The 57,177-nt window shown below is 36.9% G+C and overlaps 1 protein-coding gene across 1 annotated transcript; it reads right to left on the bottom strand.

Annotated features, from left to right (window-relative positions):
* Positions 1-20,070: 20,070 nt before the first annotated feature.
* Positions 20,071-25,299, bottom strand: LOC115953587 (laccase-7-like). The gene is made up of 6 exons (XM_031071323.1): positions 25,210-25,299; positions 24,547-24,698; positions 23,908-24,152; positions 23,589-23,717; positions 21,553-22,512; positions 20,071-20,264 (listed from the first exon to the last, which is right to left on the bottom strand). Exons 1-6 carry the CDS (start codon positions 25,297-25,299, stop codon positions 20,140-20,142), a joined length of 1,701 nt encoding a protein of 566 aa, XP_030927183.1. The 3' UTR covers positions 20,071-20,139.
* Between the last annotated feature and the right edge of the window lie 31,878 nt (positions 25,300-57,177).

Genomic DNA, 57,177 nt, shown 5'->3' on the forward strand with positions numbered 1-57,177 from the left:
CATAATTAATCACAATCATAGCGGTAATTAAAAGGTAAAGAGAAAGGGAAGAAAGATACAAACACAAAGATAACACGATGATGTGTTATCGAAAAGGAAATTGAAGTACTTGGTGAAAAACCTCTTAATCGCCCTCTAAGTGGTCAATAATCCACTAGAGAATGAAGTTGGGATACATGAATAGGAGAAGACCCTCCAAGCCTAATCTACCCAGTGCACCTAAGCCCTCCAAGCTTCTTGCTCTAATAGCGTTACGCTGAACCTTGTCTTTTCTAACTTAGCAGATCCTGCAATAGCCTATTGCATCAACCAAAATGAATTGGTCCATTTTGAACTACTTCCCAAGCACCAAAATACCTCCTCACTGATATGGGTATGGTGAGATAAGGATTTGGCTAATGTACCTCTCAAGGATATGTTAATGAAAAGGGTAAGAGTAGAGGAATTTGGAGAATTAAAAGATGAAGATTGTGGATGAGTCAATCTTGTTTTTCTCTAGGGTTTCTCTTCTGAAAATTCTCTCTGGAAGCTCTCTACATTTCGTGGGTATAAGGGTATTTATAGTAGGGTGTATGAGGAATGCGAAGAGTCAGTTACAACCAAACAGGGCATTCTGGTGACTCGACCTCGTGACTAGAACGAGTCGTGAGCTAACTACATGGACAGACTAGAAGTTTTTTCCTGTAGTGCTACAACTGGCATGACCCTTCAGCTCCCCCTGCATGCTTCACGTGTGCCATTCTGGTGACTTGCCTGTCGCGAGATCCAATCGCGAGAGTCCCTTGAATTGCACACTTCTTGACATTTTTTCACACTCTCTCACACACTACCCTTACATAATTCCCACCTAAATACAGGGTATCTAATTGCTAAATTACAAGTAAATTTGGCACAAAATAGAGCCAACTCATGATTGAATAAATTCAACCTTACAGTTTACTCCTTGGTACCAATTAAAATATAAAAAATGTTATGATATGTTAATTAATAAAAGAATTGTTGTCATAGAGGGTTGGAAAATTCCAAAATCTTTTTGATAGAAATACATTTTACATCCTCAAAGTTTAGTAAATTGTCAATTTTATTCAATAGCGGCTATAGGAATTTTTTTTTTCAAGGGTTATTAAGAAACTTAAATTAAAAAAAATTTAATAAAATGAAAAATTGAATATATCAAGTTATTGAAAAAAAGAAATCTCAAATACATGAAATTTTACATATTTCTTTTACAAGTTTTCAAAATTTGAAATCGTTACATGATAGTTTAGTTATGATTATTTATTGCCAATGCGAGTAGATGTGACTATTTTTTTATTTATTTAAAGTTTGTATAGCATTTTTATTTTTATGCTGTTGCCATTATCTATTTGTCATTGCTCCTTAGCTGAGTATTAGATAGCCCAACACCAAACCAAACACAATCATTGTCATGGGGTTTGGTTTTAGAGACCATTAGGGTTTGGTTATTGCTTCGCTCTCTCAAAATATTGCTTTTCCTTACTTTATTGCTGAAGTCAAAGAGATGGCAGTTGTGAGAACTCTGGATTTTGCTCATGAACTACGCATAGATTCAGCTATTCTTGAAGGGGATTCGGAGTTGGTTATTAACTCTTTGAAAGAAGTTAATCCCTCTTTTGCCTCTTTTGGCCTCTTGATACAGGATGCTAAAATTTTTACAGAGTCTTTCCACTGTATTAGATTTTCTCATGTTTGTCGTGGGAGAAACTTTGTAGCCCATAACCTCTGTAGCCCATATACTCTGTAGACATGCTATTCATGTCACAAGTTTTCTATTGTGGATGGAAGATGTCCCATCACATCTTTTAGGTGTAATCCACCTATTTGGCTGCTGTTGGTTAATAAAGATTATAACTTCTTCTTACAAATATATATATATATATATATATGTCATTGTTTTTATAAAAATATTTTAAACTAAATGAGAAAACTCAACTCACTGGTACTGTATTTATTATTAACTTACCTAACCATACTCATCATACATAAATAATACACCAAGTGTCTACTTACCAATCAAATGCTCCTATAAAAGAAAAAATCAATCAAATGCTTGAATAATTACTGGCTTTACTTCTTTTTCTTGAATCATTAGCTTTACAATAAAACGTTATTAAGAAATGATAAGAATACACACACATGTAAAAACCGTCTCTATTTCCTAATTATTATTATTATTATTATTATTATTATTAAAAAGAAGGCAAAAACACTATTTTGATCCCTACATTTTGGGGTCACAATCAATTTGGTCCTTGCCATTAAATCACCAACGAAAAATGCCTACGTGGGAAATTGTTAACATAGTTGGCAGGTCTAATATTAAAAAATTAAATGAAATACTGACATGTCTTAATTTCAATGGCCAACTCAGTGCTTAGTTGGCAAATAAAAGCCACATCACCGGTTAATTTTTTTTTTCTTTTATTGTACAAATTCCTTTCCTTAGAAATTAGAATATGCCACATCCTATCTAAGCTTATCTTGTTTTTCCTTCCTACGTTTTTCTTTTATCTTGATTTTCATTCATCTCATCTCTTAGCTTATCTCTCTCTCATTAATCTTTTGTTCTCTCTGATTCATGGCTGTAGAAGCCAAATCCCATATTCATACAAAACTCGAAATCCAGATCCACTAGGCCCAGCTTCTCCAAACCCAGATTCAACACAGATCGAGCTCGACTTCTCCGACGTCTCCGATCAGTGGTCTCGATATGGGTTTTGAGCTCCACACCATTCGAAGGTGATTGGTTGGTGAACCATTCTGTGGTTGGGTTCGAAAAGCTAAAGGGATTGGGTATGTTTTTTGAGCTCAGAGTCTGCGTTGCTATCTTCTTCTTTGATGACCCCTCCACTTCCATGGCTAGGTGGGTTTGCTTTTCAAAGCTTTCTCATTGTGTCTATGTCTTTGGGTCTCCATTACACTACATTGGCTTGACTTTGGGTTTGTTTGTGTTGAGTGATCAAAGTTGTAAAATGGGTATTTTTAACATGCACTTACAAGCTGGCATAGTGGCATTTGAGCTTAGTAGTGGATTTGTGGTGCTGGACGATTTGGTTGTAGTAAATCTGGGTCTATGATTTTTGGACTAGATTAGTGTTCGGTTACCAAGAAATTGCAAGAAGGGAATTAAAAGGAAATTCTGTTTTGTTAGCAATTGTAAAAGGAAAAATAAAATTTAGAAAATAAAAATAAAATTCAGATTGGTAAAAAAAATTGTAAGAATATTAAAGGTTGAAATAAAGAAAGGAAAGAAATTCGTACAATAAAAGAAAAGTATTTTTAAGCGTTGATATGGCTTTTATTTGCCAACTAAGTGCTGAGTTGGCTATTGAAATTAAGACATGTCAATATTTCATTTAATTTTTTAATATTAGACCTGCCAACTGTGTTAACAGTTTGCCAGGTAGGCATTTTCCGTTAGTGATTTAACAACAGGGACCTAAATTGATTGTAAGTTAAAAATGATAGAGACCAAATTGACTGTTCTTAAAATGTAAGGACCAAATTGATTGTGACCCCAAAATGTAGGGACCAAAACATTGTTTTCGCCTAAAAAGAATTGAAGTTATGGGGTTCATTTGAACCCCTAAAGAGTATATGGTACCACCCATGATTTAATCCCCTAAATTTAAACTGGTTTTTTTTTTTTTTTTTTAGAAATATTGTTAGCTTTGAAAATATTGTCATTTTAATTATTCCATTCATTGCAATTTGAAAAACACTATTAACTTAAAAAAGGGGTTCGACTTACTTCTAATATTTTTTTAACTAGAATCTCCTTTTATTTAATGAGAAACTGTCACATCACCCACTAACTAAATAAAAGGTGGAGAATAAAATTCACTTTCACTTACTATTGTATATTTAAAATAAAAAAAACATATCCAGTTGAAAAACTACTAGAGGTAAGCCAAACCCTTTAAAAAATTCAATTCAATTCATTTTTAATTCTATAAATGTTAAAATGAAGTTGCTTTAAGAGAATTAACGTCAATTATCAAATGGTAATATACAAAAGGTCTCAAATGAAAGTACTTACAAAATTCAAACTTGGCAAACTAAAATGACAATTCATCGAATTTATAATGAAGTGGATTCCAGTTACCTCAATTGGTAAAATCTTTAATGGTTGAATAAGAAATTTGTGGTTCAATTTTTGCCTACACTAAAAACTGATTGGTATCTTGGTCTAATGATAAAAAGCTATTATCAAGAGCGGACGCCTTCACTGTTCTTGTATTTTGGTATAATGCAAACCCATATGCCATAGCTAAGCGATATAAAAAATGGAACATGGAACATCACGACCATGATAGCCATGCTTTGAACAATAATAAGTGTTAATAATAGTTAAATTCCGTGATAGTAGCGTATGGCAACAATCAAAGACGAAAATGAAAAGTCAGCGTGTCTAAAAAGAGTAGATTCTTTTACTGATATTATTTTATTATAATTCCTAGTTGGCCAACTTGGCCTTCCATTTGACTTGATTTTTAATTGGTTTTATTTCTTTGTTTATTTTTTGAATTCTTCGTCAGTCACACTCTGCCACATTACAATTATAAGAAAGAAGTTTATTAGAATTGTGGCAAAAAGTTATAAAATAGTTTGTAGTCCTAAAATCACTCGGTAATAAAATTTACAACATTTTTATATTAAGTTGGGTTGTCAGCCATCATAAGTCAAAATAAAATTTAATAAAAAATATTATATTAACACTTAGCACGTCTCAAAATAAGAGTGTTGTGAAAATAATGTATATTTGGTTGTGCCCCTAAAATTTCTCAATAAAATTGATCATATAAAAATCTTAAAAAAATTTCACAACACCCTTATTTGGAATTGTGATCAGTCTAGGCATAATCTTATTTTATTTCATTTCAACTTATGGTGAGCTGACACTAGTTTTGAATTTCGTTCTCAATTGACTATTGGAACGAAATATGTGTGTGTGTGTGTGTATGTGTGTACACATAATTGTCAAATCGTGAATCATATCATGAATAGATTTTTGATTTTTATGTATCGTGTATCGCATTGAATCGTGTATCGTAAGATACATAAACAACTAATAAAATTATAAAATAATTATAGATATACATATATAAAAGGTATATTCATTATAAATTCAAAATATATTCAACTAATGACCAATTTAATCATTACTTAATTATGTAATAAAATTTAACAAAACTAACTAAATAAATCAAATTAACTTATGTTTAACATGCCCATTCAAATTTATTAAACTTAGAAGTGATAATACATGATAAATGAACAAAAATAATAATATATTTTCATCATCTTGGCTAAAAAACTCCATCTAAGACAATGTTATCATCATGTTTAGCATCTTGCAAAATTATTTTTTCATAGACATTTTCTTCATTATTATCAACATTTACTTTTTTTTTATTCTAATAATTTTTCTATATATTTTTTCTTGACGTTCTAGCCTTTTAGACTCATATAATAATAACAAAATAAAAAATAATTATATTTCCATATAATACATTATTAATAGCATAGAAAATAAATTTGCACATATGAAAGTGAGTGTTATGAGTATAGTCTAAATTTTTGTAGGAGAAAGAGAAGGGAGGAGAGAAAAACTCATGGACTTACTACTTTATTAGACTTAATTAAGTTTCCTAATAATTTTTTGTTAAAAAGGTCTAAAAACTTGTTTAAAAAAAAAATAAAACCACAAATTTTAACAAAAAAACTCATTTTAGACCCCTATGTCTATGTATCGTACGTATTGTATGATTCACCGATATAATACGATTCATGCAATACGCACCTATGTATCGAACTATTCATGAGAATTGACAATGTGCTCTTATGATATGAAACTTTTTGTACACGGTAGGATATGTATAGTACTATATGTATCGCATATTGTAAGATATTGACAACTATGTGTGTGTGTCTATATATATATATATATATATATAATTACTATTGTTATTACCATTTGTTGGCGGGCTTTTTTGTTGCCAATATGATATTTGGGAAGCTAAGACCGAGACTCCACTTTGGGCTTAAAATACAGCTCGAAGGCTATTGGCACTACAAGAAACGAGGGCTATAGCCACGTTTCTAAAACGCAGCTATAGACCCCAAAAATGCAGCTATAAGCTATAGTCAAGTTTCCTATAGCCGCGTTTACAAATGCGGCTTATACTGTGCGACAATAGCTCCTGCAGTTCTATAGCGACATTTTTATAACCGTGACTATAGGTTGAGACCTATAGCTGCGTTTTTGCAATTGCGGCTATAGGTTGAGACCTATAGCTACGTTTTAAAAAACACGGCTATAGACCCACTTTCGACTGCGTTTAAAAACACGATCATAGGCTAGATCTATAGCTGCATTTTTTAAAACGCGGCTTTAAGCTTAGACTTGTAGCTGCGTTTTTCAAAACACAACTATAGGCCATCTTTGGGCTGCGTTTAGAAATGTGGCTAAAGCCTCCTACATTGGTTTTGTCTATAGCCACATTTTTAAAACGCAACTATAAGTTTTTTTTTTCCTTGCTGATTCCTACCCAAATTGAACCATACTACAAGCACTCGAAACTAAATACAAAATAGATAATTTACATAAACAGATACTTAATTTTTTAAAGTTCATTGCCAAAACCAAACAAGTTCCCAACAAAAAATTGCCAAAAGGTTTTTTACATCACAAAAAATATAGAACAAGGATTTTTTACATTCTAATTGCATGAAGAAATACGGCCACAGCCAGCAAGTAGCAACAGCACTTCCCCAACTGACTTCAAAAACTTCAAGAGTTTGCTCTCCTGAAACACAAGTAACAAGTAGCAAACCAAAATAAACAAAAGTAGAAAACCAAAATAAAATCCTTCAAAATGTCCAAATCTATTACCCAATTTTTTACACTCTCTTTTTAACTTTCTATCACCCATGAAAGTTGTTACAATTACTACAAGTCAATGTTGCAGAATATGTCAATGAAACACACGAAGTATCAGTTGAATTACAAAGAAATGAAACACAGACCAGCACAACTTGAAGCTTTGGAAATTCTAGAGCTGGAGGCCAAGCTTCAAAGCATTATAAAAAAATAGACCTACCCAATTGAAACAACCCCCTTTTATCTTGAAAATGAGTATATCTTAATGATAGACCATAGAATGAATACACAATGGACCACAACCAAGCAGCAGCAATATCAAGCACTCCCCCTTGAAGAGGATATGTGATGCATGAAGCTCAATCAAATGTCTATAAAATTATAAACTCACAATACTCATACCCTGAAAGATCCATTTCTTAAACATGGCTATAGGACATCTTAAAAAAAAAAAAAAAAAGACCAGATATATAGCCGCGTTGTTTAAACGCGGCCGTAGGCCCTACCCAATAAAACGCGGCTGCAAACTTTATAAACACGACTACAGAAATGGGCTATAGCTATGTTTTCTAAAACGTGGCTATAGGTATATGGTTGTAGCCGCATTTGTTACAAACGCGGCTATAGCCGCGTTTTTTGTAAACGCAGCTTAAAAAGATACGGCTATAGCCATCATTTTTTGTAGTGTGGTGTAGTGAGAAAGATCCATTTTTGCTTAAGGTCTGGATTGCACCCAACAAAGATTATAAAATGACCCCAAAAATATCTCTTGCAAAGATAAGATAGTACAAAGGAAGGCCCACCATAATAAGTGTTTAAATAATAGTCTAGTGGTAAATAAGAGAATCGTTCAACGATAGATGTCTAGAAAATTAATAAATGTATTTGCAAAGTAAAAATCATGTATTTCCTCTATTATAGTAAAATACTTAGGGAGGCCAAAACTGAGACCCAATGTTGGGCTTTAAGATATGGTCAAAAGGCTTTTGGTATCATGTTACGGCATGGGTTCATCCTTAGCTCGAGATATAGGTTGCATCTTAGCAAGAATAACAACAAAATTGAAAATGCATTTCCACAATAGTTTATTGTGGTCAACAAGAGAATCATTCAACAATAGATGTTTGGAAAATTAATAAATGTATTTGCATAGTAAAAATCATGTATTTCCTCTATTATTATTATTCCCTTAATAAAATAATTAGGGAGGCCAAAACTGAGACCCAATGTTGGGCTTTAAGATATGGTCAAAAGGCTTTTGGTATCATGTGACAGCATGGGTTCATCCTTAGCTCGAGATATAGGTTGTATCTTAGCAAGAACAACAACAAAATTGAAAATGCATTTCCACAATAGTTTATTAATATAAAAGGGAGTCCATTAAGTACATGAGGAAAATAGTCCAGCAATAAATTTGACAGATTTCCCTCAGTAAACATCTAACAAATTAATAAGTGTGTTTACATAATAAAAATCATATTATTTCTCCATTATTATTAAGTCAACATGAGGGAAAACTTCCATAGTAACTAAGATATTATGGTCTCCATTCTAATAGCAATAAACAAGAATTAAAATCTCCATAATTTCAAGTAAAAGAGGAAAATTTAAGGATGGAATGAAGGGAGAGAAAGGAGACCAGCTTCATGCAACAAATATTTAACCAAGGTTCTTATACCCATGATATATGACAAGTACAAAAGAGGAATATGTGGAATGATGTATGGTAAATGATGGAAACTACTCTTATATGAGTGGGTAATTAAATATATGGTGATGTGGGAATAAAATGGTAAAGAAACTTTACTATTTTTTGGCCATGGGAAAGAGAGGCTGCTTATATCTAATTAGGAAACATTTATGGTGCTAGGATTTGTTAAAAAATAGAAGGAATGCTTGTTGGTAAGTGAATATGGTCATTTATGGACTAAAAGAAACTATTTATGGATAGGGACAGAGTTAGGAATTCCATTGAGCGGGGTGAAAGTATGAACCAAATTTTTTGTTTATAATGAAAATCCAAACTACTGTTTATTTGGTATTAACAAAATATCAACAAATGAAAATACATAAAAGAGCTGTTTCTTAATATATTTCAATGCAAAGTAAATAGTTTAGTGTAAATTTACATAGTTATTGTAGTAATTTTGCAAATTTACACATTTTTTGGCTTGTCTCTTCCTTCATCATTAGAATATGTAATGAAAGAATAAAAAACTATATGCAAAGTGAATAGTATTAGTGTAAATTTACACAATTATTATAGCAACTTAACAAAATTTTAATTTGACTGATGTAAGTGGTTTTGAGGCTTGAATACATAAAATTCATTCATTTTTTTTTCTAATATCCTACTAACATTGTTGACCACATGCCCCATTACCAATTCAACTATTTAACTTTACTTCTTATAAAGAAAAGCGTATTGAAACATTGAAACAAATAGTAGGTGGTTATAGGGGTTGAAAATTGCGGGCCCATTTACCGAGTAATATAGGCCCCTTCCATGATGATCTCCACCCAATAATGGCCCATGTTAGTTGAGAGTTTAGGGAGACCTGGGGAAAAAACCACCTCGACTTACATATCCGCAGGTGCACATACGTCGAGGAGTGGAGATAGTGCATTGGGAGAATTTGCCGTTAGACGCAAGTTACTAGAAGGTCACCTCAACTGCAGAAGGTGGGTCACTCCTCTGACATGAGATTTGATACGAGGAACAATGGCCCAGACTGAAGGAGCCACTCTCGTCTCGTAAGTGGAGGTACCCATTGACATGTAGGAGATTCCTTCATCATGAGCCCACTCAAAGAAGGGTATAAATAGGGAGAGAAGGCTAAGAAAAAAATGGTTGGAAACTAAAGAAAGGGAGAGAAACATGAGTGAAAAAAGAGAACACCATATCTAGGGACAAAAAGTGGTATGCTCATATCACATGAGTAGAGCTCAGCAGAATGGAGAGTATTCATAGCAAGTCTTTTTAAAAGCATTATAATGGGTAACAGAGTGAGTTTGTAATCCATCAATCCAAGAACTACTTTAGGAATCTCCCATTGTAGGTTTGTGTTCAGCCCATAAATACAAATAGATTTGGGGACCCAATTCTCCTAAGGCCCAGGTTTCCTTGCAAAGTGTTTGGCTTCCACAATGGCCAATGGTAGATTGGTCTAACAAGAGTGATGAGGAGTAACAAGTCTTCTATGGGCCCCTCTGGCATGAAGTGAAGGTGTGGGTGCAATGATTCAATATCTGTGATAAGTATTAAATTAGAGGTCTAGTTTTTGAAATTAGTATGATTTGATAATATGGTTTTTTTTTTCCTTCAAGATTTTGAAGGATAGAAATTGTATCAGTGGTTAATATTAAAAAAAAAAAATTGTTTTTGATATTTGGACTAAATTTTGTTGTTGTTTGGACTATGTTAAGGGCCAGTGATTATGCTTTTTTTGGGGGGGGGGGGTGGGGAATAATTTTCTTAGGCCCAAACTCTGAAATTTTATGAAAATACATATAAATTTTACATTTTTCAAAAATCTTGGGGGGTGGGGGAGGTCCAAGAATAGCTTCGTCCCTGTTTATGGACCAAGTGAGTTGATCTATGAACTAAAAAGGAACTATTTTTGAATTAAGGGCTGAAAATAGCAATATTAATGGAGATTTTTAGAGGAATTCGTCTCCCTTTGATGAGTAGATGATACTTTCCTTTTTTAGTGTAGCTTAGGGAGCAATTAGCAAAGGATGAAAAACATTGAGTCTAATTAGCAAGGGAATTTTTAGAGTATCCATCAAAAGATTTGGCCAAAAATGGTATGAGCTCCTTTTTAAGTGTTTGTCTCCATTGGGTAATGTCAGTGGGAGCTGAAATTCATAGTATCTAACCTAGGATTTGGCCAAAAATGGTGTGGTTTGCTTTTGGGTATTTTATCTTTTTTGGGTAATGTCATTAAGTGCTGGGATTTGGAAATTGATCTTAGCCAATAAGATCAAGATAGACATGGGGGCTAGAACCATGGTTGCTCAATATTACCCTTATTGATTGTGATCTAAATAATTTGAAGTAGGGCAATCGTCTTTTATATATAGCGGGAAAAAAGAAACCAGCCAATAGCTCAAGAAGAATAAAACAAATCTCAAAGGATTTAGAATTGATCCAATAATCAAAACGCCTTTTTTATTTAGTGGCCTCTCAAATAGAAAAATAATCACAACTAGTCTCACCCCCACAAATTAACAATTGCATGATCCACCCCTAGATTCAAAATTAAATGTAATACTAGTTTGGAACTCATTCAACAATGGTGATGATCAAGTAGTATTACCAAAGTGAGTAGGGTTTCTATTTCGGCTTTTGCACAAATATTATAAATAGGTTATTTGATACCAAATTTAATTAAATTAAATTAGACATATGGCACAAAATTAGACATCAATAAATAAAGAGCTAATCTAAATTCAATTTGGATTTTTTTTTTTTTTTTGAACAGAATGATATTTTATTGAAATTATCTTGCCAAATTGGCTATATCTTGTTGAACAATATTGAATAATGGTTCGGGAACTCCCTCCATCCAAACTACATAGCTTGAGACATTAATAGAATATCTTGCTAGACTATGTGCTAATCTATTGCCATCTCTTCTACAATGAGAGTATAGCAATTTTGCATAATGACTAGAGAAAACCGTGGCATCATGAAGTAAAGGCTCCACTGAAGCAATTGAGTGTCCACCTTTGAATGAGTTTATAAGCTGCTCTGAGTCACCTTCAAGTACAGCCTCTGTTATGCCTATTTCCTCACCAAACTCCAGTGCCCGAGCAGCAGCTACTGCTTCAATCTCAATAGGCTGCAGAGCAGGTGCAACGGTTTGAGCAAGAGAGGCCATAACAGCCCCTGTGTGATCACGAATAACCACCCCAATCCCGCTCATATTTTCCTGCTTGAAAATTGCGCCGTCGAAGTTTATTTTGTAGCTTCCGGCATCAGGTGGTTTCCATTTCACTCTCTGTCGAGGTAAGGGCGCTAGTTTAGCTGGGATTGTAGCCATGAATTCCTCCAGTTTTTCCTTCACCTAGGCTTCAATCATGTTCGATGGGCAGCAAGGCTTGTTGAGCCGAATCTGATTCCACTGATTCCATAAGCTCCACGTCACCATTGCAAAGAGCTCCAGATTGCCACTGTTTTGAAGTATCCATGATAATAGCTCCTTAAAGTTGACGGGGCTTATGTTGTTGCAGCCGTTCCACTCTGATGATTTCCAGGCAGACCTGTTCTTACTGCAAGACCACAATGCATGTAACGTGGTTTCATCCTCCATCATACAATGCTCGCACCTGCCATTCTCCAGAATATGTCGTCGCTGCAAATTTGCTTTTGTTGGGACTGCCTCATGGCTTGCTCTCCACAGAAAATTTTTAATCTTGTTTGGGACTCGCAAATCCCAAATGCTGCGCCAGAAAATTCTGTCCTCTGCCAGTGCTTCTGTTGCCCCTGAAACATCATCTTCATGCTGTAAAAATCTGTAACCAGATTTGCAGTTATACTTCCCTGTTTGAGTCCATGGCCAAAACAACTTATCTTCAGTGGGGAATCTTGAGAGCGGGATTGATTTAATGATGGCAGCTTCCCCCGGAGCAAAAAGGCCATCAATCACATCATCATCCCAAGTCCTTGAATCTTCCTTGATGAGTTTGTCGATTGTGGCTTCCTCCCAACCTTCAAGAACGGGTGATAAAATTCTCGCCGGTGGTTTAGATGGAAGCCAAACATGATGCCACACCTTCACTTTCTGCCCATCGCCTATTCTCCAACATGCACCCCTTTTGATCACATCTCTCCCTTGGAGTATGCTTTTCCAAGCATAAGAACCTCGGCTAGATTTTGGCGCCTCCATGATTGTACAATTTGGAAAGAAACGAGGTTTGAAAACCTTGTAGAGCAGGGAAGTTTTATCCTCCAATAACCTCCAAGCTTGTTTGGCCAAGAGGGAGTCATTGTGTAGGGCTAAATCACGAAAGCTCATACCCCCTTCCTTTTTGGCTTTTTTCATCTCATCCCATTTTAGCCAATGAACCTTTCTCTTCTCCCCTCGTTGTCCCCACCAAAACTTCCTAACCATCACCTCAATTTCATTGCACAACCCCAAAGGTAATTTGAAGCAACCCATTGCATACGTAGGTATGGCTTGGATGACCGCCTTAATAAGCACCTCCCTTCCGGCTTGGGAAAGGAGTTTTCCTTCCCACCCTTGTAGCTTCCTCCACACTCTCTCCTTGATATAATTAAAGCTTGCTTTTTTTTCCCCTTCCAGTCAAAGATGGCAGCCCCAAGTATTTTTCATGGTGATGGATTTCACGGACTCCCAGAATGCCTTTGATGATTTGGCGGCTTGCTTCTGTAACTGCTTTGCTGAAGAATAAAGTTGTTTTCTCCCTGTTTAATTTTTGGCCAAAGACTTCTTCATATGTTGATAGCAACTCCAAAACTTTACTGCATTCTTCGGAATTGGCCCTACAAAAGAGAAGGCTATCATCTGCAAAAAATAAGTGGGTTAGTTTGGGTCCTCTTTTGCACAAACTGAATCCGTGGATGTCACCATTATTTGCTGCTTTATTTATCAGGCCATGAAGGCCCTCAGTGCAAAGGAGGAATAGAAAAGGAGAGAGAGGATCTCCTTGTCTAAGCCCTCTTGAGGGGTGAATCATACCCTTTGGTTCTCCGTTTACAAGTATAGAGTAGGTGACTGATCGCACACACACCATAATAAGCCCAATCCACCCTTCTGAAAATCCCATTTTCCTCATCACATTTTCTAAGAACATCCACTCAACCCTATCATAGGCTTTACTCATGTCAAGCTTCAAAGCCATAAAACCCGATGCACTTGAATTATAATTTTTCATGCAATGTAAAGTTTCGAAGGCAATAAGGATATTATCTGATATGAGGCGGCCTTTGGCAAAAGCAGATTGGTTTTCATTGATAACTGAATTGAGGAATTTTTTTAGTCTATTGGCAAGGAATTTTGCAAAAATTTTGTAAAGCACATTGCATAAACTAATAGGGCGATAATCTGACACTAAGCTTGGGTTTTTCTTTTTTGGAATTAGAGTAATAAAAGTATGATTCAGTGGATGTGGGATAGTACCTGAGTTTAACCAGGATAGTACTGAGTGAGTAACATCACCTTCTATCATAGGCCAAAAATGCTGAAAAAACAAGGGGGGGCATTCCATCAGGTCCTGGTGCCTTCATAGGTGCCATTTGTTTCAATGCTTGGAGTACTTCCCATTCCTCAAATGTACTAGTCAATTCACTATTCATATCATCAGTGATCACTTGAGGAATGTGGCTTAGAGCTTCATGTTGAGTGGGCGGATTTGAGGTAGTGAACAAGTCACTGTAGTAGTGAATGAGGATACCAGCAACTTCATTCGGTCCTTCCTTCCAAACTCCATGGCTATCATTCAACCCCAATATCACATTTTTCCTATACCGGTGAGAGGCTCGACTATGGAAAAATTTAGTATTTCCATCTCCATTTTTTAGCCAAAGAATTCGAGAGCGTTGATTCCACATCCTTGTTTCCCGATCCAACAACTCATTTATCTCTCTTTGCAACTCTTTGATCCGTACATTGCTTCCAGTTCTCAATGCCACTGCTTCCTCTTCAACTAGCATATCCCTCTTCTTTTTTAGCTCCCTCCTCACATTCCCAAATACATTGTAATTCCACCATGACAAGTCTTTGCCACATTTTTCTATTTTTCCAAGGATTTCCTTATTAGGATCTAATGATACACATGACCTCCATGCTGCTTCAACCACCTCCCCACACCTACTATCAGCTAGCCACATCTCCTCAAACCTAAAAGGTTTTTTATAGGATGGAATTTCAATTCCTGAAGGGTTGATAAACAATGGGCAGTGATCCGAGGAAAGACAGGGTAAATGATGAACTTTAGTGCCTGGAAACCACAAGAACCACGGATTGGTTGCTAATCCATGGTCTAATCTCTCCCAAATCGAATGTCCATCATTGAAGTGCTTTGCCCAAGTGAAATTTGGGCCTATGAAACCCAAGTCCATAAAACTGCACTCATCGATAACATCCCGGAAAGCTTGCATTTGACTATTTTCACGACATACACCTCCTCTCTTTTCTTCCTGTCTTGTAATTTCATTGAAGTCCCCTGCACACAACCAAGGAATGTGCGGCTTATCATTTAGGGTTCGTAGCTTTGTCCATGCCTCATGCCTTCTATGTGTCACTGGTTCGCCATAGAAACCCTTGAACCGCCATTCTTGAGGAGTGTTTTTCTCAACAATTACATCAATACAATACTTTGATGAATCTTCCACTGAGACTTGAAAATCTTCCTTCCACAACAAAACCAAACCACCACCTCTTTGGCCACTAGGAATTGACCATTTATTTCTGAAACTAAAATTTCGTAACACTTCATCTAGCCTTGCATCGTCTGTCCATGTCTCGGCTAAAAACATAACAGCAGGATCTTTTGCCCGAATGTAATCTCCAAGCTCTCTCACTGTACGTGGGTTCCCAAGCCCACGACAAGTCCAAACTAAGAGACTCATTGTGTAGGGCGGGGCTGAGCATCAGCCTCCGCCAACTTTGAAGAAATAATCTCAACAGAAACCGCACGTTTTTTGCTTGGTAAACCATTGGGATTGGATAGTTCCTCATACATTCTTTTGCTTGATAGCACCGATTCAATAGTGCTGGATTTTTCGATCAGCTTGCTGGGTCCATCTGCTCTGTTCAACCTCTTCCATGACCCTTGTTGCCGTGGAGATAGAATATTCTGTGCTTCAGTTGTTGCTGCACGTGGGTTTGCATGATAGACACCCTCTAGGACTTGAGAAACCCTAGCCGCCTCCTTTACTTCCTCACTAGTCACGTGCACATTGATTGGAGCTTCAGCATTCAAAGAGTCGGTTACTGTAATTGGTCCGACCTTTAATTTAGACAGCCCCTCATCAATTTCAGCAATCTCAGAAAGGAAAGTTTCCTTTTGCGTTGATTCCCTTGATTTCATAGCTTGATCCGGGTCATTATTGGAAAGGATTAAATGTGGATTAATTCCTGGTGGGCTGGCAGTCCGTTCCCCTACAGGTGGCTCATCATTCTTCACTACAGCACCTACCTCTCTCTCTAATTTATTCTCCAACGGACCATCCTGAAGATTGCTCTGCTCAAAAACCGTTGGAGAGTTAAGTACATCAGTTGTAACCGATCCACTTAAATGGTCCATTGATGATTCCACGTTGCAATGGTCCACGTCAGCTGGTGTTGTTTGAGCTGCCAAAGACATCGTGGACTTTGCCGGAGCTTGCCTTGACTGAACCGAAGCTGTTTGAGTAGACGTGCTTCCTTTCTTTTTGTGAAAAATTCCGGGCACTGAGATTACGTTTTTTTGTACTCGACGTACAGGTGGAGCACGAAGCCAAGGACCAAATTTCTGTTCTTTAACTTTTAGGGAGCCTTCACTATCAAGCCACACCTCACAATCCCTATCATCATGGTCAAGACAGCCGCACTAATAGCAAATATTAGGTAGGCGCTCATATTTGAAAGAGACCCACTTTTCTCTGCCTTGTCCAACTGATACCATTCTTCCTTGACTTAGTGGACGAGTGATATCCACGTTGACTCTTACCCTCATAAAACTCCCCCCATTCATCTCCATTTTAGACTTCCGGACAACCATGCCCACAGTACTACAAATCCCTTCCGCCACCTTTGGGTTCATAAAACGCACTGGGATGTCATGTACCTGCACCCAAAACGTTGTACTATTAAATTTTAAATCCTCAATTGGCTCATCCTTGTCGTAACGTTGCAGCACCAAAAGGTGCTTGTCAAAGCTCCAAGGTTCATTTGAAAGAATGGATTCTACTTCATGTTTGTTATCAAACGTGAAGAGGACTATGTGGTTTCCCATATTTTTGACTTTGAAGCCATTCCTGGATCTCCACAATGGCATAAAAGTCGAAGCTATAGCTTCCATATTCAAAGCCCTTCTTGTATAGAATTTACCAGCAATGATGTATTCTGGCGTAGCCAATTCCTCTTCAAGGTCGAAAGTTGGCCCTTCTGTGTCCGAAATCGACAAACCTTTACAATGGTTTGCAAGATCCTCCATGAATTCACTGTTTCCCTAACCCCCGAAAGAAAAAATCACTAGCCTTAAGGATAAACTTGTTACCCTAAGGGACAAAAGCACCTACACGTAGGGACACAATATTCTATAGCCTAGGAAAAGTTCACAGAGAAACTTTTGCTAGTCAGAGAAACTTAAACTTATACTGATTGTACTTAAATTTATTTAATATCATATTATATGATTCTAGAGAATTTTGATCTTGGACTTAATTTAGTAAGATACAATATAGCATATGATTTTGAAAGAAAGGAGGGAAAAAATAAGGTGAATTAAGGAAAACATATTTTCACAGGACAAGAAAATTTTAAAATTTTTAATTATTTTATCCAAAAATGTAATTAATAAAATGGACAAACAAGAGTTGATTGATGATCAACTTCATCACAAATGCCAATGGTGTTTTAATTATTATTATAGAGTTTCAACCTATGACAACTGATTCTGAGGATTGTGCTCATTATCATCAAACCAAGACACCAATCTGTTTTTTGTATAGGTGGGGATTGAACACCAAATCTTTTATTCAACCATTAAAGATTTTATCAATTGAGCTAACCAGATTCCACCAAATGATAATGAATCAGTTGGTAACTTCTAGTCTTAAAAGGGGAGGTCGGTTATATACTTATATTGATTCCACCCCCCTCCCCCCAAATTTAATATAGCAACCAAAAAATAAAAAACTTGTCACAAATGCGTTGCAAACCAGTGATGTTAAAGTTTGAAAATCAAATTACAAATAAGGTATGAGAGAAAAAGAATAAAAACTATATGTTTTTAAACCCCTTAAAATACAACCAGATTAACCTAATTAATTAGCCAAGAGATTACTTAGTCAAATTAATCAGATCTAAGTTAACACAAATATATCATATCATTGTAAAGTGCGGAAAATAAAGAATACAACGATATGATAACCTAGGAAAACCAAATCGGTAAAAAACCTGGGGAGAATTTAATCTAGCTATCCTCAAGGTAAAAAGCAAATCCACTAGAAAGAATTGAAGTTTACATAATAACGACTTAGACCACTAACATCCTATTGCTACCTCGAGTAAAAAACTTACTACCACGACCCCATGATAGCTCTGAGTCGACAAACTACTTCTTTCATTGGCCTTTGCAAAATACAAACACCCACGTTTGTGACTTTGAGATCACACTCAAAGGTTTAGCAACACAAATTCTCATGTTTGTGACTACCCTTGAAGGTTTAGATCATCAGCACCTTTGATGACTAGAGAAGGCAGCAACTTCTACAACATCGGATCTTGAGATTCTTCAAGTAATAACACCGGTAGAAAATATAAGAGGGTTTTTTAGGTACAAAACCCTAAATACAAAAGAGACACACTCTTTTCTCTCTAAAAAGCCTTATAAAACGTGCTTAGGGTTTCCTTTATATATTGGGAGAAATAGATTAGAAAACCTAATCCTTAACGGGCTTAAACTGCTGTTTGGGCTTAATTAATATTTTGCAGATACGACTTTCGATTGGTCGAGCCTGTCTTTTGATCGAGCGAACCAGGTAGATTATGAAATCTTCTTCCTGCAGCTTGTATGTTCTTGAATCTTGACTTGAATCACCTTGAGCATTGTCTAAGAATACCTATAGACTCTAAAATCTATATCTAGACAAGTTTGTGTTTACGATTTGCCAATTGTTCTAAACATTTAGAATCTAACAAAAACAAATAATAAACTAATCTAACCTAATACTATATATAATAATACGTTGGGAGAAAATTGTTTTGCCATATAGGAAAAACAAAACTACTTTTAAAACATACAAGCAAAAACACCATATGCAATGCCACATCCCAAATAAAACTCCATTCTATTATTCAATAGTTCTGCAATAACAAAACCAAAACTATAGACATCAAATTTAAGAACCATTTGCTCAGTATTACCCCATTCACAATATGATCCTCAAGAATTTCAAGTAGGCAGTTTTCTTTCTTTTTTTTAATCTTTTTTTTAGCAAAAACAAAGCTATACCAACCAATAGCTTAAAAAGAATTGAAACAAATTCCAACAGATTTAGAATTGATCCCATAACAAATAAACCAAGTTTTTAAGTGGCCAATTTATAAAATACTAACAACTAGTCTCACCCCATAAATTAACAATTGCATGATCCACCCCAATTAAGATTTGTAATACTAGATTGGAAGCTGTGTTTTAAGCATGGAAACATTCAACATTAGTGATGATAAGGTGATTTTACCAAGGTGGGTGAGGTGTTCATTTCAACTTTCGTATTGTGTATTATGGTGTTACTTGGCACCAAAATTAAGAAAAATAAATAAAATACATGGCGCAAAATTAGAGAACAATTAAGAAGTAATTTGAATTCAATTTGAATTTTGCTTGGGCTTCTACTTTAATATAACATATATTGAATAAAAGTACTACGAGAATAATATTTTTACAACAAAACTTATGTGGCAAGCTATTAATGGTAAGTAAAAAAGTAATGTTTAGATGTGAATTAATAGCGGTTTGCCACCTAAATTTTGTTGTGAAATTGTAGTGCACATAGCACCAACATATATATATATATATATATATATATATTTATATATATTTTTGAGAAAAAGCACTACCATATATATGATTTAAGGGAATTTTGATCTTTGACTTTTATAACACAAGATTTGAGCAAGAGGAGACAAATAAAAAGGCGAATTTAAAATAATAATAATAATAATAATAATAATAATAATCATAATAATAATAATAAGACAAGGAAATCGAAAATGACTATAATTATTTAATACAATTAATAAATAAATAAATGGATAGGACAAGAAATGATTAATGATTAACTTCATCACAAATGCCAATGATATTGTTGGCACCTTTTATTCTCCTTAACGGCGAGGTCGGGTTTGATTCCCTTCCCCTAATTTAAGGTATCAACCAAAAAGAAAATTTGTGACAAATTTGTTGCAAACCAATCATGAGAAATTTGAAAAACCAAATTACAAATAAAGAATGAAAGAATATAAGAAAACATTAACAACGGTGACACCGTGAAAGAAATATTAACATTTGGGTAGATCATTTGGCGGTGGAGGCAGCGTAGAATAGGGTCCATTCTCAACTTCAAAAGCCATGCCCAAACCCCATGGCAAGTGCACGTCCAGATGGCAATGTACCATCCAAACACCTGCGTGGTTCATTTTTCATCAAACATAAGTGACAAACTAATTAAGAAGATTGGTTTAAATCTCGGTCAAAGAAAACTAACTTACGGATACACCAAAAGTTTTAATTTAATCATGCAATTACAAATAATAATAATAATAATAATAATAATAATAATAATAATAATAATAATAATCTTATTTTTATAAATTTTTAAGGTTTTCTTGTTGCAGCTAATTTTTTAAGTTTGATCCACATGTTTCTTCAATCTTAAACTTGGATTTTTTTTAATAATATGAGTGACATACCAATTTAGATAATATAATCCACCAGTCTAAATTATCATAAGTAAATGACATTGTAATAATACTAAACTGTATAAAAGATCTATTATCAGAAAATGAGATTTGCAACTTTCTTGAGTATTTATTTGAAAGCATCGCTTATAGAACTCGATCATTAACGTGTGAAAAAATGAAACAAAACTGTTAACCAAAATGACTAGATCGATATTATATTGCCAAGCTTGAAAAAAGAAAAATAGAATAACTATTTTTCTGTTTTCAAAGAATGGACTTTTCTAATATAAGTGTATGTTGTTTCTACAATGATTTTTTTTTTTTTTTTTTTTTCCCGGTTAACAATAGTTGTAGTTTTGCCAATATTCAGGGTTCTTTAATTTTCTTTTTCTGTCATAATAAATAGAGTAAAAAACAGCTAAATTGAGGTTTGAGCTAATATCAGGTAGGTTTAAGACTAAAACTTTTCAAAATTAACTAACTTGGTCACTTACCAGTAAGCCCAACTTTAACTCTAAACCATTACTGATTTTTAACCTCTTTTTCTCATGGTGATTATGGACTAAGTTTGTCAATTTTAAAAAGTTTTGAAACTAGTTGGCAATAACGTAACCCAAACATCATGAGAGTTAATTGTATTTCACCTTAATAAAAATAATTAATGAGTTTGTTAAATTGCATACTATATTTATATGCATCATGAAACTCCTTCTCATCTAAGATTCTTTATGTACCTTAAGTTCATGTGAACTTTTGTACTACATAGAAAAGTCAGATAGTTACAAACTTACACGGCAAGAAGTGTTAATAGAAAAATATCAGTTACATCTAATTTGAATAACAGTTTCTTCTCCATATCTAATAATATTATTATAGATGAAATTATAGATTTAAGATTCATTGAATTTGTTTTCTCAAAAAAAAAAGATTCATTGAATTTGTGTAACATAATAATAATAATAATAATAATAATATAAGAGAAAAAAATAAGAGGCAAGATAGAAATATAACCTGGATTATTTGCTGTGAATCTGATAACAGCCCAACCCCCAGTTGGCACGGCTATAGTATTACGTATTTGTGGATTGACCAAATTGAACTTTCGGGGATCTTTAACAGAATCATAATTTCCAAGACCTTGTGCTAACACATGGATGTTGAAACCGTGAAAGTGGATAGGATGAGACTCTGTTGCTATTAAGGCTGTGTTCTGAAGAACAATCTCCACTGTTGAACCGAACTTCAGTGTCCTTACTTTTGTACTCTTTGGTGCAAATAACATGGACTGATTGAAAGCGTTGCTCGAGTTGGTGTAATCAAACACCGATGGAGGGTTATCAGGAAAATCAGTTGTATAAACCCCATTCTTATTATTGTAAAAGAATGCTTGTAACATTGACAATTTACTAGGGAGCTGAAATGATTCATTGTTCATGCTCGCAGACAATCGCTGCCCAAATGGACCTGCACAAGTGGCACTCCCTTCTCCGCACGGTGCAAGATTTATCCCAAATGTGATAAACATGTGCTCCTCCACGTGACTTGGCACTGGGACCCAATGGGGCCCAAGTGGAGAGCCGGTGAGATTGGAGTAAAACTTGTAAGCTGTGGGTGTGTCATTGAAAGCTGGTAGGGCTGGCATTATGGGAGTTGCTGATGACTTGGCACCCTGATAGACAATGATGCCACTTGTGGTTGTGTTATCGAACGGTATGCCTTGGGCGGTAATGTAGGGTCTTGCGGCCATGTAGTAAGAACCCACAGGTTGATCAGCGGTGAAAAGAACATCAGTGGTTTGGCCGGGAGAAAGGACAATAACATCAGTGACATAAGGTGCGGTGTAAGCAGCATCAATTGCTACAACTTTCATTTTATGATTGGCTATTTTGAAAAACAGTTGGTTATTGAGTGCAGCGTTAATGATGCGTAACATATAGGTCTTTCCTTGGATCACCTCAAGCTTATATGTGCCTGAAAAAATTGGAAAAGAACCACCTTTATAATAAGAGCAAGTGAACACAATTTTTGTTTCATGGCTTTTATCAACACCGAAGTGGTGGATTATGAATGGAGGAAAAAAATCTGATAAGTTTATGTGAAAATGATTTCTTCTGTTCACCACTCTTATATACTCGACTGCTTTAACAGGTTGTGGCAAAAAGTGTAGCTGCTCTTTCTTTAAAAAATTTTAGTCAACAAGTCGTGAGGGAAAGATAAAACTTAAATGGAGGGGATTTGTGAGTGATTGATTTTGATTTTTTTTTTTTTTTTGCCAAACTTCAATGTGTGTGTGAGTTGTGGCAACCTCAGGATTTCTTTTCGGGGCGTCGTTAAGAAATTTAAATTTTAAAAAATTTAATAAAAAAATAACTTAAATATATCGAGTTATAGACCCAAAAAAAAAAAAAAAAAAGACACGAATGTATGATATTTTACTATTTCCTTTTACTAGTTTTCATATTTTGACATCATTATAAATCTTATTATCTATTATCAATGTGGGTAGGTGTAACCATTTTATTTTGTAAAGTTGTATAACATTTTGCATTTTTATGCAATTGTCATTATCTATTTGTTATTTTTTTATTTTTTTAAACTAGATGACAAAACTCAACCCACATGCATTGTATTAATTATTGATCCAAAGAGCCACACCCATCCATATATATATAAATAATACACTATGTGTCTACTTAACTAATCAAATGTTTGAAGAATTACTAAATTTACTATTTTTTTAATCACTAAGTTTATAAGAAAAATGTTATTATAACATGATAACAATACACACACATATAACAAACCCTTTATATTTCCTAATTATTAAATTATATTATATTTATACTATACATGCACACTTTCACCCCCAATAACATTATAACAAAAATAAATTACACATACAATCCATGTCAAACACACACTCATACAAATAATATATAAATATATAATAAAAATAGATACAATCAACTAAAGTCAGAGATACCAACAGTTAGATAGAGAAAAGAGATTCATGAGAGAAAGATTCACAGTGACCGATTATTACATACCAGTTTGAGAACATGAGTAGAGATCACCAGGTTGTCCATTGATTGTAAAAGCGTCGGAAATGTTAGGTGCGGCACCTGTTGCGAGACCTTGGTTCTCGACATCAACAACATTAGCATCCCAATACTCCCCTGCAATCACATTTAAAGGACCATTAGCTATTTATTTACATTAGGAATTAGGCCAGTGTTGTATGTGTTTCTATGCATTGCCCCAGCAACAGAATAGTTTTGGTGATAAACTTCATTGTTACTTTGTTAGAAATTTCTATTCTTCCATTATCCATATGATCAAACAAGTAAGAGTGTTAGGAGTTGATACCCAATAAGATCGGAAATTCTTCGTAAGGAGATGGAAATGGATAAAAGTTTCCAAATCTTGGTTTGATAATAAGTGCCCCATAGACAGTTGCACGAAGCCACGAGACATGAGCATGCCACCAAAGAGTCCCCTCTTGTCCAGTGATTTTAAATCTGTAAGCATAAGTTTGGCCAGGATATATGGGACATTGAGTTATATATGAAGGTCCGTCTGCCCATGCACTTAATAGTTGAAACACTCCGTGCCTGCATCAAAATTTCCATGGCGACACAATAATAATTTACCTATATTGTTTCGCAAAATATATCTTCATGTATTCGTAAACTTATTCTCTTTCCGAAATAATCCTTTATTTAATTATATACTAATATGTCAACGGTTGGTTCTTTCTTTTAAAAAGTAGTATACCGCATCAACAACAACAACAACTACATGTCTTAGCCTTAAATTTCGATGGATTAATATCATTCTTTTTATTATCAAGTTGTACACATGCATAAATAACTTTAATTTCTTATTGTTTTCCAATGAAAGCATGGAAGCCTCTTTTTACCTTATAATTAAATACCCAAAAAAAAAGAAAAAAAGAATGACAATGGCTAAGCAGACTTTTAGTTGTATAGCATAATAAGGATTTACCAGTGGATGGTAATATTATAGGGAGACTGATTGACTACGTGGATCACAAGGTCATCACCCTCTCGAACGCTTATTACTGGACCAGGCAGAGTTCCATTTACTGTAGTTATCACTTGCTCGTGGCACAGCCGTTGGACTGTCAGGTTTTGCACCTGTAACAATAATAATAATTAAGAATTGTTATAATAGCAAAAATTTGATGTACTTCAAATTCTGTACTGTTAATTACGTACATCTCAAATATAGGTACATGAGATAATAGTCGACTCCTCACATAGTTAGGTTGATTGGTGAGGAAGGAATTGAAGAGCTAAAGGAATAGCATATCTAAAGTCTAGGCTTACACTAACGATTATTCCAAGTTAACTATTAAGTAAGTCAACAGAACAAAAAGTAATGCTAGAGTGAACGTTTTTACACAACTGCTAAAATATTTGTTGTGATTACAACATCACTTCAACTCGAATACAATATTGATATCATTTTAAGCATGCAGTAATTATAACAATTCATATGAATAGTTGTGGAAAAAAATATGTTCCTAAATTTATTGTAATGATAATAGTGCTAAAGACCATTTTTCCCCCACCCCATTGCACTCATTTACTACTAGGAAAAACACAGCAAGAAAGAGAAAAACATTCAAATGGATAAGCTAGTTACATGGAAAAAATGTTCCACTGTTTCTGCAGATGTTATTGAAGAAGATAGAAGAGCTAAAGCGCATGCTAGCAAAAATTGAAAGCGACCCATCATCATTAGAGAAAAGACTGCAGAGAGATGAAGAGGGAAAGAATAGGAAGCTCCTATTTATATTAGACAACATGGATTTCTTGGAACGTGCGCAATTGTAAGGAATCTCCATGCTTTCTGTATGTCTATTATTAAAATACACACGACCATTTCAAAAACTGATCATCCAATGGATTTTTGAGTTCTGATTGGGCATTTGAGTTGGTAATGTGTTGTGTTTGCAGAAACTTAAGTTATCTAGCTAGCAGCTTTATCTAGCCATTTGGAACATACTTTAAAGAAAGCACACAAAAAATCTTTTTTGTTAAGCAAACTGTCCTTTTCATTGGGATTTTTTTTTTTTTTTTTTTTAATGAGAATCTTCCATTCAATATTATGAGTAACTAATGTCACGTTATACTTCATATAGATGAGTGCCGTTAAATATTTAGTATTTCATGAATACAGGCGTAGCCACCCAAAAAAAAAAAAAATTTCGGACCCAAACTTTATATATATATATATATAATTAAATTCAAATAATAACTTGTCATATCTTCTCTTAAAAGTTACTATGTTTTAGAATAAAGTTTGTAATGTGACTTTGTATTAGAAAACAATTTTTTCCCTCTATGGTACGTGTATTTGTTTGTTTCTCAAAAAAAAAAAAAAATTATTGTCCTACATTGCTTTAAAAATTATGTTGTGTATAACATAACTTGCTTTATCATCATTCTTTAAAAGTTATCCTCTCACATTTGTGTATTTGTTTGTTAAACTATATAAATGCATTACATATTTTTAATAAGCCCTCCTCTCCCCCAACAATTAAAAAGTTCTTGTAAGTCTTTATTATTGTTAGGTTATAAGGATTTAGGATCTAAATGTTTTAGAACTTCAAATATATAATGTTGGCAAACCATGATCAAAACTTAGAGTCCAGATTTAGATTGCTCAAAGTATGTTTATTGTGAAATTGGAATCAAGTAATTGCAGAAAATTACTGTTCACTTTCTGTAAGGCTTGATCGATCAAAAATTAGACTCGATCGATCGAATCTCGTGCAGATTGTTTTTCTGCAGATTTTTCCAACTCAACCCAAACTCATATGACGTGTTGGGTTTTATGTTTTGTCTTAAGAATAAAAGGAAAAACTCTAGCCATGTTTTATTGTTGTTGCTTATGCTGTGTGTATGAATCTCTTGTGAGATCTAGAAGTGTTTGCCTTCATATATACTTAGGGTAATCAAAATCAAGATTGATGTCAAGAGCTTGATGATTGTTTCAGTTGCTGCATAAAGAGCTTAAAGAGAACACAAGTGAGAGTACTTGTGGTTGCTGTGAATCCAAGAAAGAAGTAGTTCGTGGACTTGGGGATGTCACGTGGTCATGGTAGTGTCATGTGGTCATGGTAGTAAGTTTTTTACTTGAGATAGTAATAAGATGTTAGTGGTCTAAGTCGCTATTGTAAAATTTCAATTCTTTCATAGTGGATCGGTTTTACCTTGAGGATAGTTAGGGTAAATCTTGCCCAGGTTTTTTATCGGTTTGGTTTTCCTAGATTATTATATCGTTGTATTCTTTATTTTTCGTATTGTTTCAATGATATGATTTATTTGTGTTAACCTAAATCTATATAATTTACCTAAGTTAATCACTTGGCTAAATAACTAGGTTAATCTATTTGTGTTTAAGGGGTCTAAAAATGTACAATTATTATTATTATTATTTTTTTGATTTAGCCGCCGGGGTAGAGAGGAGGACTTATTAAAAATATGTAATGCATTTATATAATTTAACAAACAAATAAACACAAATAGGAGGGGATTACTTTTAAGGATTGATTATGAAAAAAATTATACTATATACAACACATTTTTTTTAAGCAATGAACTACAGTTAATTTCAGTGCTTACGGAATATAAATTAGTTTCTAGTCATGATATGCATTTGGCTTCTTAAATCTGATTCTTTTGCAAATAGAGATTGATGAATTATTTTATCCATTAGGTCGGGAAAACACCTCTCTTTAAAAAAAAAAAAAAAAAAAAAAATGAGGGGTGGGAAGAAGAAGAAGGAAATAATGGATTATTGGATAGCTAGTAGCGTAATCAAGTCGTCATATATACGTCTAAAGTCTAAACATGCATTAATTTTCGAGAAAGTATTAAATGTTGTAAACCTGTAATTTACAAGATATGAGACATAAATTTCTTTCTTTATCGATAGTCAAGTTGTTGCCAACTGGAAGCAAGAAAATTGGAAGTCATCGGAGATTTATTTTAGAATCAATCTCAATCATTTGATGATTGCCAAGGTTGTCTTAAAATATATTTGTGATCATTCGTTTGCTTCCTGGTACTAATTAAAAATAAAAACTATTATGATAATTTAATTAATAAAAGAATTGCGGTCATAGAGGGCTGGAAGATTCCAAAATCTTTTTTGATAGAAATATATGTTACATCCTAAAAGTTTATAGTAAATTGTCAATTTAATCCACTAAATTTAAACTGGCATTTTTATTTTTATTTTTTATAGAAATACTATTAGCTTTGACAATATCGTCATTTTAATTATTTCAAACAAAAAAAAAATCAAATCATTTTTAATTTTATAAATGTTAAAATGAAGTTGTTTTAATGGAGTTACCGACATTTTCAAACGGTAATGAAAAAAATGAATCAAATGAAAGCATTTACAAAATTTAAACTTGGTAAACTAAAATGACAATTCACCAAATTTATAATATAGGTTTCATTTTTGCCGGCTTTCTTTTTTTTCTTATTACTATTTAAATGAGAGTATTCATATATATATATATATATAAATATATTTATACAAGATAGAAATTCAATTCTAACCTAATTTATGTATATATATGTGTGTGAAGAGTATTTATATTCTTTGAATATTGGATTATTCCTTTAGATATAAATTATATTTTTACTATAAAAAGTTTAAATTTTTTTTATCTCAAAACAGGTGGAGGGTTTTAATTGTACTTCCCCCCCCCCCCCCCCCCCAAGTTCTTGTATTTTGGGATAATACAAAACCCATAGGCCATAGCTAAACCATATGGGAGCATAACGGCCATGACAGCCATGCATTAAATGATCATTTTTTTTTTTTATAAGGTAGAAATTCTATTCTAACTTAAATTTAAGTATATATGTATGTAAAACTTCCTCTTAGAACTTAAACCACGACTCTTATTTCACACACCCGACAAATACTTATACTTGTAGAGTGACCATTACGTCAAAAGTGCACAATAGTGAATAATAATGTGTGTTAATACTCAGTCAATAGGTAAATAGTAAATACGGGACAGTGGTGCATGGCAGAAATCAAAGTGGAAAATGAAAAGTCAACGTATCCAAAAGAGTATATTCTTTTATTGATATTCTTTTATTTCAATTCCTAGTTGGCCAACTTGGCCTCCCATTGACTTGATTTCCAATTGATTTTCTTTCTTAGTTTATTTTTTTAATTCTTCTGCGTAGGTAAAATGAAAAAAAATCTTGTAAAACAAACTTTCACACTTCTTTGTCATAATTATGATGTGGCAATGTGTGAGTGGTGAAAAAAAAATTGTGAATTCATGTATAAGTGATAGGCAATCACTTATAGTCAGTCAAGTGTGGTCCTTGGTCCAAGGCTATCATAGTGAAACTAGTTGGGAAAGCAGTAGGACTGAACTATATGCAGAGCAGGTTGGCGCAACTATGGAGTCCTGAGGGTAGGATGGACTGCATCGACCTCAGTTATGGCTTTTTCCTAGTTAGATTCTTCGCCAAAGATGACTTAGAGAGGGTGATTAAAAGGGGGTCGTGGTTCATTGGGGACCATTTCCTCTCATTGAGACCATGGGAGCCATTTTTCAAGCCTTCGACACCAAATGTTTCTCTTATCGCTGTTTCGATCAAGCTTAATGAACTCCCCATCGAACTTTACGAGACAGAGGTGCTTAGGGAAATCGGTGAACACGTTGGCAAGGTGTTAAGGATTGACTCACACACAGCCATGGAGGCACGCGGCAGATATGCCAGAATATGTATCCAGATCGACATCAACAAACCGCTTGTTAACAGCATTCTTATTGGACGTTTTGAGCAAGTGGTGACTTATGAGGGAATCCAAAAGCTGTGTTTTTCATGTGGAAGAATTGGGCACAAGGTTGAAGCTTGCCCATACACTATTCGCAAGGATAAGGGTAAGGAGCCATTAGTCCCGACGGAGAAAACTCAAGTTAGCCAAACCAGCGACGATGTGGACAGAAGTGTTGATCGGCAGAATGAGCAAGGTACTGTCACGCATAATGCATGTGAGGCGACAGAGGCGGAAGGGTACTATGGTCCGTGGATGATGGTGAGCAGGAAACACTACGCACTGAAAGAGAATAGGACAGAGTACGGTTTTGGGAACGCTGGCAGCTCGGCATGGAATGCCACTAACCAACTGCCTTTTGTGTTTGCGGAAGGGAAGAACATGCCTGTTAGTGGTCCTTCATCCAGCAATAGTGAGCCACGTAGGAGTACCAAGCTTAAGTTTGGGGCCGGATTCAAGAAGGAAGCGAAACCATGGGCTGCTAAAACTCCTGGCGCTTTTACTATAAAGGCTAGGCCCACTTTAAGCCCAAATTTGGCCAGATCATCTGTGGACAGTTTTAAGGAGGCAGTGACTAGCTTATCTTTCAATAACAACCCAAGCCCATCCATCCGTGTAGACTTACCTCAACCCTCCTTAGTGAAAAAAAAAAAGCAATTGGCCAGAAATTTAGCTACTAGTTCAACACACAAGTGCGCCGCACCTTTAGGTGAAACTGGTTCAGATAAGAAGAGCAGCTCCCAGCCTCTCACCCTCTCGCCTGGTACTCGGTCTGAACCCATCCAGCCCAACCAAGTCGCCTTTGAATTCTCAGCAACAGCCATTGTTGAGTCCGATCAGCCAGCTGCTAGCGAGAATGATGGAAGATTGTATGCCCAGAGTGTCGGAGAGAGTTGCCTTGCCGATGAGTATATGGTGCCAGATGAGGGAGTTTAACTCCCAACCCAGAGTGTGGATTGCGAAGATAGAAGTCTTGCCGGAAAGTAGATGGTGTCCGATGATGGTAGTCTTGTCGTTGACCATATGGTGTCCGATGAGGGAGGTGGTGCCGCCCTTTTCCTCTAAAGTTTTCAGTTTGTTTCTCCTATTGTCCATCATGAATTTTATTATTTGGAACAGTAGATGTGCCTTGAAGCCTAATTTTCAAGGACATATCCATAGTCTAGTCCATGAGTATAATCCGGCCATCTTTGTGGTTATGGAGACAAAATTGGGAGGTGATAGAGCTAAGGCAATTACTGATAGGTTGCCTTTTGATGGTGCCATTCACACAAATATCATCGGGTACTCTGGAGGGCTGTGGTTTATGTGGAATTCTGATTTTGTGGAGGTGGAGTTACTTGCGAAGACAGAGCAGGAAATTCACATTGAAGTTCAGGTACGAAACTCTAGACTCACTTGGTTATTTTCTGCAATCTATGCTAGTCCTAGGAGTGAGGAAAGAAATATTTTGTGGGAAAATTTAGCTAAAGTTGCAGAATTACATAAGTTGCCGTGGGTTATGGCAGGAGATTTTAATGAGCCGCTAGTTGATGAGGACAAATATAGGGGTAGAGGTCTTAGCATCAATCGTTCTCTGGCTTTTAAAGATTGTCTTGATAGATGTAGTATGGTGGATATGGTTTTTCGGGTCCTAGATATACTTGGACCAACAAGAGAGACATTAGTAACTTGATTCTTGAAAGGATTGACAGATTTTTCATGAACCCAGAGTGGTGCGTCATGTATCCTAATGCCAGAGTAACTCATCTCCCTAGGTGTCACTCTGACCACTGCCCCGTTCTCATGGAAGCTCTGCCAGCCAATACAGTCAATCTTAACAGGCCGTTTAGATTTCAAGAATTTTGTCTCTCCGACATATCCTTTCCCACCATTGTGTCCAATGCTTGGAATGGTAATAAGGAGCTAGAGGAGTCCATTGATCACTTCTCTAAGGATGCAGCAGCGTGGAATAGAAACCACTTTGGGAACATTCATCAGAAAAAGAGGAGGATTTTGGCTAGAATTCATGGGACCCAGAAGGCTTTGTCCATCAATCCTAGCTCATCTCTTGTTTGTCTGGAGAACCAGCTTCTTGGTGAGTTGGAAAATATTCTGGATCAAGAACGTGATCTCTGGTTATTGAAGTCTAGGTTGAATTGGATGATCCATGGGGACAGGAACACCTCTTTCTATCATGTTTCTACCCTTGCTCGGAGGAAAAGAAATCACATTGCGGCAGTCAAAGATGAGAGGGAGTTGTGGATTACTAAGGAAAGGGAGGTTATGGAGTATTTTAGGGCTGGTTTCCGGACTTTATACATTACTTCCCAAGAGACCGTCTCTTGGAACCACCTTGGTCTGAGTCAATGGCATGTTCAACTGTCAGCGGAGGAAAAGCAGCTAATTGATACCATGGTTTCTACTAAAGAAATTAAGGAGGCTCTCTGGTCCATGAAACCTTACAAGGCCCCGGGTCCGGATGGATTACATGCTGGGTTCTTTCAAAGGTTTTGGCTCATAGTTGGGGACTCAGTGAGGAAAGAGGTCGAAAAAGTTTTCTTAGATAGGAAAGTTCCCGAGTATCTCAATAACACTCATATTGTTCTCATTCCCAAGATTCAAGGCCCGGAAACTATTGGGAACTATCGACCAATCAGCTTATGTAATTCAGTTTACAAAATCATCACCAAGATTTTAGTTTCCAGGATCAGACCTCACTTGGACAAGCTTGTCTCCCCTTACCAAACTGCTTTCGTTCTAAGCAGGAGATGTGTTGATAATGCAATCATTGTCCAAGAATTAATTCACACCATTGGCAGAACCAAAGGTAGTAGAGGGACCATGGCCATCAAGATTGATCTAGAAAAAGCCTATGACAGAATTGAATGGAGCTTTATCAGAGAGATGCTCACTTTATTTAATTTCCCGGAGAACCTCATTAAGCTTATCATGAGCTGCGTTTCCTCAGTGTCCACTTCCCTTCTCTTGAATGGTGACAGTCTCGAACCTTTCCTGCCCTCGAGAGGTATTAGGCAAGGCGACCCCCTCTCTCCCTACCTTTTCATATTGTGCATGGAGTTTCTAGGCCACCTAATTGAGGAAAAATGTGCTGCTAAGTTATGGACCCCTGTTAAAGCTTCTCGAAGTGGTCCGGCTTTCTCCCATCTCTTCTTTGCAGATGATCTGGTTCTTTTTGCCAGTGCAATTTATTTATCCTAAGTATAAAAGGCAAACCCTAGCCACGTTTTAGTGTTGCTCATAATTGCGGTTTGTGTAAATCTCTTGTGAGATCTAGAGGAGCTTTCCTTTACACAAACTTAGGGTTTTCAAGGAGAAGATTTATCTACGCCTTGATGATCAATTCAGTTGCTGCCATTGAAGCTTAAAGAAAACACAAGTGGGTGTGCTTGTATCTGGTGGTGAATCCAAGAAAGAAGGAGTCCGTGGATTCGGAGCTTGCACGTGGTCGTGTAAGTAAGTTCTACTGGTTGGTAGCAATAAGAAGTCGAGCGTGGGGGCTTGTAAGTCTTATTGTATGAACTTCAATTCTTTCAAGATAGTGGATTCAAGTTTACCTTGAGGATAGCTAGGTCAAATCCCCCCCAGGATTTTACCGGTTTGGTTTCCTAGGCGATCATATCTTGTGTTATTTATTTTTCGCTGCTTTGCATGATTTGATCTTTATTTTTGTGATGACCTAGACTTGTTTAATTGGACTAAGTAACAACTTGGCTAATTACCTAGGTTTAATCAATTGTTTAAAGGGTCTAAAAACTATCAAAATCCTTTAGAGCTCTTGCCTATCTAAACAACCTTAATTTGAGTTTAATTGGGAATTAAAGTCTTGGAAGCTTATTTAAGTTTTAGTGGGTCTTAAATTCTAGCCCAAGTAGGAAATGTATTTAACGTGTAAAACTGAATTTATTTAAGAGTACTAATTGGATTCGAATTGGTTTTCCTAAATTGAATTGGAGTGTTATTTTAGAGGTATATATATATATATACTGGGTCTTTTTAAGTCAGCCACATGAAAGGTAGAGAGACTACAAGATTTTGAAAGAAGAAGAAGAAGAGAAGAAGTTAGTGCTTAGCGTGTAAAGGTTTAGGAGCAGGGAATTAGGGTTTCTCTACATTGAAAAGAATAGAATAACGTGGTACTACTAGAGCAGCCAGCAAGTTCATATTGTACTAAGGTAAACATCTAACTATACATGCTTTATTGGAATCAATAAACGCATCTTTGACTTAGGATTCATCATCTCATAGTCGCATGGAAGTCTTAAAAATTATATCGATATATTCAAGGGAAAATAGGCTATCATGGAAGTATCTATATAAATGTACATTAGTTTATTGATTTTGAAAGAGATCCTAATATATATGTGGAGTAGTATCACCATTCTTTATATGTCAAGCCTATATAGACATCCATAGGTGGTGTTTAATGGTATATATATAGGTATAGCAAATTGTAGTATTAGGGATTACACTACAATTATATAAAATGTGTTATAGACACGATTTATATTAGAAAGTTATGTTAGATTTAATATTGCGAAATCTTCACAATGGCTAAGGAAAAGTTTTACAAGAGGACTTTTTGGGTTATTGGAAACCTACCCTTACCGAGTTATTTGATCCTTAATTAGGTTCTAGTTGACATCATTCCGAATAATTGAAGTGAAGCATAGTTTAGCAACTAGAGGTAAGTGAACTTCAGAACATGACGTCTCTCAAAACGTGTATAATTATATATATACATATTTGCAAACGTGAAGTTTCAAAAACTTATACCATTGTCAATGCTTTATACACATACCCGAATTTTATTATTTCTTGTGTGTTATTTTGAAACTGTACATATTAAGAATGACTCAAAAACTATATTTTTGAGAAAGTATTCATTTTATGATATATGATTGATATTGACTATATTATAATAAAGTAAGAATGTTTTCAAGTGGTCAAATAGACAATCTGCAACCTTTGCTAGCACAGGATTATGTGTTGGCCTTCGGCCAACGTAGTGTTATTGTGGTGTGGTGTAGTGTTATCGTTTGCTCTTTGGAGCCAATGTTGCCTCTTTGAGGTTAGTGTTATTGTTTCCCATGGGAATCACCCACCGAGTGTTTACCAACTTATGTCTTTGTCTAGCTAATGTTTAATGTTTTCCATATCAAACTATTGTTTTATTGTTATTGACCTTTATAAGTGGAAAAGTTGTTTATTACTATAATATATTTTTTTCTACCTATTAGTGTATTTTGGCTAACTAAAGTGGTTACTATTTTATTTACTGATTACAGTGTTATAGTTAAATTTTTTCTTTCTAACAGTTTTGTAGAATATATTATATTACTATTAAAACTATTTGTAAATGTTTTGAAAAGATTATATTTTGTAAATGATACTATTATTTTGTTTTGAAATGCATCCTCATGTTATGTAGTCTCTTATTGATCTTTTAGCTCACCTTGCCTTTCTCCACCCTTTCAAATTAGAGTACTGGAATATTGTTTGGTGGTAGATCATTAGAGCCATAGGTTGAAGACTTCTTTTGGAGCTATGTTAGTTGAAAGACTGTTTTATTATGTTTTTTTAGGATAGTGAGTTTAGTATTCATGAAACTAATTGAGATTGTATTTGGAGACTTTATTGTTAAAGTTTTAGTTTGATGGATTTTATAAGAAAGACTTGATGGTTTGATTCTTATTTGTGGATATTTAATTACGCTTTATTCCATTATAGCAAATGTTTATTATTTATAAGACAAGTCTAACTCAACGTAAAAAGAAATAAAAAAAATCACAACCTAATCCAACCCACCAACCCTTAAAAACCGACCTAACCTGGCAGGTTAGGTTGGATCGAGTTGATTTTGACGGGTTGGCTGCATATCCCTAGAAGTGAGGTTTTGTGTTTTGTTTTAGAATTTGAACTCATTTCCTAACTTTTTTTTTTTTTTTTCACCTACTATCCCTTAGAAACACACCTATAAAGTTACTTTCTCAAAGAATACTCCATTCTCACAGTAAATCTCTAACGCCTAAGATGTTTTTTGGTGAGTATATCTTGTTCTATGTTGTACTACTTGATTAATATCCTAACTATCTCTAATCCTACTAGTCACCCCTTAAATTTTCCCTTCAAAATGCTGTGTTTATTTGTGTAAAAAAAAAAAAAAAAAAAAAAAAAAAAAAAAAAAAAACACCATAGGTTGCCTTTTATAGGGTGATTTGTGTCACTTTATTGTGTTCTTTATGTTCTCTAAGTTCAACCCAACATTAGTTATGTTGGCTGGAGGCCTAGTTGACTGAGTTTAGTATTCTACCAGAGGAGGGACCAAGTTGGGTCAAGTTTCAGTTGGCTCGTTGGTGCTGGGCTATCACCCTTTAAGAAAATAAAGTTGTACCATTACCATCAATTATAGCTTTTGGTGCAATGGGTAAGGACTTGGTCCTAACAATTAGTATTAGAGTAAGGTCACTGGGTCAACTTTCCTATTACGCATAGACATAGACAGGTGCTTGTGGTGGGGGGGGGGGGGGGGGTTTGTTTGGCGGAGGCCTAGTAGGCTAAGTCTAGCATCCGACTAGAGGTAGAGGCCAAGTTGGGCTAAGTTTTAGTCAGCCCATTGAGGTTGAGCTGTCACCCTTTAAAGGAATAAAGTTGTGCCCTTATCATCAGCTATAGTTCTTGGTGTAGTGGATAAACGCTTAGCATTAACAATGTGTCCATTAAAATTTTAGGAAGATGACTTCTGGTGAAGGAGGGTATGTAGACACCTCATTTTGTACCCCTTATGACTCGAGCCCTCGTTCCCCAATAACGATAACACTAGGAGGTTTAGGGCTAATCTAGGGCCTAGCTATAGAAATGTTTAGTTGAAAGATGCTTTTTGAAAGGAGTAAAATCCTTACAAAACCCTAAGGGTGCATACACGGTCTTGAGCTTATGCATTCTTAACCCCTATGTACACGGCCACGAGCCTGTGTACACAACTAGGGTTTCTAGATTCTATGTAAGGAAAATATTTTACAAAATCTCGGTAGAGGCAATCCCACATAGCTTGAAATTGCCTCCACCCTTTCTCTTTGAACACTATAAGAGGTCCCCACGACTCTTTTCCCAAGAAGACAAAGAATTCACTCCAAAGAAGTGATTCAAGAGAAACTTTTTACTTAGAAAAGTATCCGAAACTAAAGGTTCTTGGCTAGGACTTATTTTAGTTCAAAGCCTTCTAGTTAAACATACTAACCCTTTGGGTATTTTTTTTTTTTTTTTTTTTTGCAAATTGACTGAGGTGAACGGTCAAAATCAAACTCTAAAAGCTTCTTATGTGAGGTACTTTTTCTTGCTTTTTTCTCTTTATTTATTAATTTTCTTCTTTGTTTTATAGCTTTATTTCCTCTCTGTGTAGTTTAGGATCTTTGTGTTGAGGATCAAAATTTCACAAGAAAGCTCATTCCATGAAAAGTAAAAGGCCATTAAAAATCCAGTGAAAGAACTAGGCCGAGATACCCAGAAGCTACTAGAGGCTCGGGATACTTGGGATGTGCAGCATAGCTAAAGTGGGATTGAGACAACTGAAAAAGGGTACCACGAAATACAAGAAACGAAGAACAGATATGTCCTTCTCAAGCACCCAATGGTGTAGCAAAGAATCAGAAAGCTTGGAGAGTGACAATTCATGAACAAAAGGCTGGTACCTCGGGGAACCTAGAATGAATAACTATAAGGGGAAGTGGCTGGGAAAACCTTCAACCCAACAGGAATGGATTTCGCTCACTTGGGAAAAATGACAGCAAGGAAGGACAGCCAAAACCTGAGTCTAAAAAGTAAGAAGTCTTGAAAGAAGAGAGATTGAAGGTCATCTCTCCAAGGATGCCTCGTAATGGAAAGTCAGCAAGTGGCTTTTAGAGAAACAACACTAAAAGAGGAAAATTATGAGAAATAGGGAAAGAACCAGCCATCAGAATGGCTGACATAACAGGGGCTCTGGTACCCAGGGAGCTAAGGGGGGAGAATCAATGGTATCCGAACCCTAGAATGACACTATAAAAGGGGGGAAACAGCCAACATTAAGGGGCATTATTCAGTAGGAGGAAATCATGACAGAATCATTGAGAAAACATGGCCTAAAACTCAAAGAAAGTAGAAAATAGCGTCCGGTATTCAAAAACAACCACTATAGAATGTACTTGGATTCAAAGGGATTCAAATTTTGCAAATCTTAGAGGCTTAGATAGCCAGCCATCTAAGTCTGTAACTTTTGAGCTTATTTAGGCCTTGTAACACATCTTAGTGAGCACATTGTAATTCACAATTAAGAAAAATAATGAAATATCTCATATTGATTTAAGGATCTCTAACAATTATTTCGTGTATTTCTTTATTACATTGTCTTCCCTTATTGTTTCTTGCTGCTCAATACATATATTCTTGCTTGGTAGTTTTCCTTTTACTCAACCAAAAGCTGAGCCTTTTTACCAGGGTCCTCACTTCAACTTGGGCCTTGGACACACTTAGCCTCCAAAGAAACATATGACAAAACATGCACACATCAGATATCACTCTCTCCCACAAAAATCCTTCTCACCTAACTATCTTGGAAGGCAATGCCTAAGCAAAGCCACTTGGACTTGAGTTCCAAATCTCACAAGTCTTGTGCAAAAGCACTAAGTCTGTGAGAATTAGGGCCAGGATCCTTGTGGCTGAATCATTCTCATGAAATTTATTTACATATATGTATATGTATTAAAATGTATATCCTAATATAAGAAACTAACAATTATTTGAAGATATGTGTATTGTATAGTGTGTTCTTATGTAAGACCTATAAAGGTAAGAGAAAGGACAAAACTCCATTGCATAATAAGCATGGAGAAAGATCGTGTAGTTTAGAGAATTAGTATTTTGAGTTCTTACAGGCCTAGTACCCTTGGGAACCACAACAGTACGCCCGAGGCACCATGACAGTATGCCTGAGGTACCAAGTGAAGGAACTTTTTAAATGTTTACACAATAAAAGATAAGTCTCAAATACTCTATTTCAATCTCTTTCTCGTTGTGAATATTATGAATAATTATTTTACTTGTTTTGTAAGAGTAAAGGGTCATCCTATGACACTAAAACACTTATAATGGTATTTTATTACTTAGGAGGAATCGCATTTTGCCTTGAGGAGCTTTATGTGACTTGCACACAACTTGGTTCATAATCAACCCCCATTTAGCTGTGGTGAACCAAGCCCAGTCCACCAAAATAACAAAGGGCCTAGGATCCTTGTTTCTACTTGGGTCTATGTGCTAAGAAAAAAAAGCACCCACACACTTTGTTTATTCATTTGGAAAGCATGTTAGATTGTTTAAACAAGGTTTATTTGATGTTTGCTTGCTGAGTTTCTGGGCAAGGTTGTGTACACAAGCTCGTTCTTGAGTACACAACCTTAGGTCCCTATGTACGTCAGCCTCTACATGCATACGCAAGTTAAAGCCCAAAAACCCAGATTTTGTTTATTTATTTTGTTTGATAAAATGCATGCTTTTAGGTTCTATTTAGTTCTTTCTCACATGTTTTAGGTCTTAGGTCCGTAGCATAACATGTTTTAAATGATTTTTGTTTAGAATGCATGATTAGGGTTATTTGATTGAATGGACACCATAAACATGCATATGGATATGAACATGCATTGATGCATAGGTGTTGTGGTGCAACAAGGTAAGTGAGGTAAGTCATGCATATGACATGGACATGCATTTGGTTAATTAACTTGTTTTATTTGTTGGACATAATGAGTATGATTGGTTGATGTGGTATTGCTATGATGGGATGTTTAGGTTATCTTGATATCAATGCCTTAATAATGTTGTTGCTTTGTGATGTACTCTCTGCCTCTTGAATGTATGTGAATGGATGCCATGATAGATGTATGCTAGGATTTTGGGACAATAAGTCATGTTGTATGTTAAATGCATGTTTGTGTGTGTGTGTTTGTGGAACACAATGAGTGGAGGCCGACCTATAGTTCCGGTGGGGTTGGGTGCCTAACACCTTTCCATCCTCATACTTAAACTTCGGACATGTGCTTTGGTAAGATCAGTCCTTCACATAAGGGTGCTATATATATGGTTCCTAGATCTAATCTAGGTGGCAACTACATTTACACCCTCTGTCTGGTCCACCTTAGGTCGAGGCGTACTTCCACAAGGAGAACCAAAACTCGTCACGAGCACTTGTGCCAACAGGGTGGCCTTTAAACTTGCTTATGCACTTCAAGAGGTTCACATATGCAACCTTAATCATGCTTTGAGATGGAGCTATGTTTGGGCTATGGGGGGCAATGGGAAAAAGAAAAACATATTGTTTATTAAGCTTGCTTTTGAATTTTGTTCCTAAAAAATTTAAACTTCCTCCCCCTCCCCCCCCCCCCCCCCCCCCCCCTCCAAATGATCTTGACTAACTTAAAACCAAAAATTAGCTCAAATAACAACACAAAATCAGCCCAAATCATTGAAAATTAAACAAAAAATTATATCTTTTATGTCTGAGTTGAAGAGAGATAGAGTGTCATTGTTGCTTTGGTGGTAACAACAACAACAACAAACCATAAAGTCCAATGGTTGAAGAAATTACAAACATAGATCCTCCTAGTATGTTCTACTATAATGCATTTGGTCTTCCTTACTCATCTCTTTCTTTGCAAATTTGGGGTTTTGATAGTTCTATCACCCACACCCATACATCCATTTTTGTTCAATGCTTCCATGCTTTCATGAAAATTACACTTTCTTTATTCAAAATTTCATTAAAGTTGGATTCTTTTTGTGGGTTTCTGTTTGGATTCTAAATGAGTTATGAAAATTTTAATTTATACCAAAGCATTAGCATAGGATTGTAGCTTAAGTGTTTGATGAAGTTCCCAAAGAAGCTTGGATAAGAACACATATATTTTTCTTTTATAAGTAGCTTGGATAAGAACATGGTTGTCTGTGGGTTAATCTAGAGCTACAATATAAGGTTTTAGACTATAATGAGTTTTGGAGTGAATGCATTTTTTGTCCTTACATTTTGGGTTTATTCCCATTTTGGTCCCTACTTTTCTATGTTATTGTTTTTAATCCCTAAAATGAAAAACGCGTTCCATTTTGACCCCTACCGTTATCTTACTAATAGAAATTACTTACATGTTAGACGAAGTGCACTGTTGGCATACTAAATGCTATGTGACAATTAAAATAATATTAAAAAATTATTCATTTTAAAAATGCCATGTCATCATTTAAATAAATAAAAATCACATAAAAATTGTAAAAAAAATGAATTTATAACTATAAGGGTGATAGGCCCAGTAATATGTGTCTATGTGTATATTGGGCCGAGGGCCCAATCCGAGGACATTAAGTAGTCTGAGGACGGGTAAACACTGTCATGTGAGTCCGTATTAGTGAGTGAAGAGGTGAGGTTTGGTCATAAGAGTCCAAGAAGGTGGTCCGAGGATGAATGCCTCCTCAGCTAAGCAAAGCCAAGGTTTGAAGGTGTGGTCTACCATCTAAAGCAACGTTCTGAGAGATTCTATTAATAAGGATAAGCATCATAGAAGCACAGGACAGAGGGGAGCCATAAAATATCTAAGAGAAAGCTACTACCACCTCATTGAATATTCTGTAGCTAACTCTCTGGCCGCATTAATGAGGAAATAATACCTGAACAGTAATTTTCAGCCTTATAGCTACTCCCTAAAGACTTCAGGAAGGTACTGATAGGACAAGGATCAACACTAGCAATCTAATCTACACGTGGAGGGTAGAGATGAAAAAAGGAAGATAGTATAAAATAGAAAGAAGACCCTAATGGGAAAAGGATCGGAGAATGAAGAGAAAAACACTGTAAGAACAAGAATTAGACTTGTAACCAAATCCAAAAGAGATATATACAAGAACCGGTCTCCTCGGATTGAGCCGAGGACGTTTTTCTTTGAACTAAACTATTTTAACATTGCTTTCTTGTCATCCGGGCTAACTATAATTGTTGTATGATTGATTATGGCCTAATTTTCAAACCCATTTTCTACAAATTCATTGTATTGGGCTCTTTAGGCATAAATCCTTTAACCCTTTGGGCTGAGGGACCAAATCTTGCCCTTACAATTGGCGCCGTTTGTGGTAATTACTTGAGCTTTTTTGAGTTCGACGTCCAACTATGATAGGTTCAGGGCTAAACCAGGAGGAATCCATTGGTTCCCAATGTCAGGACCAGTTCCTCAACCCTGAGTGGAGGAGGGTTCAAAAGTTTAGCGTGCATACCACACACACTGGGGGAATTCAGTCTTGAGGTGGAAGTCACCTCTTTCATGAAGAGAACACTAGGAGCATGCAACTGGAGATTGACTGTTTACGAAGGAGGTTACGTTGTGAGCGACGTAAAAAAACCCCTCCAAGTTCTGACCCCTCTTTTGGTGATAATAGTGATATTAGCCATCAGTCAAGGTCCTAGACTCCTTCTAATGAGTCCTGTAAGGTTGAATTTAATCAACCATCTTATTGGCTTTATTCCGTGCCAAATTTGCTTGTATTTCAGCATTTAGTAACCCTGTATTTAGGTGGGTTTGTTGTAAGGGTAGTGAGTGAGATGGAGTGTTGATTGCTCAAGAGTGTGCAAGAAAACAGAGACTCGCGGCTTGATCTCGCGGGTGGCTCACGACTGTAAGCCGCCAGATGCAGCACACGTGCCAAGCGTACTAGAAGGTGAACAGTCATACTAGCTGGAGCACTATAGGACAAAATAAGACAACTGGCCATACGGTTATCTCGCGACTGGGTCTCGCAACTTAGTCAAGTCGCGAGGCCAAGCCGCGAGCCACTCCTGTTTTGTAAAACCTGACGTTTCACATTCCTCTCTCACTCCAGTATAAATACCTCTTATACCCACAAATGAAAGTGAGCTTCCAGAGAGAATTTTGAGAGAGAAACCCTAAAGAAAAACAAGATTGATTCATCTACAATCTACATTAGTTGATGCTACGGTCTAGTAGCGGAATCCGGGGAGCTAGAAAAGAAAAAGGTTCGGCGCAACCTCGTTGGAGCAAGAAGCTTGGAGGGCTTAGGTGCACTAGGTAGATTAGGCTTGGAGGGTCTATTACTGTCCATGTATCCCAACTACATTTTCTAGTGGATTGTTTACCGCTTGGAGGGCGGCGGAGAGGTTTTACGCCGAGGGCTTCAGTTTCCTCTTCGATAACACATTGCGTGTTGTCTTTGTATTTGCATCTTCCTTCCCTTTTATCTTTACCTTTTATTATTTGCTGTGGGTTGTGATTTTAATTTGGCTTAGATAGTTTTTCCAATTCTATATTATAGCTTATGTTCATTTTCCGCACACTAGTTGTTTGACATAAAACTTGAATTGGTTAATTTGTAAATTGGGGGTCTAAACGTTCAAGGGTGTTTATACACATATTTGAACTTTCAATTGGTATCAGAGCAGGTACACATCTTGTGGTTTCATTACCATTGGGTGATCCTTGACTCCCTTTTGAGATGGATCGGTCTCAATCCCTAAATGCACCTTCATATTTTGATGGTAGTAATTATGTTTTTTGGAAAGTTCGCATGAGAGCTTTTCTGTGTTCCATTGATGAGTCTGTTTGGGATGCTGTTGAGATAGGTTGGACTAGGCCTGAGGAAGCCAAATCCACATGGGATAAGGCAGCACTTGCTGCATCTAATGCTAACAGTAAAGCACTCAATGCTATTTTCTGTGGTGTCTCTCCAGATGAATTTCACAGGATCTCTCACATTACCGTTACTAAAGAAGCATGAGAGATATTGGAGACCACTTAGGAAGGCACAAAGAAGGTAAAAGACACCAAGCTGCAGATGCTAACCACTCGGTTTGAGGAGTTAAAAATGAGTGAGTATGAGTCCTTTGACTCTTTCTATAGCAAGCTGAATGAGGTGATTGTAAGCAAGTTCAGTTTGGGAGAGAAAAGGGAGGACTCTAAAATTGTAAGCAAGTTTAGTTTTCGTGCTAAAGTGACAGCGATTGAAGAGAGCAAGGACCTTGATGACATCAAAGTCCAGGAGCTGGTTGGTTCTCTTCAGACCTATGAGATGTCGCTGCCCAATCAACGGAAGAGTAAATCTCTTGCTCTTAAGACCATTAATGAGAAGGTGGAAGATCATGACTCATCGGGAGAAGATGTGGTTGACAAAGATGTTGCATACCTTGTAAAAAATTTCAAAAAATTCTTGAAATTCAAAAATAATGGCAAATTTGGTGATAAAGGAAAATTCTAAAGTTCAGGAAGGGAGAAAAGGGAATTCAAAAAAAAAGATAGAAAAGAATCTCAACCTACACAAGGTATCACTTGTTTCGAATGTAACGGGCATGGACACTCTAAGAAAGAACGTCCGAATTATTTGAAATCGAAAGGCAAAGTGTATGCCACGACATTGAGTGACTCGGATTCATTCGACTCAGAATCTAAAGAAAGCTGTGATGGAGAGGGGAACTACTCAGCTTTTATGACTATTGCTCATGTTGAGTCTTCAGACGAGTTGAATCTGCTTGTACGAGACCTTGGAGAACATAGTGATGAAGAATCACTGGAAATTGTTGAAGAATCAGATGCTGAAGAAGATGAAAGTACAGCCAATCTTCAAGAGAATTATAACTCACTCCTAGAGAAGTCGGGTGGGTACACAAGGGTGGCCAAGGCAGCTGTGAGAAAAATGAAAAAGGCAGAGGAGGATTATAAAAGTCTCTTAATCCGATATAGGGAGGCCAAATGTGAGATAGAAACACTGAATGGTGAGCTGTCAGAAACTTACACAAAAGTGAGATTTCTTGAGTAAGAGGTTGTGCAAGCAAATGCTAAAATTGAGAAGGTCACCACCAAGAAGCTAGATGATGTTATTTCATCGCAAAAGAGCTTTTCAGACAAATCCGGGTTGGGATATACCGGAGGAAGTAGCTCATCTGGAAATGTCACTAAAGAAGTGAAGTTTATAAATGCCAAAGAATCAGCTGATGTTGGTCCTACTGCTAAGAAGCCCAAGATAGAGGAGAAGAGAAATGTGGGGAACGAACGGTTGTTGAATTCTTGTAATCAATCTTTGGGCAGGTCTGAATCTCGAGCCAAGTCTCGTCCACGACCACAAAGAGGTCCTAGATCAACTTATGTGTGTCATCATTGCGGACTTCAAGGGCATACTCGACCAAATTGCCAAAAGCTGAGAGTAAAGAATAGTGCAACTCCTCAAAGGTCACGAGGACCTAGAAATGATAGAAGAAATTGGGCAGGTGAACCATCAAGAGATCAAAATGATGATCCCGGAATGATGAACGTGATGAAGATGATTGGTGCATTCACCAATTGCTTGGAAAGCTTCACACGAAAGTTTGAAAGTCCTAACTCCCGTACCCAATCCTATAAGTAAATCACCACAAACGCAAGTGACGTGTGGGTGAAAAAGGGTACTCATGCATAAGCATTACAACATGTCCATGCATTAATACTTCCTATACTTTGTGACAATGTTTAATTGTTTGCTTGGTGTTTGAATTGTTGGTTGTTTGTTTGTCTATTTGTGCATACTTTTGGTTTTCTTTTTGTTTTTGATCTATCTTTTTCTTTTATGTCAAAAATCCAAAAATCACATAAAAATTAGAAAATCAAAAAGTTTGATTGACATAGTTGAGTTTTGTCTCAAAACTTATTTTGCCTTGTACCTTTCTGCTAATGGCTTTGTGCATTTTCGAGCATAGCTTGTCTCTTTACACTCTTATCACTATGGGAGAAATCTTGAAATCTATGTGATTGTTGTAAATAGATCTTCAAACTAGTCATGAATGATTAGTGAATGGTTATGATGATCTTGAAACATGCATAGACTTGTGTCTATATATCTTCCCACTCTTTATTTTTGTTTTTTTTGCTAAAAAGAGCTCTCCAAATGTAAATCTCCAAATGAAAAGAGATATTGAGCTGCAAAAGCTTGTCGCACATACTAGTATTCGACTAGGAAAAAGGGAAAGCGACCAAAAATTAAAGTGAATGTTTATTCAAAAAGCCAAAGGCTATCTCATCAAGGTGAAATATCTATTATCGCTCTCACAATGAGAGGTGATTGTTTTGAAAGGATCAAAAAGATCAAATGCTATGATTAAAAATTGAGTCAAATGTAAAGCTCCAAGTTATGTTATTAAGTTTTGTGGGAGGTCATATATACATATTTCTATAATTGAGATGGATCACATGATCTAGTGCTAATTGTGTATGCCTTGGTTGAATTGATCATTGAAGCTTCACATTAGACTAAGGACTATCGTATTGTTGATATCCACACACAACACACAAGTCTATGTTCAATAAATGCCATATTCATTTGTGTGATTGTACTTGATGAAATATGTTTTCACATGCTCAATCTTTGTTAATTCAAAAACAAAAAGATTTTTGAGTGTTTTAGGTGTTTTTGGAAAGTATTTTGTTCTCAAAATTTGAAAATTCACAAAATCATTTTTGCCCTGTTTTGGCGACTCAGTCGCGAGTAAGTCAAGTCGCGGACCTCAGTCGCGAGTTCGCGGGTCAATTTTGGCAACTATTTCGCAAGTGGAAGGTCCAATCTCGAGGGTTACTCAGAGATTTTTGCGGCTTAGCTCGCAACTCCCTCGCGGGTAGACCTTCCAGTCGCGAAAAACACTTAGAAAAATTTTTCAAATTTTTGTCTTTGAGTGTTTTGGCGGCTTGACCTGACGACTCACTTCAGTCATGAAAAATGCGTGTTTGGCAAAAATAGGGGTAGTTTTTAAATCTTTTTCAGTTTTCCCTCGAACTTTTGTGACTATTCATCTTCTCTCTCAACTGTCTCCTTCCCAAACACTCCGTGTACCCATTTTCAAACTCCATTGTTGCTTAATTTCTGCTCAAAATCTTCAAGTAACAGGTATGGGTTTTCTTTCTTGAACTCTTTTTTACTTGATTTTGTGTTTTTCCCTCTTGATTATTCGCATTTGTTTATGTTTTTGAGATGGGTTTGTGTTTCAGCTGTTGCTCTATGTTCATGCTTAGCTTGTAGATGCTATTGCTTGAGTTTGAAATTAAGTTGTTGGTTTTGTTCTTCATCATGTGCTTAGCTAGGGTTTGTTATTTATTGGTTACTCATTTTATCTGATCTTATGTTGATGAGTTGATTCAAAATGTTCCTATTTTGGATGTGAGGTTTTCTGTGCTGAATGTACCTGTTCATCTATTGTGTGCATCTATCTTGTATTCATTGAGACATGTCATTCTCATCAAAATATATGTCTCATTGACATATATCTGTCTTTAGGATGTTTTCTATCTCTGCTGCTTTAATACTCCTTTACATTTTACCTGTTTGTTCTTAGGTATCCTCTTTTAGGCTTGTTCATCCGTGTGGTTGATTTAAGTAGCATAAGGTATAAGTGTTTTAAGTTCTTCTGTGTGGTTGCATTTTTGTCCTTGTTAATAACATAGTACTGATTAGTTCTACACATGTATTGTTCTATGTTATTGCGGCCTCTTCTGATTGTTCACAGATGGCACCTTCATCCCCAAAGAAGAAAACACCTGCAAAGAAGGCAGATAAGAGAATGAAAATGGACCCTAACTTGTTTAGGTCTGTTTCTCACTTTGAGAGATATAAGGACTTCTTCTTAAAAGCAGGAATTATTCAAGAAAGGTTTGTGGATTTGGAGGATTTAAGGAACACTTTTATCCCCAGCTGTTTTGAAGGGAGAAGATGGGAAAAGCTCCTGTGTGATATCCCAATTGTGTGTGAACCCCTGATTAGGGAGTTTTATTCAAATGCTGTGATAAGGGAGGATGATCTAAGCTGCTGGGTTAGAGGTAAAGAGTTCACTTTGGATGCACATGACATTGATGATGTGAAGGATTAGAAGATCAGGAGTTTGTAAATTACAAAGATAGGATTCTGTCTATTGAAACTGTTCAACAGAGGATTGGTGGATAGAGAGAAGGGAAGTGTCTAAATACCACAGCTTTTCCAGTGGACATGAGATGCCTCACTATAATAATGATGTTCAACCTATATCCCATAAGGAAGCTGACTACAATCAACAGTGCAAGAGCAATTTTTCTGATGGACCTCAAAGAAAAGACTTTCATTGACATCAGTTCCCACATATATGACACTATTGTGGATGAGACTAGAACCACTTCTAGACCAAAACTGATCTTCCCTAGTCTGCTCATGAGGATCTTTAGAAAGAAGGGTGTTCCAATCCCTCGAGACATCAATTCCATGTCCACACCTTCTGCAATTAACAAGCTAACCTTCAAAAGAATAAGTGTTCGGCTTCCAGGTGAAGAAGATGAAGGTGATGAAGGAGAGGGTCCCCCAATGGAGACTAAGGCAGAGGCAGCAGGGCATGCATCAACCTCAACACCCCGGAGGAGTGGCAAAAGGACTAGAGCATCAACTTCTTCAGATACACCTCCAGATGCATTTCAAGTCATTTTGGAATGACTTGATGGAATCAGAGGGGTCCAGACCGAGCACTCTGAAAGGATGAGAGCCATGCAGGACCAGATTGATATTTTGTCTGCAAAACTTGATAGCTTCACCACCCAGCATGGACAGTGACCCTTTGGCCATTTCGGTCAAAAAGGGGGAGATTTTTGTTGATGAGAAGCAGAAAAGCAGCTCTTAAGGGGGAGTAATATGTTGAGGGGGAGCAGTCAAAATCAGACATTATCTATCTGTGGTTATTTTTTTTGGATATTTGGTTTTTCTTTTGGGTTTGATACACTGTGGTTTTGGTGTATTTCTATCTCCAACTCATAGCTTGAACTTAGTTTACTCTTTTATATATAATGTTGATGTTATTCAGTATATATTGTGTTTTGTACCCGTGTTGCTTATGTAAGCTTTTAAGGTTATGTTTTATGCATGTTTTTGTAGGTTTTATGGTTTGTATCATGCTTTATGCAGCCTTTTATGCTTTGTTGAAATCAGTACTTCTATCTAAATGTCTTGCATTTTGTTTTAAGTACTGTCACTCTTGTGCTCTTGTAGGATTGTTCCTAGATGCATATGCTTAGTGTATTATGCATTGGTTGAGTGTTAGGCATACAAGTAACTTGCTTTGTTCTTGTTAACTTGTATGTTCTAGTGTTCATTCCAAGTGTGAATGAACACTGTGATCACTATCTTGTGGTGATTACTTGGTTGATCAAGTCATGATTTGAAACTTCACTTCATCCTTGCTTGATCACTTTAAGCCTGTTTCATATGCATTTCATACTTTTCTGCATACAATGATCATGGTGTATTGTTGTGTTTCAGGAGTTTCATGTTCTTATGATTCAAGTGCTTCATAGCTTCTAGAGTTAGGTGTGAGTGAGTTTTGTTCAACTGTTCCCAACTCACATGTTAAGTCTAGAGTCTGTTTTAGGGTTTTGTCACGGAATAGCCAAAGGGGGAGATTGTAAGGTTGAATTTAATCAACCATCTTATTGGCTTTATTCCGTGCCAAATTTGCTTGTATTTCAGCATTTAGTAACCCTGTATTTAGACGGGTTTGTTGTAAGGGTAATGAGTGAGATGGAGTGTTGATTGCTCAAGAGTGTGCAAGAAAACAGAGACTCTCGGTTTGATCTTGCGAGTGGCTCGCGGCTGTAAGCCGCCAGATGCAGCACACGTGCCAAGCGTGCCAGAAGGTGAACAGTCATGCTAGCTAGAGCACTATAGGACAAAACATGACAACTGGCCATACGGTTATCTCGCGACTGGGTCTCGTGACTTAGTCAAGTCGCGAGGCCAAGCCGCGAGCCACCCCTGTTTTGTAAAACCTGACGTTTCACATTCCTTTCTCACTCCAGTATAAATACCCCTTATACCCACAAATGAAAGTGAGCTTCCAGAGAGAATTTTGAGAGAGAAACCCTAAAGAAAAACAAGATTGATTCACCTACAATCTATACATTAAAGTCTTTTCAAATTCCTCAACTCTCTTTCTCTCCATTGTCAAACCCTTGAGAGGCATTTTACCAAAACCTTGTTCTCACCATATTCATCACTGTGAGAGGGCTGTTTGGTTTTCTGGGAAGCAGTTAGGAAGGAACCAATCTACATTGGTTGATGCTACGATCTAGTAGCAGAATCCGGGAAGCTAGAAAAGAAAAATGTTCGGCGCAACCTCGTTGGAGCAAGAAGCTTGGAGGGCTTAGGTGCACTGGGTAGATTAGGTTTGGAGGGTCTATTGCTGTCCATGTATCCCAACTACATTTTCTAGTGGATTGTTTACCGCTTGGAGGGTGGCGGAGAAGTTTTACGCCGAGGGCTTCAGTTTCCTCTTCGATAACACATCACGTGTTGTCTTTGTGTTTGCATCTTCCTTTCCTTTTATCTTTGCCTTTTATTATCTGCTATGGGTTGTGATTTTAATTTGGCTTAGATAGTTTTTCCAATTCTATATTATAGCTTGTGTTCATTTTCCGCACACTAGTTGTTTGACATAAAGCTTGAATTGGTTAATTTGTAAATTGGGAGTCTAAACGTTCAAGGGTGTTTATACACATATTTGAACTTTCAAGTCCTTTTCATGTGATCAGGATCATCATTATAGACAAAGAAAGGAGAGTCTGTCCCGTCAGGGCCTGGGCAATGATGCTATGGGCAGGGCTTTAAATCAAATTTCCAAGTCACCTTTTACCCGTAGGATTGAAAGTGGAAAACTTCCTCGGTGGTTTACTCAGCCAATGTTCACCATGTACAATGGCAAAACGAACCCAATGGAGCATGTTAGCCACTTCAACTAGAGGATGGCCGTTCATTCCAAGAACGAGGCCTTGATATGCAAAGTGTTCCCATCTAGTCTAGGGCCTGTGGAAATGATATGGTTCGATGATTTGAGAGAGGGATCTATTACCTCCTTTAAGGAGCTCACTAGGGCATTCGAGTCCAGGTTTGTGACTTGCAGTAGAGTTCCTCGGCCTTTAGAGTCTCTATTGTCTATGACCATACGAGAAGGGGAGACCATGAAAACGTACTCAAACAGATACTAGGAGATGTTCAATGAGATCAATGGGGACTTTGATGGTGTGGCCATAAGGACTTTCAAGGTCGGCTTACCTACCGAGCATGATTTGAGAAAGTCGTAGACCAAGAAGCTTGTAAGAAGTGTGCGTCGGCTCATGGGATCGTATTGACGAGTATAAGCAAGTCGAGGAGGACCAGCAACAAGGGAAGGGGAAGGCTAAGGTTATCCCTTAGGATAGGAGGGATTTCAAGTCAGATGGATACAACAATAATCGGCCCCAAAGGGATTTTGCTGGGCAATTGGGGCCTACTGCTACTCAGGTGGTCAACACAGTACTCCGAGAGCTAGTGCATCAAGTTTTAGAAAAAATCAAGAATGAGCCATACTTTAAATAGCCAAATAAAATTAAAGGAGACCCTATGAAGTGAAATCAAAGCCTTCATTGCTAGTATCACTAGGAGCGAGGACACACCATAGAAGATTGCAGAACCTTGTGGAATTATCTGGAATAGCTGGTTAGAGAAGGGAGGTTAAAGCAATTTTTACATCAGCCTAGTAGGCAAGAGGGCCAGTCAAGATTGGGACCTTGGAGAGATGCTTCTTTAAGAGCCCCTTTGGGCACAATTAATATTATCCTTGCTGCTCCGGGGAGGACTGGTTCTCACCCCTCCAGGGTGATGCCCGTAGCTCAACCACCTGCCTAGGACCCCAACTCTGAGCCGAAAAGGCCTAGGATAGGAATCTGACTAGCGTTGAGTTTCTTAGATGAGGACAAGGTTGGCACCATACAGCAACATGATGATGCCCTAGTGGTCACCCTCAGGATAGGAGGGTATGATGTGAAGAAGGTGTTAGTGGATTAGGGTAGTGGGGCCAAGATTATGTACCTTGATTTGTATAAATGGCTAAACTTGAAATCTAAGGATTTGACAGGTTATGATTCAACTTTGTTGGGTTTTGATGGGAATGTGGTTATTCCAAGGGGCCAGATTAGACTACCAGTGCAAGCAAGTTCAAAGGTGGCGGAGGTGGACTTCATTGTGGTGGATGCTTATTCTCCTTACACTGCAATTGTAGCAAGACCTTGGCTTTATACCCTGGGGGCTGTTTCTTCCACCCTCCACTTGAAAGTGAAATATCCATCCAGGGATAAGATTGAGGAGTTGGTTGGGAGCCAGTTCGTGGCCAGGCAATGCTTGGTGGTTGCAATTATGCATCAGCTTGAAGCTGAGTCCTTGGCCTCTGCTGATAGGGGTTTATAACAATTAAGGACTCCGGTGTTACCCATGGATAAGGCATCAGAAGGGGTGAAGTGTGAGGAGTTAGAGAAGATTATTGTAGATGATGATTCGAAGAAGTTCTTTCAGGTCGAAGCATAGTTGCCTCCTCGAGAAAAGGAAGAGCTGATAGTGTTTCTTAAGAGGAATATTGATGTGTTCGTATGGAGTGCTTACGAAGCTCCTAGGGTGGATCCAAACTTCATTTGTCATCATTTGAATGTCAATCCATCCGTTACTCCCAAAAAGCAACCATCCCGGCGCTCATCCAAAAACCATTTTAATGTTGTCAAGGATGAGGTGACCAAACTTAAGCAGGCCAAGGCTATTAAAGAGGTGTTTTTCCCTAAGTGGCTAGCCAATAATGTAGTGGTGAAAAAGAAGAATGGAAAGTGGTGGGTATGTGTGGACTTTACAGATTTGAACAAGGCCTGTCCAAAAGATCCTTTCCCCATGCCTCGGATAGACCAGCTAGTGGATGCAACTGTAGGCCATCCTCGGATGAGCTTTTTGGATGCCTTCCAGGGATACCACCAAATACCACTAGCTCTAGATGATCAGAAAAATATAGCTTTTGTTACTCCTACTGGAAATTACCATTATAAGGTGATGCTTTTTAGATTGAAGAATGCAGGGTCTACCTATCAGATGATGATGACCAGGATGTTCGAGCCACAATTAGGTAAAAATATTGAAGATTATATTAATGATATGGTGGTGAGATTATATTAATGATATGGTGGTGAAGAGTAAGGTGGTGTCCGAGTATGTGGAGACCACAGAAACATTTTTGAAATACTTAGGAAGCATGAACTGCGTCTCAATGCGTCCAAATGCTCCTTTGGTGTAGAATCAGGTAAATTTCTAGGCTATATGGTCACTTATCGTGGAATTGAGGTCAATCCTAATCAAGTTAAGGCAATTAATAGTTTACAGCCACCCCGGAATCCCATAGAAGTCTAGAAATTAACAGGAATGATTGCCACCTTGAACCGGTTTATTTCTCGGTCAGCAAACAGGTGTAGATCTTTCTTCCAGTTGTTGAATAAATGGAAGGGATTCGAGTGGACCGAGGAGTGTGCCTTGGCATTCCAGCAGCTTAAGGAATACCTTTCTCAGCCACTCGTTATGTCCAGGCCCGAGGTGGATGAGGTTTTATTTGCTTACATTACTGTGGCTTCCCATGCTGCGAGCTTGGTACTGATACAGGTTGATAGTAGCGTGTAGAGGCCAGTTTACTATGTGAGCAAGTCTTTGCACGAAGCAGAAGTTCGTTACTTACCACTGGAGAAGGCCATTTTGGCAGTAATACATGCTACACATAAACTCCCTCACTACTTCCAATCCCACACAGTTGTTGTTCTAACCCAACTTTCGCTTCAATCACTACTTTAGAATGCTGATTACATGAGACGGATTGCCAAGTGGGGTACAATCCTAAGGGCTTTTGATATCAAGTATATGCCTCGCACCTCTATCAAGGGCCAAGTCATCGCAGATTTGGTGGCCGAGTTTGCTAAATCTCCATTAGAAGAGGAGATAGAGAAGCAGGACAAGGATGAAAAATCTGTTGGCATGGTCTCCTCGCAAGAACCTTTATCCTAAAAGTTATACGTTGATGGTGCAGTGAATCAAAGGGGATCTAGAATGGGGCTAGTTTTAATATCTCCTAAGAAGATCACTATTGAGAAATCTTTAAGATTGGGCTTCTCAGCCACAAACAATGAGGCTGAGTATGAGGCTCAATTGGTAGGGATGACTATAGTTCAGAAAATGGGAGGAAAAACAATGGAGATATTTTCAGATTCGAGGTTGGTTGTAGGCCAGGTAAGGGAAGAGTTAGAGACTAGGGATGTGAGAATGCAAGAATATTTAAATTAGGCTAGGCACTTACAATCAGGGTTTGAGTCTTTTTACTTACTATAAATCCCTAGAAATGGAAACACACATGCTGATTCTCTAGCCATTCTTACAACCTCCTCAACACAAGGCTTACCTCGGGTTATCCTTGTTGAAGACTTGTGCAAACCTACTGAGATGAAGAGAGAGATGGTACATATTCATCAAATTAAGGTGCGACCTAACTAGATGGACTTTATAGTACTATTCCTTAAGGAGGATATCTTGCCTAAAAGGAAGTTTGAGGCTGCCAAAGTGCGAAGAAAGGCCCCTCAATTTTGACTGTCCGAGGACCAAAAGTTGTACAAGCGCGCTCTTTTTCTAGGCCATATTTGCTATGCATACACCCTAAGGCATCAGAGCTACTCCTAGAGGAATTACATGAAGGGATTTGTGGAAGCCACACAAGAGGCAGATCCTTATTTCACAGAACCCTCACTCAAGGATATTAGTGGTCGAACATGCAGAGGGAAGCACAAGAGTACGTGAAGAAGTGTGACCAATGCCAAAGATTTGCCCCAAACATTCATCAGTAAGGGGAATTCCTTAATCCTCTATCGAGCCCTTAGCCTTTTGCTCAATGGGGCTTGGATATTATAGGGCCTTTCCTTAAGGCAGCAGGAAATAAAAGATGGCTGCTGGTCGGCACGGATTACTTCACCAAGTAGGTTGAAGTTGAACCACTGGCAAATATCAAGGATGTAGATGCCAAGAGATTTGTTTGAAAAAATATTGTCACCCAGTTTGAAATTCCTCATACCTTCATCTCTAACAGCAGCCTTTAGTTTGATAGCAAAGCCTTCAGGAGGTACTGTTGTGACCTGGGCATTATGAATATGTATTCCACCTCGGCTTATCCACAAGGGAATGGATAGGCCAAGGCTATCAATAAGGTGATAGTGAATGGACTCAAGAAGAGGCTGGATGATGCAAAAGGAAAATTAGTGGAAGAGTTGTCACACATCCTTTGGATATATCGAACTACGCCTCGTAGGTTAACAGGAGAGACCCCCTTTTCAATGACTTATGGAGTCGAAACGATGATTCCTCTAGAGATCGGATTCCCAACAATGAGGACGGGTTCTTTCACTCCTGGCAGCAATGATGGGTTATTAGAGAAGAGTTTAGATTTGATTGAAGAGCGAAGAGAAAATGCCATGGTTCAATCGGCATATTATCAACATAAACTCAAGAAAGGATACAACGCCAATGTAAGGTTAAGGCCATTAACACCTAGAAACTTGGTATTGAGAAAGGTTTTGGGCACTGCAAAGAACCTAGCATGGGGAAAGTTAGGGCCCAACTGGGAAGGGTCATATCGCATCACCTCAGTGGCTGGAATAGGTGCATATTATCTTGAAGATCTAGATGAAAATGTTGTACTACACCCCTGGAATGTAAATAACTTACAAAGGTATTATTATTAATGAAAGTCTTTTGGGCCATATTTTTGTTTATCACATTATGTATTATACTTCTTATTTGCTTAAGTGTTAAATAGAATCTTAGTCATGTCTGACTTCTCAGACCACATGCTTTAGGTAAATTAATATTTCATATCATTTCTCTAAGTGTTAAACAGAACCTTAGTCATGTCTGACTCCTCGGACTATATGCTTTGGGTAAATTAATACTTCATATCATTTCTCTAAGTGTTAAACAGAACCTTTGTCATGTCTAGCTCCTCGGACCACATGCTTTGGGTAAATTAATGCTTCAGATCATTTCTCTAAGTGTTAAACAGAACCTTAGTCATGCCTGACTCCTCGGCCCACATGCTTTAGGTAAATTAATACTTCATATCATTTCTATAAGTGTTAAACAGTACCTTAGTCATGCCTGGCTCCTCAGACTACATGCTTTGGGTAAATTAATGTTTCATACTATTTCTCTAAGTGTTAAACAGAACCTTAGTCATGCCTGACTCCTCGGACCACATGCTTTGGGTAAATTAATGTTTCATATCATTTTTCCTAAATGTTAAACAGATACTTAGTCATGCCTAGCTCCTCGGACCACAAACTTTAGGTAAATTAATATTTTCTATTATTCGTTTAAGTATCAAATAAAACCAGCCGTGCTGAATGGCAGAGACCTTCATGGTAAGTCCCTTAAAGCATTTGTAAGTATATCAAGTATATCTATTATCTAATTGAGAATTGATTGTCCCTTCAATCCTTTAGACATACTGATAAATGGAGGATTAAGTGGAGTCAGACATGTATGGATACTCTACCATTGTGTATGTTTTTGGAGTAAAAGATATACTTTGTTGAGATTTCAAACACATTATCATTTACACAGATAGCTAAGTGAAACTGTGTCTCATTGTCATATTGGTTAAGTGTTAAATAAGATAGAAACTATATCAAGACTTGTATGAGTATCATAAGAGTAAAGAAAATGTTCATAATTTTCATTAATTTAAGCCTTAGAAAAAGGCAGATTAGTTACAAAAGATTAGACTGATTACAAATACTCGAAACAAAAGTTTAAAAAATAAAAATAAAAAAAAGGGAAAGTTACTCTCAAAATTACTTCTTTTTTATTACAATTTTTTCTTTGGCTAGGGCCTTGGTGGATTGGGTGAGCGCTACTTCCGAGGCCTCTAGGCCCTTACCAATAAGGTCACCCTTGGCAGGCACGGGAAGAGTGGCCAAGACAATCTCCATCTTAGTTGGGACTTCTTTCTCTTTGGGGAGGTCTTGGGAAGCAACTAGGGGCTTTGTGGCATCAGGGGCCACTCCCTTAGATGTATTTGTATCCTTTTCAACAACCCCAGGCTGCTTAGCCACCTTGGAAGGACTATCAGGAGAAGGAAGGACTTTGGAGAGACTGGCCTTGCCCATATCTGCCACCTCAAAGGTGGTGTCGGTTTTGGAGCTGGTAGGGACAGATGCACAGATGGTAGGAAGATAGTATACACTCTCTACTCTCCTAAGTGTAGAAGAGGCCTCAACCTTAGCTTGGTTGAAGGCCTCGTTCCACACCTAGAGGCAGTAGTTCCTACATACCTCTGAAACCTCAACCCTGAGGGCTTCCTTGGTCTTCCCCATCCACACATCGTACCCATCTTGCTTGGCCTAGTCCCAAGCCTTCTCAACCTCCTCCAATTTCTTCTTCAAGGCCGCAATATGCTTCTTGGAGGTGGACAGCTGGTCCTCGGTCTAGCAGAGTTGCCTTCGCTGACCTTCAACTTGCCTTTCGACCCCTTATAAGGCAGTTTCAGCACTCTTTTTATCCCAGTCCTCCTCGAACAGCTTATTCTTCAGCTCCTGCACCCTTTTCTTGGCCACATTAAAGGCATCTACAGCTGCAATGAACCTTCCCTCTTCTTCCTTCGTCATCTGGTGGGAGCTGTTCATTATCTCCTCTGCCCTGAACGTAGCTTGGATGGCCTAAAAGGGGAAGGAAATAAAGTTTAAAAAAAAAAAAAAAAAGACTAATACTAAGGGACTTACCATAGCAAGGTCCCTCTTCAAGCAAGGAACACCTCATGCTTCCTCATGGACCTGAGGTCAACCATGTCATTGAGCAGCAGCAAGGACTGCTCCTCGATGTTAGCCACGTACCTAGCCTTGCCCTGCTGAAAATCTCAAA

This window comes from Quercus lobata, chromosome 7 (genome assembly GCF_001633185.2).
Source record: "Quercus lobata isolate SW786 chromosome 7, ValleyOak3.0 Primary Assembly, whole genome shotgun sequence".
In the NCBI taxonomy this organism is placed as follows: domain Eukaryota; kingdom Viridiplantae; phylum Streptophyta; class Magnoliopsida; order Fagales; family Fagaceae; genus Quercus; species Quercus lobata.

What these genes read in the sequence shown, in the direction of transcription:
- LOC115953587 (XM_031071323.1), bottom strand. Translation starts at nt 25,299, where the DNA reads ATGGGTCGCTTTCAATTTTTGCTAGCATGCGCTTTAGCTCTTCTATCT. An exon ending in CAGTGGAACATTTTTTCCAT is followed by an intron (nt 24,699 to 25,209) that starts GTAACTAGCTTA and finishes TTATTGTTACAG; the next exon opens with GTGCAAAACCTGACAGTCCA. An exon ending in AGAATTTCCGATCTTATTGG is followed by an intron (nt 23,718 to 23,907) that starts GTATCAACTCCT and finishes ATGTGATTGCAG; the next exon opens with GGGAGTATTGGGATGCTAAT.